This window comes from Capra hircus, chromosome 4, assembly GCF_001704415.2.
Source record: "Capra hircus breed San Clemente chromosome 4, ASM170441v1, whole genome shotgun sequence".
Classification (NCBI taxonomy): Eukaryota; Metazoa; Chordata; class Mammalia; order Artiodactyla; family Bovidae; genus Capra; species Capra hircus.
In genome coordinates this window covers 79,658,088-79,730,176 of record NC_030811.1, presented here as the reverse complement: position 1 = coordinate 79,730,176, position 72,089 = coordinate 79,658,088, and the positions used below count along the sequence as shown (strand labels likewise).

Below are 72,089 nucleotides of genomic sequence, written 5' to 3'. Positions count from 1 at the left end.
TTGAGTCAGCACATGCAATATAAGTCCAATACCCTAACAACTAGATCTACACGTACCTTCAAGACATTTTCTGATTTACGTAGACCGTATTTTCCATTTTTAAATGAGGACAACTTTGATTTCCTGGACATGTATGGGATTCACGATAACATTTCGCATAGAGAAATCTTTAGTGCACAGAGAGATAGAGCAAAGAGTTTGTTGAGAGGAAGGCTGAAAAGTCCTGGGAGATTTTACCTTGAAGAACAAAGCCCTTCTGGCAATGTGGTAAGAGCTGAAACTGGTTACAATGGACCCACACAGCAGAGAGTAAAAACGTCAAGTCCCCCAAATCAGGGGAGATTTTCAAAGTGGGTTTAAGAGAATATATTTAACTAAATATATTGAATATATTTAGGAGAGGCAAGAACACAAACTAGGAAAACTATTCATGCTCATGCTCAATCACTAAGTCATGTCCAAGTCTTTTATGACCCCATGGACTTTTAGCCCACCAGGCTCCTCTGTCCATGGGATTTCCCAAGCAAAAATATAAGAGTGGGTAGCCATTTCCCTCCTCAGAGGATCTTCCTGACCCAGGGACTGAATCCCTGTCTCCTGCATTGGCAGGCAGATTCTTTACCAGTGAGCCACTGGAGAAGCCTATTCAGCTCAGTTCAGGCGCTCAATCATGTCCGACTCTTTGCAACCCCATGAATCGCAGCACACCAGGCCTCCCTGCCCATCACCAACTCCTGGAGTTCACTCAGACTCACGTCCATCGAGTCCGTGATGCCATCCAGCCATCTCATCCTCGGTCGTCCCCTTCTCCTCCTGCCCTCATTCCCTCCCAGCATCAGAGTCTTTTCCAATGAGTCAACTCTTCGCATGAAGTGGCCAAAGTACTGGAGTTTCAGCTTTAGCATCATTCCTTCCAAAGAAATCCCAGGGCTGATCTTCAGAATGGAATTGTTGGATCACCTTGCAGTCCAAGGGACTCTCAAGAGTCTTCTCCAACACCACAGTTCAAAAGCATCAATTCTTTGGTGCTCAGCCTTCTTCACAGTCCAGCTCTTATATCCATACATGACCACAGGAAAAACCATAGCCTTAACTAGACGGACTTTAGTCGGCAAAGTAATGTTTCTGCTTTTGAATATGCTATTTAGGTTGGCCATAACTTTTCTTCGAAGAGTAAGCGTCTTTTAATTTCATGGCTGCAATCACCATCTGCAGTGATTTTGGAGCCCCAAAAAATAAAGTCTGATACTGTTTCCACTGTTTCCTCATCTATTTCCCATGAAGTGATGGGACCAGATGCCATGATCTTCGTTTTCTGAATGTTGAGCTTTTAGCCAACTTTTTCACTCTCCTCTTTCACTTTCATCAAGAGGCTTTTGAGTTCCTCTTCACTTTCTGCCATAAGGGTGGTGTCATCTGCATATCTGAGGTTATTGATATTTCTCCCAGCAATCTTGATTCCAGCTTGTGTTTCTTCCAGTCCAGCATTTCTCATGATGTGCTCTGCATAGAAGTTAAATAAGCAGGGTGACAATATATAGCCTTGACGTACTCCTTTTCCTATTTGGAACCAGTCTGTTGTTCCATGTCCAGTTCTAACTGTTACTTCCTGACCTGCATACAGATTTCTCAAGAGGCAGTTCAGGTGATCTGGTATTCCCTTCTCTTTCAGAATTTTCCACAGTTTATTATGATCCACACAGTCAAAGGCTTTGGCATAGGCAATAAAGCAGAAATAGATGTTTTTTCTGGAACTCTCTTGCTTTTTCCATGATCCAGCAGACGTTGGCAATTTGATCTCTGGTTCCTCTGCCTTTTCTAAAACCAGCTTGAACATCAGGAAGTTCAAGGTTCACATATTGCTGAAGCCTGTTACCGCAGTCTAAATAAGATTTCATCATGATCTGAACTCAGGAATGGAGAACTGTATGTTCAAAAACCTCACAAGATGGTGTCATACCAGGCCTAGATTTCTTTTCCATATTTCTAAAATACCCTCCATTTTCAAAATAAAGTAAGACTCTCTCTTGAGTACTAATCATGAACTTTCAAATGCCTATTATATGTTCTCTAAAGGAAACCTGATTTTGGAGCAAATTAGACAAATAAAAAGTTAGTCTTCTTATTTTCTGCTGAAAATATGTTGTCCTTTTTTGTAAATATGTTGTTATTTTCTATGTCAAATCCTGTTTATACTTTCTACCATAATCTCAATTCATAATTTAAAATGCTTTAGTCTCCCATCACACTAAAACTGCACAGCAAAATCACTGGTATCATTATTCTTATTTTACAGATGGACTAACTGAGGCTCAGGAATATTGGGTATGATTAAATTGACAAAAAGAGTGAAGGCAGGATTTTGAGCCTGACTCTGACTCCAAAATGCTGTTCCTTTCACTGCATCAGATTTTCATTTTTTGTTCCTCGTTTCATCAAGCACCTATTACTTTTTTCTAGGTCCTAGTTCTTGTGTTTGTACATTATTTTAAAATGACTTTTCTACATTTAATACCCTAATTCTCATCCTTATTTTCTAATACTTTAAGTACTATAATAGAATGATTTGATAATTTATTTCTATTCCTTTTCTTCCAAGCCAGCTGACATCATCCTAGTGGGTTTCTGTTCTTAAGATGTCACCTCTACTTGGCTACTCCCTTACTCAAAAATATTTATTGGCCCCTTCCTATTTATATAGTAAGCTCTCTACCTTGAAATACAATGCCCTTCACAATCTTGTTTCAATCTATTTTTCCAAATATATCTCCCATTGTTCCTAAATACACACAATCCTTGAGACAAACTGATCTGTTGGTGTTAACTCACCACACTGTATCTTAAACTTTCCTATGTCTACAGAGATTCCTGCTTTTGGCTCTCAGGATATGCAGTTTCTTTCATCTGGAAAAGCCATAAACCTAGTTTGTATTGAATTTCTGTGATCTTCCAGGAATGATGCTAGGAGTTTTACAGGTAGTATTTCTAAACTTAAAAAAAAAAAAATTGAAAATAAACAAAAACAAAAAAAAAAAAGAGAGAGAGAGAAACAACCCAAATGAAAAATAGGCCAAAGATCTAAACAGACATATCTCCAAAGAAGAAATATAGATGGCCAATAGGCATATGAAAAATGCTCAACATTGCTAATAACTAGAGAAAGACAAATAAAAATCTCCATGAGGTACAGAATGGCCATCATCAAAGAATCTACAAATAGCAAATGCTAGAGAGGGTGTGGAGAAAGGGGAACCTTCCTACAACTGTTGGTGGGAAGGTAAGTTGATGCAGCCATTGTGGGAGACAGTGTTGCTCATAAAACTGTGGGAGGTTCCTCATAAAACTAAAAGACCAATTGCTATACGATCCAGAAATCCCACTCCAGGGCACATGTCCAGACAAAACTACAATTCCAAAAGATGAATGCACCTGAAATCCTATGTTCACAGCAGCACTAGTCACAATAGCCAAAACATGAAAATGACTTAAATGTCCATCAACAGATGAATGGATATAGAAGCAGTACATATGCACAACGGAATACTAGCGAAAGTCGCTCAGTCATGTCCGACTCTTTGTGATCCCATGGACTGCGACCTGCCAGGCTCCTCTGTCCATGGAATTCACCAGGCAATAACACTGGAGTGGGTTGCCATGCCCTCCTCCAGGAGATCTTTTCAGCCCAGGGATGGAACCCAGGTCTCCCTCATCGCAGGCAGATTCTTTACTGTCTGAGCCACTAGGGAAACCCAAGAATACTGGAGTGGATAGCATAGCCCTTCTTCAGGGGATCTTCCTGATCCAGGAATTGAACCAGGGTATCCTACATTGCAGGTGGATTCTTTACCAGCTGAGCTACCAGGGATACCAATCAAACACTACTCCATCATAAAAAAAAAAGAATGAAATAATGCCATTTACAGCAATGTGAATACAACTAGATGTTATCATACTAAGTTATGTCAGAAAGAAAGACAAATACCATGTGGAATCTAAAATATGACACAAATGAACCTGCCTATGAAACAGTCTCACGAACACAGGGAACAGATTGGTGGTTTCCAAGGGGGAGGGAGTTGGAAGAGGGATATGAGTGGGAGGTTGGGGTTAGCAGATCTAAGCTTTTACATAGGAAATGAATTAACAAGGCCCTACTGTATAGCACAGGGAACTCTATTCAATATCGTATGATAGACCACAATAGGAAGAATATTAAAGAATGTGTATATATGTATAACTGAATCTTTTACAGAAGAAATTAATACAACATTGTAAATCAACTATACATCAATTTAAAAATATTAAAACTGAAAGAAGAAAGTTGTAAATCTCTCAGTCCTTAAATATTAAGAAGTTTGTACAAGATGACACAACCACCAAGAGAATGGCATGACTGCCTACAAATTACATGTTCTTTCATTTCTCTATACTGTGTTCTGAATGCATTTTATTTAAAATCCTATCTATAATTGAATGGACAACTAAAATCATAACTTTTTCATATCACATTTCTTATATATAAAAGCATGTAAAAGCCATAGCTCTCTCCGCTGAGCTCCTTAAATCCTGTGTGTGGCTGTGTGTGTGTGTGCGCGCGTGCAATTCTTTTGACATTAACCATAAACCTTGTGTACCACAGTGCTTTTTTTGTATACTTGTAGTATTTCTCTAACTATATTTTACATTCTTCAAGAGTATCATTTTCCAGTTCAGAACTTTGCTAGAAATTTAAGTAGGGTTAAATAGGCAGAGAAATCATTTAACAACTTGTCAGGGAAAGGATAATTCAGGGAAGATGTGAAATGGTTCTTTAGCTAGCACAATGAAAGGTGAGAAGAATGCACAGTTATCGAAACGGATTCATTTCTCTTCCTGTTCCTCTCAAGCCGTCAGTCATGTCCCTCTAACCCATATATATGTAGAAACCAGAAACTACAACAAACAAGAGTGACAATAAAGGAACAGGGGTTAATGTTGGGAAAGTAATGACTCTGTGACTGTTTTCAGCTTTCACGTGCTTTGGGTGGTACAGGGGAAGGAGGAAATAGCCAGATTAAGATTCATGTTGCATGAGTCATAGAAAGGGGGCCAAAGTTGATACACACAGTGAAGTTCTACAATGGTTTGGTGAGGACTGAATCTTGAAGCAGCATTTATGCAAGGGTTTGTGTGGGTTGAGATGAATGGATTTGGAAGAAGGAGGTGACCCAGGAAATCTTAGTGTTCATAAGTAGACCAAATGTGTAATATCAAAAAGCCACTTGTGGTAATTTAGATAAAAGTGATTAAAATTTAAAGTGTAGTTCTTCAGTTGTATTAATACTAGCCACATTTCAAGTGCTCACTGGCCATATGCAGCTAGGAGATGCTGAATAGGGCTGTGCAGATCCGGAGCGTTTCCATTCACTACAGAAGAGTTCTGACTAAAATACCAAAAACATATAGTATTCTTCCAGCTTTGTTTCCAAAGCCTATAGAGTGTCAGTTAATAGTTATAGTAAGCTGGATATATAATTTAAATTAATTATAATAAGTTCAATTAGTATTTTAAATGTGGCCAGAGTAAAATTTTCTATTTTTCAGAGACTATTACTTTCAAGCTAGGATGGAGTTGAAAGTACTCAATATAGTGACATTTGAATTGGGCATTAACAAGTTTTCTAAGTTGAAAAGGACACTGTGGCAACAAGAAGAGCCCAAGGTTAGAGATGAAAGACATGAAGTCTCACAAAATATGTGGGAAATAGTAAATCATTTTGATTAGGATTTAGAATAAATATAGGAGAGAAATGTAAAATTTAGGAGAAATATAAAATTTAGAAATTGAGATCAACTAATGTAGGCTTAAAAGTTTGTCTTAAACAATGGATCTTACAAGAGATGTTGCCATTTGCTCCTTGGGAAGATAAATCGTCAGCTCCATGATGCCATATTGAATAAAAATGCAATTAAAGAAAAAAGGAAGCAAGATTCTTTAAGAGATTGCCCTAATAGTCAGGAAGAGAGAGGGAACTATGTGCTTGGATAAGGGAGCTGGCAAAGGAAGCTGAAAGGGAGGAAAGGATTTGAAAACACTTTTGCATGCTATCAAATATATAAATACCGGGAGAAAGGAAAAGTCAGAAAAGGCTCAGATTTCAAGTGAGGGATAAATATAATTATGCTGTTGCTCAAAGATAGTCGAGGGTTCATGAGGAGCTATCTTGAGTTCGGTTTCAAACACTTTCACTTTGAAGTGCTGTGGGGCTTGCCATAGGCTTCCCTGGGGGCTCAGTGGTAAAGAATCCACCTGCCAGTGTAGGAGATGCGGGTTCGATCCCTGGGTAATCCCCTGGAGAAGGAAATGGCAACCCACTCCAGTATTCTTGCCTGGGAAACCCCACTACAGAGGAGCTGGTGGGGCTACAGTCCATAGAGTTGCAAAGAGTTTGACGCAAGTTAGTGACTGAACAACAACAAGACTCGCCACAAATTGAAGAGGATGGGGTGGTTCAGGTGGATGTAAACGTCTGGGTTTGCAGGGTTCATCTCCTGATCACTGAACCCTAGAAAGAAAACGAGATTGCCTGGAGCAGGAGCAGGGAATTTAAAAGACAGAAACATGAAACAATCTGGCTTAAAAAAAAGAGTAACAGAGAAAGAATTTAGTGAAGACAAGGTGTGAAGTCAGAAAAGGATAATAGTGTGAAAGCCGCAGTGAGAGAGGCTTCAGAGGAATGAGTGGTTAGCCATCTCCAAATTTGCAAAGAATTTAAGGACAACTCCTAAAAGCTTTCTGGTGATCTGGGGTACATGAATGGCTATTGAGACATCTTTAATAGAGGTGGAGGGTGGCATTGCATGACTGATATAAGGGGTTATTTAGATAAGAGCTGTTAAGCAGGTCACTATTTTATTCTTTTTCTTTTTTTCTTGTATCTCCAACACATGTTCCACTCTTGATTGCTACTTCTCTGAGAAATAGAAGCAACCAGAAGACACATTTAAACTCTATCACCATCATACCTAACCTCGATCTGCTTCTGTATTTACTTGCTTTTCCTTCTCCCTTATTCCTGTAAACGAACTGTCTGTTTAATAGAAAGCAACCATCCACTTATGCACTACATCCCATTTCTCTCTACCTACTCAAGGACATCATTTCAACAGTACTGTCCCTTCTCTACTATGCACTATCAAATTTTACCACTGTTCTCCACTGTATCTTTCTCATCAGTACATACAAAAGCATCCTCTTTTGATCAACTTCCCCTACCAATTATGGTGCTAGTCCTCTCCTCTCCTTTATAAAAAAGCACCAGACAGATTATATGGCGGCATTAAAGGATTTCCTAAAAACACTGCTTGTTTATACTAAACAAAATGTTGAAGGCAATGCTTTCACTCATATATTAAACAATATAGTTTAGTATGTATTTTTGAGCAGCAGGAGGACATCAGAGCAGAAACTGAGCTTCTGGTGAAAAGATTTTCAAAAAGTCAGTAGAATATTATTTCAAAGTCTTGTATTTATAGTTGAACTACACCAATACAAGCTATTAATTGTATATTATACCAAATAAATGGAGAAGGAAATGGCAACCCACTCCAGTATTCTTGCCTGGAAAATCCCACGGTTGGAGGAGCCTGATGGGTTACAGTCCATGGGGTCACAAAGAGTCGTACATGACTAAGTGACTTCACTTTCACCTTCATACCAAATAAAAGTTGTTTTTAGGGGAGAAAAAAAAAAGGAAAGTAGTGTCTAGTACAGTTTCTAATTTCTCTTCCCAACCCCACATTCCCCCCACCCCTGCCACTCTTAACACTGCCTTGAAATCAATATTATCAAGATCAATATTTCTAAATCTTGTACCACCTTCAGATTCAGCAAACAGGGGACTCTTCCCTGGATCCCATGACTTAGAAATTCTTGCCCTGGCCCTTCATACACTGAGCTTCTCCCTAGTGGAGCAAGGAGTTGAGAGGCCCAGGGGAAATATCCACTTGGCGTCTATGCTCTTCATCCAGCCCATACTCCAGGGAACCAGAACTGTGTAACTTCCTTTTAGTATCACTTAAACCCACTTCAAGATCTGCACAGGCCTCTTCTGTGAGTCTGATGACTCAAGAGTAGATCACACCACTGAATTTACTTATCCCTAGGTCAGAGAGATTGCCAAAAGTCAGCTGTTTGTCAGGTGTTAACAGAGCTTGCCTGTGGAAGAGTTCTCACACAGCAAAGCACTGAGTGGACAGTGGGAAGAGAAGGGAGCTAGGATTCTTACACTTCCTCATTTCCATACTGAAAAGAAAGCAAATTGTGCTAAATTTGGACATGTCTTTTTGTATCACTATGAAGTTACTTTTTTTTTTACATAAGAGGGAAGAATTTTTCTTTTAAGTTTGTAAGCTTGATTTATAACATAAATATTTAGATGTGTAGTATGTATGCTTGGAATGATACTCTGGCCATGGAAATGTTAGATGTAGGACTGACTGGATTCAGTGATTAATTCTCAGTACATTTTTTTAACTTGACCAGTCAGTAGCATGTGACAGAGTGAATCATTCCATTCTCTTAAGACCCTTTCTTTTCTTGGAAGAAAGTGTATTCTTCTAGAAAGACAGTGTGTTCTCCAGATTCTCCTCCTTCCATGTTAGCAGCAACTTCTCAGATTTCTTTAAATGAGCTTAGACTGTCCCTGAACCTCTTTTCTCTCTTTCCATATTCCCCTCATTATTTCATCTACTTTTATAACTTTAAATGTCATTATCTGCTGATGACTCTCAAATTATATTCTAGCCCTCGTGCGATATGTGGAATCTGAAAAAAAAAAAAAAAAACCAAAACAAAAGATACAAATGAACTCATTTACAAAACAGAAAAACATTCACAGATAGAAAACAAAACTTCTGGTTAACAAAGGGGATAGCAGTGGAGGAGCAGGGAAGGAGACAAATTAGGAGTTTGGGACTAACATAAGCACACTGCTATATGTAAAATAAGAAAACAGCAGGGACCTATTGTATAGCACAGGAAACTAAACTCAGCATCTTGTAATCACCTATAATGAGAAAGAATCTGAACAAGAGTATCTATGTATGTATAACTGAATCACGTTGCTATATACTTGAAACTAATACATTATATATTAACTACACTTCAGTTTAAATAAAAGAAAGAGTATAATTTTTCGAGTATATGATATTCAATTGAGCTCCTGATCTTTCTCCCCTAAGTCTCCTTATTCCACAGTATTTCTCATCTCAACATGTAGAAACTCCATTCCTACAACTACTCAATTTTTTTCTCTTAAGTACTGCATCTCAATCCCTGCCAGTTCTAACTGTAAGATGTATCCAAAAATCTGTCCACGTGTTACCATGGCAACAATCCAGCCTAAATCATGTTGCCTTTCACCTGGATTATTGCAAAATTTTCCTAATTTCTTGAAAATGTTATCCAGAATTCTCATGTTAACATGCTGGTTCCATCAATTTATTCCACTGCTTAAATCCCCGTATTGTTTTCCAGTCTCTCACAGGGCTGAGTCCCGAGCTGATTTAGGAGTCCCTCATTCATCTGAAGGAGCACCCCCATGCTCACCCATTCTGAGCTCCTCCACTCCTTTCCCTTACTTACTCTACTCCAGCCACCCTGGTTCCCTGTGATTCTTCAGTCACACTAGGCAAGTGCCTGCCTCAAAGCCTTCGCAATTACTATTCCCTTTGCTCAGATTTATCCTTTTCTAGATGTCTGTGTTTTTCTTTCCTCATTTCTTTGATGTCTTTGCTCAAATGTTAGTGAACATTCTGCTGTACCATTAAGAGCTCCTTTCATGCCTGATTCACTCATTCTTTCAGCTCCTGGCAGTGTTGGCAGATGAGTGCCTCTGCAGGGCAGGGTCCTTGACCAAAAGGACCTGCCTTGTGCAAGGTTGTAACTCCCACCTGAAGGCAGCCCTCATGCAATGACTGGGCAACTTGGGAATATAAAGGCTAATCTCCCTTCTCAAGAACAACTTTGAAGAATCAGTCCAGTTATAGACCTCCAAAGGATCATCTGTGACCCCTATTACAATAGCATTGTGGTTCACCCTTTCCTATGGCCAAGTTTGGCCTCCCTCCTTCCATCTAGATTTATCTGCCAAAGGTGTTCCTCACTCCTTTTTAAGCAGATCTGCCTCAGATTCTGTTTCCAGGGAAACTTAATCTGAGAGAATTGATATCAAGAGCGGTCCCAAGAAGCAGACTCTAAATGGGGTATTGGAACTAGATTACCGATCCCCAACCTTCAACCTTCAGCCAGCTAAGCAATTAGGGCCCGATTATTGCTGTTAGTTTTATGACCCATTGCATTCGGCTTGCAAAAGCAGGTAAGTTTTTTAAATTTTCACTGGTAGTAATCTGAAATTGGATATCAGTGAAAAATAATATGCATGTAAGAAAAATCTTAGTGTTCAGAAGAGTTAAAGCAAGAAAAAATTATAAGGACTACAGCAATATGGCTGTTGCTGGGAGCTATCAATTCACTGAAAAAAAGACAATGGAAGGCCAAGGGTGATTAATCACAAATTTAATGCAAAGCACAAAAGTCAGAGGATAGCCTATATAGATGAAGGTGGGAAAAGTGATGATCAGGAAGAGGACGTAATTATAAGGCAGAAGAATTCAACAGAAGATTGAATATTCAACCATGGCAAGACTGTTACACCAAAGTCAAGGTCTTCATGGAAAGAAATGGGACCTAGAGAATTAAAATAGTAATGCCAGGGTTGATGCATCAAAAAATCTTGAATCCTTAGACTCTACTTGGATCCTCTGGGCTGGCAAAAGTGTTACATTCTTTCTTTTTAAAAAGTAGCACCCTATCTTGCAAGAAGACAATGCAGAATCCTTTGTCTTGTAAGATAGCTTTCAGTCTAATGCGAATCTATATCTACTGCTTCAGGAAACAGTAACTATAAGCTACTTATGACATAACCTGACCAAGGATGTTCTGGACCTGTGAGCAGAAGAAAGAGCCCACATAACAAAAGAGCTCCAGAAGCTAACCAACATGTACTTGCAGGAGCTATAAGTGTGTGCGTGTACACACACACATATATTTAGATTTTAAGGGTGCTAGATCAAAGGAAAGTGGAACATAAAATTGGATAAAGGAGAGGTATCATACAGAAGCCCTCTCCTATGATATAGGATGCCAATACCCTAGGAGACAGTATCAATATGTTTCATAGGATGGCTCTTGGAAGCCTGGATAAAGTTCTGTCCCATGGCAAATGGTAGAGGAAGGCAACAAAAGGCTGAGAGAATTTGGCAACCTATAAAGGAAAACTAATCAGACTTTAGGAAATGATCAAATAGATTTCCATGTATTGAAATAGTAAGGAATGCACTAGTGGAGGGAACGATTTCAGCATTATTGAGACAGTTCTTTACAGGCAGGGGTTGATGACACAAAATACAATTATAGACCTGGGCTTCCTCAAATCAATGGATATTATAAGACCCCAAAATAAAAGAGACCAGGTGCGAGCATTTAATTATGAAAGTCAACACAGCTGTAATATTATAAAGGGAGTAAAGGTCAGAGTAGCAGCTGGGGGAGCCAGATACGTGTAGACCTATGGAAATAGTTAATAGATCAGCGCATCCTTAAAACCAAAGTAAATGAACAGGCCTTCTGAGTATTGCTGAATTTAAACAACCCAAAGAACCAAGGATAATCATTAGAAGGATAATGTCATGATTCCTTATCCTATTTCTAGAACTGAGCTGTTTCTCAGAGCCTGATTCCAATTACTGAGAGATCCCCATGAAGGAGTCTGCAACATGATGACAAGCATGTAGAATGAAGAGTCACTAAACAGATTCTAGTTGCTTGGGCTGTTCTCTAGTTGTGGAGAGCAGGGGCTACTTTTTAGTGGTAGTGTGCAGGAGTCTCATTGAGGGAGCTTTTCTTATTGTCGAGCATGGGCTCTGGGAGCACAGGCTCAGCAGTTGTGGCTCCTTGTGGGTTGTAAAGCACAGGCTAACAAGTTGTGGCATACAGTCTCAGATGCTTTGCAGCATGTGCAGCTGGGCTAGAATGCATGTCCTCTGTATCGCTAGGTGGATCCCTACCCACTATACCACCAGGAAAGTCCTTTTTTTTTTTTAACACTTGTCACCATCTATAATTCTGTATACTCAAAATATTTAGTGTGTTTATTGTCTGTGTGAATCCCTCTGCAGCCTCAGACACTAGAATTTAAGCTCTGTGAGAAAGGCATCTAATTTGATTTACTGCTGAATCGCTCATGCCTGGTACACACATAACAATTGTTAAATATATCAATTGCTGAATAAATGAATTCCTGCAATCCTAGAGGTAATATTTCACATTTGCAGTCATTTGGGAAAAGGAGAATCATGCATGTCCAAGATGGAACAGGACCCTTCAAACGCTGTGTATCTACTGGTCACTCACTATTCTCTAGTGTTTTCAATAAACAAGGTTTTTTTCTATGTACTCTGTTGAGAGCCTGCAAACAGAAGAGAAGAACCGGAGGGCATGGTCACTGCAAAATATCCCCACCTAGTTAAAGAGGATGTACAAACTGATTGGCTGCAGACTCCTCTTAGGAATTTCAAAAGTAATGAAGCATCGAACAGGAGGTAGTAGATGTGAATCATAACAGAGAGTGTACAAAAGAGGTTCACTCTTAAAGGATGAGAATTATGAGGAAAAGTTAGGTATGGAAGAGCAAGATATTCCTAGTGAGGGAAAAAAGCCTGAGTGAAAGCTAAGTTGCGATACTAGCAAAAAATTTTGTGAAATTTGAACAAAATCTGTACTTTGATAATCCTGAGATACATTTGTTTTTTTAAAGACAGACTTTGGGACAGGAAGAGGCCCCTTAGGAAATAATTATCTCCTTTGTCATTTAGGCTTGTAATATTTTTGTTTCCAATAATCATCACTTATAATTATATCCTAATCCATAGAAAAATAAAAGAAATTAGAAAAATAAAGATAGAAATTAACTTCAATGAATAAAAATACATATTTGCATTACCTCTAAAGACATAAGAGCTGCTTAATGCTGGTACTGTAAACTTATTGCACCATCTGAATGTGCTTACTTGAAACAGCAACTTTTGCCCTACTCCCTCAAGATTGAAAGGCTGCTCTCATGGAGTCCCCAAAGACATGAACTCTCAAAAGGCAATACCATGCACAGGGCTCCCAGAAGTACATATTTGAGTACCATTAGTAAAGAAGGGATAGCTTGTCTCAAATTTCATGGGAATATACAAAGATAAAGGTCATTGCTAAGGGAGCTAAGACTCAAAACACTTAGGGATCCAAAGCCTAAAGTCAATACCTCCTATAAGATATGGAAACAAATTAAAGAATAATACAGATGGCAGCCTGTTTTGACAATTTCCAGAAGGGGCTGAGCCACTGAAGCCACTTATGGAAGTCAGCCACAGGTCACAGTGTCAGCGGATATCCAGTGTGCTGCAAGCTAAGCTGCTTCAGTTGTAGCCGACTCTTTATGACCCCATGCACTGTAGCCCACCAGGCTCCTCTGTCCATGGAATTCTCCAGGCAAGAATACTGGAGTGGATTACCATTTCCCCTTCCAGGGGATCGTCCCAACCCAGGGACTGAACACCCATCTTTTATGTTCCCTGCATTGGCAGGAAAGTTCTTTACCTCTAGCACCACCTGTCAAGACCCGACTGTGTAAGACTCAGTAATACTGGCAAAAGAGACCTCTCCAGAAATGTAGGTTGGACTCTCAATATTAAAAGCAAATGGGAAACAATCTCAGGATATCTCAAGCTAGATGTTAAAACATAAATGTAAAACAGCAATTATTCAAATGGTTTAAAGACTAATATGCCAGTCTGAAGATTCAACAGAGAACCTGACCAAAAACAGCAAGAAGAAAAATTACCACATCACTCAAGCTTGTGGTTTGTCAGTGACTTTTAAAGCTGAGGACTCATTCTCTGTATTTTACCTCCTCGGTTTTCTTTATTGCACAGCCTGTTCCCACAGAAGATATTCCTGATTAGGTTGATACTGTGATTTTTTAAAAAAGGCAACAATGTTCTTAGAAGTTATTTTGCAATGATTATTTGAAAAGACCATGATTCTCCAATACAATGTCTCTTTCTTTCTCTGTGTGTGTGGGTTGTGCACACAATGTATGTATATCTGTGTGTGTGTGTGTATGTATATGTACAGCAATCTACCTTTTTTAGTTGGTCACTATATAAAACTCTAATATGATAGGATACTTTGGCCACCTGATGCGAAGAGCTGAGTCATTTGAAAAGACCCTGATGCTGGCATGCTGTGGTTCATGGGGTTGCAAAGAGTCAGACACGACTGAGTGACTGAACTGAACTGAACTGGACAGCTTTATGTTTCTTATTTTAAAGAAGGAACAAAATGTATGGCCACATAGTTCCTTAAACAAAAACATCTAATTTAGTTACCTTTTCCTGCTGTCATTTTTATCAATTTTCCCTCACTACAGAGCAAGGTTTAATAATAGAAAGGGAGTATGATGGTGTTATTTTTAAGGCTGATTAAAAAAAAAAAAAGATGTACTTATTGGGCTAACAGTTGTAATCATAGATATGAACACTATTTCAGACTAAAATTGGGCTTCACAGGTGGCACTAGTGGTAAAGAACCCACCTGCCAATGCAGGTAGACATAAGAGACATGGGTTCGATCCTGGGGTTGGGATGATCCCCTGGAGGAGGGCATGGCAACCTACTCCAATGTTCTTGCCTGGAGAATCCCACAGACAGAGGAGCCTGACAGGCTGGGGTCCATAGGGGTTGCACAGAGTCGGACATGGCTGACGCGACATAGTACACAGACACAGACTAAAATTGGTATTTTTGTTGATTTTTTGAGTCACTTTAAAATTTCAAGGGTGTTGAGACAGACCCATCATGACCCTGAACCTTGGAAATATTCAACTGTGTTATCACCTCAACAGAGCACACACACAAAAGGTCCCAGGTCTCTATCAATGTACTAACAAAAAATAATTTTTGAATATTTCCAATAGTTAGCACTATGCCAAATACAATGGAGGATACCTAAGCTAATAAAATACTGTATTCACTCTAACAGAATTTACTATTTTATTTCCATAATTTTCTTAGGTCCAGAAAAGCATAGTGAGTGATAAGTGAAACAACATGGATTAATAGCTATATTAACAACCACAGCTCATTAGTGAAGCTGAGTTCCAGGCACCCAAGGGAGAGGAATGAGAAGCCTTTCTCTTCTCTCTGGCTCTCCCCAGCTTCCCTCCCCTAAATATAGATACACCTTGAATTTAATGTCAAGATTATTTTAGCAGCTAATGAAAAAAAAATCACATAACAATCTCATAAAGTTGAAGATAAAACATTCTGAGTCACACAGCAAAGTAGAATTTTGTAATTGTATACAGTACAGAAAATATACAATTATACTCCTGGAAGAGTTGGTCAGTTTTCATCAGAAGCCCACGTAGAAGTCTTAGTAAATTGCATACCCTTTCAAAGCCACAGTATGTCCCCAGCAAAAAAAATAGGGAGTATATCTACTTGAATGCAGTTATAGAAAGTACCTTATCTATTCATCATTGCTATGGAATACATAAGAGTCTTCTATATTCAAGGTATTTTATATTCAATTTTGACGTAAAAACAAAAAGGAAAAGATTTTAATGTTTGTGTTCTTTTGCATTGCTGTTAGTGTGGATGGACTCGGTGTCCATGAGCAAGTATAAATAAACCAGCCGGTGCAAATCTTGTTCTTTTGGGGCAAGCCTTTTGCATTTTAAAAGCAACATCACATGCTTTGCATACCTACCTTTCCACATCTTTATACTATCATAACATGGCTTGGGCAGATGAAATCCAGAAAGTTTTGACTATGCTTATGTATTGACAGTCTAATATTTTATGTGAAAAAGTAAACAAAGCAGGACTATGTATTGAATTTGGCAGCCTATTTCCTTGTTCTATGAATATGCAAAAAATACAGCTGTTCAGAGTTTGTCCACGATCCCACAAGAACAGCACTAACATACTGATCGGCTGACTGTATTCTAATATTTCCCTGTTAGGCGTGTCCACAAATCCCAAAATGTGCACTGAGAGATTTGCCTGCTGCCACAGGCAGCCAACTCTGCTTAAGAGGAAAACATCACTTGACTATCTAAGTGCTTTATGCTTCATATAAACAAACAAGCAAAAAAATTGTATAACAGAATCTGTCTCCAGACTTGCAGATTGTCGAGAAGGACATGATGTCTGTTGGGGTAGTCGAAAGGCATGGAACATATTTAGGTATATTTACTCTTCTTACCTTTCAGGAAAAACCAAATGACCTACTGTTATAAAGAATATTGCTTTTTATTCCCTCAGTACCAAATCAATAAAAGTCCTTTCAGCACAACAGCTGTTCCTTAATGGCCCCAGTTAATGCACTGCCTGAATCAAACACATTCCAGTGTCTACACCAGGCAGACCCTCAATTAATGGTGATGGATCGACTTTCTGACAAGCAGTAGAAACTCAATTTATAGAAATTGATCCTATGAGACAAAAATAAATAATTTAAGAGCACTGTGTGTTAAATTCTATGTTTGGCAACATAACAATGTGTATAGATCTAAGAACTATGTGTATTTTTTTTAATGAAAAGGTTTTCCAGTTAGCTGACAGATACTGAGTGTCTCAATCATTTTGAGTTATAATCCAAGCATAGCAAAACTATAAATCTGGGTGATTCATATGAATATTCTGATAGTGATATCATAATGATTATGAAGAATCTGAAGACTCGTTTACCTAAAGATAAGACACATGTTTGTTCGTTAGTAATTATAACTTTAAATCTTGCAATAAAGATTGCCTATTAGTGATAAACACTATTTGAATTGTCCATTTCAGATTTTTAGTGTACAGATTTTCATAACTTTCTACATTATTGTACACTATTCTTTAAGGAAGATGAGCAGGTTTGAAAGAGGGCCAGAAGTAACCACTTAATTTGAAAGTATAATGAATTTTCTCTTTCGCTGCCATAGAACTGTGTGGTTTTACCCTTTGCCAGGTGACAGCATCTCCTTAGTCAAAGCAGAGTCTTAGAAAATGAGGGAATGGGCTGTTGGGTACTTCAGCAGAGCATTGCTCTTATATCCTATGTCCAAACCAGAGCACTAGCTGCGCTCTACATTCCAAAAAGTTTGAGCAAATAAACTGACAAGCATCTACCACTACAAGATGGGAATTGGAATTAGTTCAGAGAGCAAGGAGTCAGCCAAAAGATCAAAAGAATTGGAGAAAAAGCTTCAGGAAGATGCTGAGCGAGATGCAAGAACTGTAAAGTTGCTGTTGTTAGGTAATATCCTTTTTTCCTTTTGCCTTTAAAACCCTGCTATTTTTCCAACTGTGATGTATTTACTTTTCTCAAACTTTAATTTCACGGGTATTACCATACGGGAGATTTATTACGAAAATGTGTTTCGAAATTGATTTTGTGTGTACTCTGTAAATATTTACTTTTTTGCTTAGGATTTTATTGCATGTCTTTTATTAAGCAGAGAGACAAATATTTATTAGATGACTCAATTTCTCTATGTCAGTAGTCTTTTATTATTAAAAAAACTCATGGACATTTATTATTTTATTATACTCTAGTTATTTTATGAATATCAACTTTTTAATATGGAAGAAATCCTTTAATTACACGTTACAAAGATTTATGTCATTTTGTTTGGAAATATTTTGTTCGGTATCAACACTAATATGTTATTTAATTACTTATACTGTTAAAACCAACTAGTCAAGTTATTTAGAGAGTAATGATAAAGTACTTTAAAGATACTAATAATATTATTCAGGTTTCTGAATACTGTCTGTATAATTGAAAAATACTCCATTTAAATCCTTTTAGGATATTTAAATATTTATTTAGGTCAGGAATTATGTCTCTTCTATTTTTTATTCCCTCAAAATTCAGTACACTATTTAACCACAGCTATGAATTTAATAAATGTTCAATGAACTGAAAGAATGAATATAATTTATATATCATGCATTTTCTAAACATGTCACAGTCCCTAGAAAATAAATATGATTTTGAAATAAAATAAAGACATATGAAAGAATATAAAACAAGAACTTCAATTTAATCATAGTTATATGTTCCTCCTGCTCTTCATTATACACAAAAGCACTCCATTTTATTTCAGAATTGTGAATCTTTCACACAACAAAATACTCTTATTTGTGTCTATGTGTTCTTTTACCATGTCTGATTTGCTCCCAGTGGCAAGAGTATCTCAGAAACCAACTATAAGATTCCCACTATTTGCTCTTCCAAGGAAAGGAAACGTTTTCTCTCTTTATGCCCAATTCCTGAGGCCTCACACCCAGAGCATTTACAAGTAACTACCAAGAGAGGCTGGTAAGTTAGAAAGATGTAGGGGTCAGCTCTTATGAAACCACCAAATGCAACTTCCCTAACGCTCCGGAGCATCTGAGACTTCGTCAAGAGTGAGAGTAATGAGTGGACATAGAGAAAACAAATAAAAGATGAGAGGGAACACCAAACTTTCCGGCAAGTATGTTCTGTGTCCCTGTTGTACTGAGAACCATGGCACAGGACTAGTAACACAATACACAGAGAATCCCTATGTTTGAATAAAATTTCAAAAGAAGAGATATTTTCAATATACGAATTACTTTTAGATTAAAGTGATGGGCTACATAAAGAGGAAAGAGTAACGTTATAGAAGATATATAAAGTACTTTAGTGGTATTATTACATCTTTTAATATCCTAAGACAATCACAATTGCATAAATTCATCTCCAGTGTTACCCATACATCTGGATTCATTTGGTTCCAACAATATGTCACTGAACTTCTCTATCACATCTTATTTACACAGATGAATCAAATTCTCTGTAGCTTTCCCTATTCAGTGATATTTCAAACCCTTGACTAAGTTTTCCCTTCTGGACTCTATATAAGTTCTACGTGGTAATTAAGTCACTAAGTCATGTCCGACTCTTGTGACCCCATGGACTGTAGCCCACCAAGTTCCCCTGTCCATCAGATTTTCTAGGCAATAATACTGGAGTGGAATCTTGCTGAAACAAGTATTGAACCTGGGTCTCCTGTACTGCAGGCAGATTCTTTACCAGCTGAGCCACCAAGAAAGTCATATGGGTTCTATATCTAATGATGAAGTTGTCAAAGTTCAAAACAATAAAATCTTGTAATAACTCTGCTTCAATTCTCATGTTTTGAACTGAAAGCAAATTATCTAACCTATTATCTTTATATTCAATTTGGCCTCATTAATATATAAAAGCATTCAGTAGAACCAAAGTAAACCTTCCCACCCTCAAATCCCCTCACTAATGAAATCTAATTTCTCCCATCATTGAAACAATGACAATACTGGCGCTCTACTCCTTTTATTCTAAAACCATTTATTCTTGATTTTTCTATGTCCTATCTTGTAAACATCACAGTATCATTTTTAATGTATATGTATATATACATTAATTTTATGTAATTATCAAGTAATACAATGTACATATACATATGTATATCCTTTTATGTATATCAAGAGGAAAGAGGACATAAGACTCATGCTATATCAAAATTCTTACTTGTATTCTGTTTAAATAGGTCTTTTTATTTTTAAAAGCATTTCTATATATGCATGGGAAAGGACGCAAAAACCTGGAGGTGTTCCTCAGTCACTGGCTGGAGTATAAATTCATCAAGTATAGAAGCTCTATTTTATGTTTCTATTACACCAGAAGAGTCAATGCTTGTCTATGGATGTGATCACTTTTACAGGTCCCCTGGAATAATTATGTTACAATTAAAACTTGCAAAGCATAATTAGAAAAAAAAACACCTTATTTCAGATAATCAGTGATACAAATCTTGTGAACATGCAGAAGCGATTCCTGAGTAATGTTTCCAAATTTTTTTAATTAAAATCATTCTTTGTTATATTAATATATTTTGTTTAAAAATATTTTACAATATTTTATTTTTATAAAGATATCAATCTTTGGGGTGTACAAATATTTTTACTATTTGTACAAATATTATACAAATGTTTAAAATTGTTTTTCAGTAAAGTGGAAAGAAACAGTCTACTTGGAGAGTCAAATTGTCTCCAAAGCAACTATTTGCACCATAGCAATCTGAAACCTTCATAGGAAAAGTCAAATATTTACAGTTATATTTTTTATAACTAATGGCATCTGGCAACATCAAATAGCTCTCTACAGTGTCCCTTTTCTCTAATGGGCAAAAAGCACTTAGACAAACATTTTGCATTTATTTGTTTTAGATTAATATATATCTAATAATCAGGACACATTAACAGACTCATAAGTCCCTCACATGAAAGATGTAAACCATTCATTAAGGCATTCCATATTTAGCCAACTTATGGTATTTGTTAATGAGATTAAATACCCTGTCTTGCTGAGAATAACTCTCATTAACTGTAATGTAACAGAACATCTCATGTTATATCACAGAGCGTTTTTATATTCATTTGCTATATTCAAACCTTAATTATTGATTTAGGAGCAATACTGTACTTTTAAAAATATTCAGATAAGCAACATGAGTTAACACAATTTATTTATCCTTCCATTAATTAAAAAGGAAAGAGGGTAGTGAAACATTTGATGGTATAAAGTCTCTGTGATAAATTTTACATAAAATATACTTCCAGTTAAGATTTATACTCAAATTCAGAATCCATCTCCTTATTTAACTTTCCTACAAATATTTCAGTGTAGAATTTGCCTCTAAGGAAGTGGGATTCAAGCTGAAACTGAAGGTAAAACTCATCAAGATATAAAAATATTGATTTTGTGTATTAGACTCTGATCCTAATAAACTAGAGTCAGTTCAGTCACTTAGTCATGTCTGACTGTTTGCGACCCCATGGACTACAGCACACCAGGCTTCCCTGACCATTACTGAATTGTGGAGCTTATTCAAACTCATGTCCATCAAGTCAGAGATGCCATCCAACAACCTCATCCTCTGTTGTCCCCTTCTCCTCCTGCCTTCAATCTTTCCCAGCATCAGGGTCTTTTCCAATAAGTCATTTCTTCACATCAGGTGGCCAAAGTATTGGAGTTTCAGCTTCAGCATCAGTCCTTCCAATGAATATTCAGGACTGATTTCCTTTAGGATGGACTGGTTGGATCTCCTGGCAATCCAAGGGACTCTCAAGAGTCTTCTCCAACACCACAGTTCAAAAAATCAATTCTTCAGCACTCAGATTTTTTTACAGTCAACTCTCACATCCATACATGACTACTGGAAAAACCACAGCCTTGACTAGACAGACCTTTGTTTGCAAAGTAATATCTCTGCTTTTAAGTATGCTATCTAGGTTGGTCATAGCTTTTCTTCCAAGGAATAAGCGTCTTTTAATTTCGTGGCTGCACTCACCATCTGCAGTGATTTTGGAGCTCAAGAAAAGAAAGTCTATCACTGTGCCCATTGTTCCCCCCTCTATTTGCCATGAAGTGATGGGACCAGATGCCATGGTCTTATTTTTTTGAATGTTGAGTTCTAAGCCAGATTTTTCACTCTCTTCTTTCACTTTAATTAAGAGGTTCTTTAGTTCTTTGCTTTCTGCCATAAAGGTGGTGTCATCTTGCATATCTGATGTTATTGATATTTTTCCCAGAAATCTTGATTCCAGCTTGTGCTTCATCCAGCCTGGCATTTTGCATGACATACTCTGCACATAGTTAAACATGGTGACAATATACAGCCTTGATGTACTCATTTTCCTATTTGGATCCAGTCTGTTGTTCCATGTCCAGTTCTTACTGTTGCTTTCTGACCTGCATACAGATTTCTTAGGAGGCAGGTCAGATGCTCTGGTATTTCCATTTCTCTAAGAATTGTCCACAGTTTGATGTGATCCACTCAGTCAAAGACTTTGGCATAGACAATAGAGCAGAAGTAGATGTTTTTCTGGAACTCTCTTGCTTTTTTGATGATGTTGGCACTTGATCTCTGGTTCCTCTACCTTTTCTACATCCAGCTTGAACATCTGGAATATTTCACAGTTCACATACTATAGAAGCCTGGTATGGGGAATTTTGAGCCTTGCTTTGCTAAGTGTGTGAGGAGAGTGCAATTGTGCAGTAGTTTGAACATTCTTTGACATTGCCTTTCTTTGGGATTGGAATGAAAACTGACCTTTTCCAGTCCTGTGGCCACTGCTGAGTTTTCCCAATTTGCTGACATATTGAGTGCGGCACTTTCACAGCATCATCTTTTAGGATTTGAAATATTTAAACTGGAATTCCATCACCTCAACTAGCTTTCCTCATAGTGATGCTTCTTAAGGCTCAATTGATTTTGCATTCTGGGATGTCAGGCTGTAGGTGAGTGATCACACCGTGATGGTCATCTGGGTCATGAAGATCTTTTTTGTATAGTTCTTCTGTGTGTTCTTGCCAACGCTTCTTAATATCTTCTGCTTCTGTTAGGTCCACACTATTTCTGTCCCTTATTGTGCCCATCTTTGCATAAAATGTTCCCTTGGTATAGAGATTTTCTTGAGGAGATCTCTAATCTTTCCCATTCTGTTGTTTTCCTCTATTTCTTTGCACTGATCACTGAGGAAGGCTTTCTTATCTCTCCTTGCTATTCTTTGGAACTCTGCATTCAAATGGGTATATCTTTCCTTTTCTCCTTTGCCTTTAGCTTCTCTTCTTTTCACAGCTATTTGAAAGAGCTCCTCAGACAACCATTTTGCCTTTTTGCATTCTTTTTCTTGGGAATGGTCTTGATCACTGCCTCCTGTACAATGTCACTAACCTTTGTCAGTAGTTCTTTATGCACTGCGCCTATCAGATCTAATCTTTTGAATATATTTGTCATTTCCTCAGTATAATCATAAGGGATTTGATTTAGGTCACACCTGAATGGTCTAGTGGTTTTCCCTTTCTTTCTTCAAGTTAAGTCTGAATTTGGCAATAAGGAGTTCATGATCTGAGCCACAGTCAGCTCCTGGTCTTGTGTTTGCTGACTGTATAGAGCTTCTCCATCTTTGGCTGCAAAGAATATAATCTGTGAGCCATTCCATGTAGTACCATCCAAGACAGATGGGTCATGGTGGAGAGTTCTAACAAAACGTATTACACTGAAGAAGGAAATTGCAAACCACTTCAGGATTCTTGCCTTAAAAACCCCGTGAACAACAACAACAAAACCCCATGAACAGTATAAAAAGGCAAAATTATATGACATTGAAAGATGAACTCCCCAGGTTAGTAGGTGCCCAATATGCTACTAGAGAACAGTGGAGAGATAACTCCAGAAAGAATGAAGAGATGGAGCCAAAGCAAAAACACCCAGTTGTGGATGTGACTGGTGATGGAAATAAAGTCCGATGGTGTAAAGAGCCAAGTTGCATAGGAACCTGGACTGTTAGGTTCATGAATCAAGGTAAATTGGAAGTGGTCAAACAGGAGACAGCAAGAGTGAACATCAGCATTTTAGGTATCAGTGAACTAAAATGGACTGGAATGGGTGAATTTAACACAGATGACCATTATATCTACTACTGTGGGCAAGAACCCCTTAGGAGAAATGGAGTAGCCCTCATAGTCAACAAAAAGTCCATAGTCAACAAAAAGTCCAAAGTTCAGTACTTGGATGCAATCTCAAAAACAACAGAATGATCTCTGTTAGTTTCCAAGGCAAACCATTCAATATCACAGTAATCCAAGTCTTTGCCCCAACCAGTAATGCTGAAGAAGCTGAAGTTGTACGATTTTATGAAGCCCCACAAGACTTTCTAGAACTAACACCCCAAAGAGATGTTCTTGTCTTTATAGGGGACTGGAATGCAGAAGTAGAAAGTCAAGAGATACCTGGAGTAACAGGCTAATTTGGCCTTGGAATTCAAAATGAAGCAGGGAAAGGTTAACAGAGTTTTGCCAAAAGAACACACTGGTCATAGCAAACACACTCTTCCGACAACAAAAGAGAAGACTCTACACATGGACATCACCAGATGGTCAATAAACTAGAACTCAAAGGTTTAATTCCTGCCTCAATATTTTATATTCAAATATAATTTGCTACTTAAAGTTGTTTTTAAGATATCTAGAAATTTCACTTCCTGACCAGCATATGATTCTTTACCATTTCATACTTGTTCACACCTACTGAATTCTATCTTTGATTTCACATTGCTTCCTTTCAAAGTTGACCATTTCACCTGTGTCCCTCCTAAAAGTCTAAAATATTCTTTACCCTAATCCTCTGTCTTAATTGACATTCACAACCTCAAACCTGGATTACTCCTCAAAGTTCCCACTTATTATTGTTCTAATAACACTACTCCCAACTGATTTCTTCCAAAGTAACATTATTTAGTATCTTTTCAGCCTTTAGTGCTGATCCTGGTCCCAGGTAAACACCTAATTTCCTCCGTTCCCAGGTACTGTAGAATAAAATGATGTATCATTCTCAGTTTCCGATTGACAATTTCCTGTTTTTAACTTTCAGTTCAGTTCAGTCACTTAGTCGTGTCTGACTCTTTGCGACCCCATGGACTGCAGCACACCAGGCCTCCCTGTCCATAAACAACTCCTGGAGTTTACTCAAACTTATGTCTATTGAGTTGGTGATGCCATCCAACCACCTCATCCTCTGTTGTCCCCTTCTCCTCCTGCTTTCAATCTTTGCCAGCATCAGGGTCTTTTCAAATGAGTCGGGTTTCTCATCAGGTGGCCAAACTATTGGAGTTTCAGCTTCAGCATCAGTCCTTCCAATGAATATTCAGGACTGATTTCCTTTAGGATGGACTGGATGGATCTCCTTGCAGTCCAAGTGACTCTCCAACACCACAGTTCAAAAGCATAAATTCTTCAGGGCTCAGTTTTCTTTATAGTCCAAATTTTTCACCCATACATGATTACTGGAAAAACCATAGCTTTGACTAGATGGACCATTGTTGGCAAAGTAATGTCTCTGCTTTTTAATATGCTGTCTAGGTTGGTCTTAACTTTTCTTCCAAGGAGCAAGTGTCTTTTAACTTCATGGCTGAACTCACCATCTGCAGTGACTTTGGAGCCCCCCAAAATAAAGTCTGTCACTGTTTCCACTGTTTCCCCATCTATTTGCCATGAAGTGATGGGACCAGACACCATGATCTTATTTTTTTGCATGTTGAACTTTAAGCCAACTTTTTCACTCTCCTCTTTCACTTTCATCAAGAGGCTCTTTAGTTCTTCACTTTCTGCCATAAGGGTGGTGTCATCTGCATATCTGATGTTATTGATATTTCTCCCAGCAATCTTGATTCCAGCTTGTGCTTCATCCTGCCTGGCAGTTTGCATGATGTACTCTGCATATAAGTTAAATAAGCAGGGTGACAATATACAGCCTTGATGTACTCCTTTCCCGATTTGGAACCAGTCTGTTGTTCCAGGTCCAGTTCTGACTGTTGCTTCTTGACCTGCCTACAGAGTCTCAGGAGGCAGGTCAGGTGCTCTGGTATTTTCATCTCTTGAAGTAATTTCCACAGTTGTGATACACACAGTCAAAGGCTTTGGCATAGTCAATAGAGCAGAAGTAGATGATTTTCTAGAACTCATTTGCTTTTTCAATGATCCAACGGATGTTGGCAATTTGATCTCTGGTTCCTCTGCCTTTTCTAAATCCAGCTTAAACATCTGGAATTTCATGGTTCACAAACTGTTGAAGCCTGGCTTAGAGAATTTTGAGCCTTCTTTGCTAGCCTGTGAGATGAGTGCAATTGTTCGTTAACTTGAGCATTTTTTGGCATTACCTTTCTTTGGGATTGGAATGAAAACTGACCTCTTCCAGTCCTGTGGGCACTGCTGAGTTTTCCAAATTAGCTGGCATATTGAGTAACAGCATCATCTTTTACGACTTGAAAGAGCTCAACTGGAATTCCATCACCTCCACTAGCTTCGTTCATAATGCTGCTTCCTAAAGCCCGCTTGACCTCGGATGTCTGGCTCTAGGTGAGTGATCACACCACACTGTGTTCTTGCCACCTCTTTTTAATACCTTCTGCTTCTGTTTGGTCCATATCATTTCTGTCCTTTATTGTGCCCATATTCATATGAAATGTTCCCTTGTTGTTTCTCATTTTCTTGAAGAAATCTCTAGTGTTTCTCATTCTATTGTTTTCCTGTATTTCTTTGCACGGACCACTGAGGAAGGCTGGCTTATCTTTCCTTGCAATTCTTTGGAACTCTGCATTCAAATGGGAGTTTTTAACCTTAGCCAGGCTAATAATTATTTTACTTATTTGTAGTTTATTACTGAAATATTCCAAAAGGCAGATATTTGTACATTTCCAACATCACTTTCAACTACAATCGTCTCTCCTTCCACCTCACCCTAGATGACCACTGCTCGTAAGACAGTCATCAAACATCATCTCCAAAGCTTTCTCCAAAGCATCTCTTCACTAAGCTTTCCTTCATTCTCTTCCATTTTAACTAGTTTTAAGGAATTTGTGGTATTCCATTCTCATTTAAGGCTAACTTCAGCCTTTGTACTATAAACTGTATCCCCTTCTATATTTTAAGAATTTTCCTTTATGAATTATCCCGTTTGTCACTTTCAAACTTCTCTGCTAGCTCCTTCCTCTTGGCAGATAATGATATTTCTTCCCAGTCACCTAGAGATTTTTCTTTGATTCCATAAATAAAGCTCATTTGATTCACCTTATATGGTTATCTTTTAAAATGTTTTTTTTTTTTAATTTTAAAATTTTTAATTCTTACATGCGTTCCCAAACATGAACCCCCCTCCCACCTCCCTCCCCACAACATCTCTCTGGGTCATACTAAAATACTTCTCAAACTAGTCTATGGTCACTTCTTCTATTGCTACACTGCTTCCATTCTCTTCAGTTAATTGAGATCTAACTTGTATATTCATTCTCCTCTTTACCATAAATGATCTCTCACAGATCCCTGATAATCTGCAATTCACAAAGCTGAGACCTCAATAACTGAATTTTTCTTAACTCCTGTTACACTGCAATACTTTCTAATTTTTTATATCCCGCTACTCCTCACTTCATTCAAGCTTGCTTCTTTTTCCTCCATTTATAAGTAGTTTCACTCACCAAAATTTGTCCTTGAGCCTTTGTGTTTTTCAGTCTGTACTGTATCAGAGACCTCATATCAGGACGTAGCTATCACTTCTAGAAGAATGACTCTAACATCCTTTCTTTTGCCCAATTTCTGGATCCGTAATTGTGTCAACTAAAAATTAGCAGTTGCCATGGTTACTTGCCATCTACCTCTGCAAGGATTAAATCATGTACTGCTACAGCTGCTGATCTTCAACACCCCCTTAAAGAAGTTCAGGGTAGAAAACAGAAACGAGGCACTCTGTCCTTTAGGAAAAACTGGCAGAACAGGTCTTCAGATAGATGGTTTTGGGAGCCAATTTTATAAGCTCAATTCTCGTATTTCCTTGTATCTAGAAAAGCACTCAGAGCACTAACATCTACTCCTTATGACTAGGTGTAACCTTCGTGACACTAGAAGAAACTTTTTACAAAACATGTGTGCTCGATTGCCTGTACTCCCCCTTCTCCAAAATTACATATATAATGACTCTCCCCCTACCTCTTTGGAGCAGTTTCTCAACGCTATTAGAAATGTTATCTTCTGGGCTATAGTCTTCATTTTGCCCCCAAATAAAACTTAACTCAAACTCTCACATTTTACGTTTTTTTTTTAAGTCAACAATTGTTATTTATCAATAACTTTGGGGCACCTAGCAATCATTCTCCAAGTTTATCCTGCTGTCCATTCATCCTCAAACTTCATCTTTTTAATGAGGCCATTCATTATATTCTTTTCCATTATATTCACTCTAGTATTTCAATCTTCTTTAATTCCTTTCTTTGTAATCATTCTCTATTCATTGTCGAAAGATTGATCTTTGTTACAAAGCTTGGTTCTAGCCTTATCTCTGATAGAATGGGTCTCATGTTTCTCTTTTATTCCACTACTCTGTTACGGTTTTCAATCTACAAGGAAATGCTATGAAATAGTATTTTCATTAAATAGAGAAGAAAATGAGAATTTACTGAGGTAATTCAATTTTTAAGATCACACATTAGTTCACAGGAGAACAAAGGCTTTAATTTTTTTCTCTGTCATTTTTAAATTAGTATCCACATTCTAAGTTCTATAATAACAGTGGATATGTCTTCTTTTGTCCTTCACTGATATCCTGGCACAGAAAAGCATGCATGCATAATGCATGGAAGAATAACAGAGTTGGGAACATAAAACATTTCTGTAGGTTGCTTATGGTGACCAAAGCATAGATATGCATTTGGCATTTGCAAAGAACTGGGAAAAAATATGTATGTCATATAATAAGGCATTTTTTTAAGTCAATGAAGCTTTTGATAGATTTTTAGAAATGTAAATGAGAATAATAATGCTTGGATTTTTTTGTCGAAGACTATCCAAGCTATGCTATAAGATAAAGACTTTATGCAGGTGCTTGAGGTAGGTAGGCCAATTAGGAAATTGTCACTACTCTGCAAACACTTGATGAGATTGTAAATTAAGGCAGAAATTACAAGTTTGAAAGTGAGATTTGAGGGATCTTATGAGACAAAATAATAAAGCCTAGTGACTTGACTGCCTGTGGCTGTTAAGTCAGAGGAATGATTAAAGGCAGAATAAGGAATAGTGATCATTTTATTCATCAGTATGTGAAATACAGAACAAAGTTTAGGTTGGGGACAAAACAAAAAGAGTAGTCATTTGAGATATTCAAATTTGTGTCATTTGGAGAACAACCAAGTGGAGATATCTATTAAACAGATGAACATATGGGTCCAGAAATCAGGACAGGTAACTCAAGTGAGAGCTGTTAATTTGATGTATTCAATTCCTGTTCTCTTTTTCCCAGATATACAGTATATAAAGGCCAACTGTATAATTAACCAAGGTCTTAGTTTGAAGAATTCATACAAAATGTATAACTGTTCCCCAATTAAGGAACACTTAGATAAATTCTATCAGTCCATCCTTCTATCATCTACATTTCTATCTAAAGCAAATGTGTGGGAAATATCACATAATTATATATTTCATTGCCCCCCCCTTTTTAGCCTAAGAAGTACATTAAAAAGATGAGAAAAGAAAGAAAGAAAGTGAAGTCACTCAGCCGTGTCCGACTCTTTGCAACCTCATGGACTGTAGCCTACCAGGTTCCTCTGTCCATGGGATTTTCCAGGCAAGAATACTGGAATGGGTTGCCATTTCCTTCTCCAGGAGATCTTCCCTACCCAGGGATTGAACCCCAGGTTCCCGCATTGTAGGCAGACGCTTTACTGTCTGAGCCACCAGAAGGACACCATCTGAGCCACCAAAAGGATTTTGAAGTTAAAATACTTCAAAATCCTAGAAGGCATATATATATGATGTTTTAAATATTATCAACTATTTTAAAACAAGTATAAAACTGGAAGTATTTAAATACATTTTCATTAGGAAGGAAAGAGTACATAGCCACATCATTCTCACAAATGAAATATGCTTGTTTGGCTGATGACTTTTTATGGTTTCAGAATGCTCATCATTACTACATCATAGAAATAGGTACTTGATGTAACACTAGTAATTGAAATATATCTGACACCATATGACTACTAACGTAATTCACTACAAAAAACCCCACAAAATTACTTATATTTATGCCAAGATATTTACACCACACTGGATCTAATCACCATACAAATACAGAATATTGGACATTATATAATAAACTGTCCTAGACTTTAAAAAATGACAGTTATGAAAACAAAATAACAACAGCCGTATAACATGGGAAACAGTATAAATTAAGAATTTAAATGGCATAATATACAAAGGAAATGTGTAAGACTTGATTGGATCCTGGATCCAAGAAATATAAAAGGCCTGAAAAACAATTTGGAAAAATCAAATAAATATGAATATGGAGTATATTTTATATAACATTTTGGATTTGTATAGATATTCTTAAGCATGAAAATAGTGTTGTGATTTTCTGGGACAATGACCTATTCATAGAAGATGCATTGTGAAATATTTACAGGTGAAGTGTGTGATTGCTTTCAAGAGGTTCAGCAAAACAAAGCATAAATATAATGACAGATACACATGTATACATGTATATATGTGTGTGTATGAATTTATATATATGAAAAAATACAAAGGACAAAGTGCTAATAATTGGTAAGGTGAAGGAATAAAATATAGGTATCTAATGTATTATTTTCTCAAAATTCCATAGTTTATAAGATTATTAAAATTAAATGTTTGGGGAAAATAAGTGTACCTTGGGATATTATTTTTCTGATAAAAGAAAATAGATGAATATATCTGCAAATTCATCCGTATTATTTTGCAAATGGATTCTTTCAAATACTTCATGAGCAGATCACTTTAAAATCATAAAAACTTTTAAAGGAAATCCTTCTCAAAAGATTATTTGATAAACTTAACAATAGAATTTGACAAAAACAGGCCAACTCCTTCATGAATGCAGATCCAAACACCAAACCAAAATATCACCAAACAGAGTCCAACAATGTAAAAATGTATATTAAAAGAAAAAAGCCAGAGGTAAGAGAGAACGTAAGAATGACCTGTTGAAATACTATTGGAACATTAATATTATTCACATTATCAGAGGAGAAAGAACATCATGATTATGGCAGGAGATGTGCACACATGTGCATGAACACACACATACATGCTAAACAAACTTCTTTTATACATTCTTGATAAAAACTTTTATCACACTACAAATAGAAGGCAATTCCTGTAACAAAATAAAGAGTATGTACAAAATCCTGTAGTAATGGTCATACTTAATGGGGAATATTTAGCATCATTAACTACAGGTATTGAACAAGGACTTATGGTGATGAATGGACTGACAGTTTCCTCTCTTTGACCTTCTCCTCTTCAATGTTCTCATTAGGGATTTGAGTGAAAGTGGATAAGGCAAAATTTCCCACTTGAGTAAAATTCAGAATTTGGAAGGATACAGTTTAAGGTAAAGTCAGTATCCCAAGTGATCTAAACTAGCAGAAATGCTTGGCCCAAATGAACAGAATTTAGCAGATATCTTTAATTGAAGTTCAAAATCAGCTGTACACATGTAGTATACCCATATAGTATGTGGGAAAATCAGTTTGCTAAGTGATGATGCAAAAGAGTAGAAACAAATTAACTGCTAAAAGTTCAATATAGGTTAAAAAAAAATACAGCTACCAAAAAAGAAAAAAAATAGAAGAAGAAAAGAGGTAAACTAATAATAGTATCTATTTTAAAAAGTGTTCTGTTTAGAAATAAGTACTAGGATTGAGGCAGACCTATTTTGTACCCCATCTTACTAAACCAGAGTATCAGTACCCTTAATAAAATCACCTATATCTATGGCAAAATTTTAAGTCAGACAGTGTTTCAGAAGGACATTGGCTCTCGCATGGAGTGTGATTCAGAGGGTAAGAAATCTAAAAATCATGTTCCAGAAGAAAGGATGAAAGGAGTCGAACATCTTATAATTGAAACATCTCTTGGAAAAGTGGAGAATCCTTCAAATAATACAGAATGTTGAGAACTCATTGTAAGTTAGACTTTGTACCAACTATTTCAATCTACCCAAACCCTAGGAGATAGATATCAGTAAGTCAATTTTATAAAGGAGGAAACTCTCAGAGATTAACTTCCATCAAGACACCCAGATTCAGCAATGAGTACAACCTCACATTTTTTCCAAAACATGAGTTTGCTTATTACATTTCACTACCCACCTTCTAGGCTATATGATGGGTTGTAACATGGAAGAGACAGAGAAGTTTGTTGTTGCTCAATGAGAAAGAGGAATAGTGAGTGAAATAGAATTGCTTCTAAACAAGAAACAAAGCTAAAAATCTTTTATGTTAATAGTCTACCAAAAGATTACAACCATAAACTGTATACCCATATGTCTATGAAAGTTCATATCTTCCATATTAATTTTTAAAAAGTGATTTTAAATTTATGTCTTGACATCATATTGACATTACCAGTTAATAATTTAAAAGAAGGCATCATTATAAGATTAGTATTAGGCTGTATGTTGTCACCCTGCTTATTTAACTTATATGCAGGGTACGTCTTGTGAAATGCTGGGCTGGATGAAGCACAAGCTGGAATCAAGATTGCCAGGAGAAATATCAATAACCTCAGATATACAAATAACACCACCCTTATGGCAGAAAGTGAAGAAGAACTAAAGAGCCTCTTGATGAAAGTGAAAGAGGAGAGTGAAAAAGCTGGCTTAAAGCTCTACATTCAGAAAACTAAGATCATGGCATCTGGTCCCATCACTTCATGGGAAATAGATGGGGAAACAATGCAATGACAGACTTTATTTTTGGGGGGCTCCAAAATCACTGCAGATGGTGACTGCAGCCATGAAATTAAAAGACGCTTACTCCTTGGAAGGAAAGTTATGACCAACCTAGACAACATATTAAAAAGCAGAGATATTATTTTGCCAAGCAAGGTCCATCTAGGCAAAGCTATGGTTTTTCCAATAGTCATGTGTGGATGTGAGAGTTAGACTATAAAGAAAGTTGAGTGCTGAGGAATTGATGCTTTTGAACTGTGGTGTTGGAGAAGACTCTTGAGAGTCCCTGGGACTGCAAGGAGATCCAACCAGTCCATTCTAAAGGAGACCAGCCCTGGGTGTTCATTGTAAGGACTGATGCTGAAGTTGAAACTCCAATACTCTGGCCACCTGATGCAAAAAACTGACTTATTGGAAAAGACCCTTATGCTGAGAAAGATTGAAGGCAGGAGGAGAAGGGGACAACAGAGCATGAGATGGTTGGATGGCATTACCAACTCAATGGACATGAGTTTGAGCAAGTTCTGGGAGTTGTTGATGGACAGGGCGGCCTGGTGTGCTGCAGTCCACAGGGTCGCAAAGAGTTAGACACAACTGAGTGACTAAACTAAACTGAACTGATAGTATTAGTATGGGAGTGAAATGGCACCCCACTCCAGTGTTCTTGCCTGGAGAATCCCAGGGACAGGGGAGCCTGGTGGGCTGCCGTCTATGGGGTCGCACAGAGTCAGACAGGACTGAAGCAACTTAGCAGCAGCAGTAGCAGCAGGAGCTTAATTTCGTTGTTTTAAGTTAGGTCTAGGACTGTAGATGAGTATCATAATTTCTACTAGATTCGGTATTCTCATGTATAGAAAGAAGATGCATGCACAGCTGGTGGGCTTCTAAGGTTTCAGCCTTCTGCACAGTTATGTGTATTTAAGAGTACCTCCCAAAAGCTTCTGCAGGATTATAAATCAGGGTTTGTTTTCATTTTGTCTATTTTAACAAGTTATGGAATGAGTGAGCAGGATTTGAGTGTGTTTAGGTGAAATTTAGTTACTGGTATAGATCTATAATGGCTTCTCTGCTGGCTCAGACAGTAAAGAATCACCTGCAAAGCAGGAGACCTGGGTTCAATCCCTGGGTGGGGAAGATCCCCTGGAGAAGGAAATGGAAACCAACTCCAGCATTCTTTCTGGAGAATTCCATGGACAGGAGCCTGGTGAGTTATGGGGTCCTGGTGACTCACGGGGTCTCAAAGAGTAGGACGCGTCTGTGTCACTAACACTTTCACTTCACACTTCACTTAATTGACATCATGTACCCTTAAAAATTTTTGAATATATTTGCAAAGAAAAATGTGGAATTAAACCTCTAATTTATACTTATTAAGAATAAAACAATTAATGAGTATTAAAGTATGAATTAAGTATAAACTTAAATATTTAATTATTTGAAACATTTTCTACTTCGAAGAAATAAATAGCTTATTAAAATTCCCTCATTACACTTTGACCCAGATAATAATATTAGTCACCATCACAATTAGGAAGGAATAGATTATTTCAGGATGCCCTTGGCTTGCGTAAACACGCTATTTTGCTGTCTATATTTGGCTGTGTAGCTTGATCTAATCTTACAAGAATGGAATGATTATTGTGAACTAAGACCTAGAAACATTGTTGAGAATGGGACTCAATAATTTATTCCTAAAAAAACTTTGCAGCAGGGCAAATAATAAATCAGATTTTAGACAGATGGGCTTTTCTTCAGGAATTTTCATCTTATTCCTATAGTTGCCTATACTGGGCCTTCATATAGAAGCCTGAAATCACCACATAGTGCAGGAAATAGCCGGTAGCTATTTTAAAATCTTTCAAAGGAAGATACTGTTTTCATACAGAATTTCATTAAAGAGTAATGCTGTTTTTTCAAAAGTGATTATTCTGCCTATTTGACACACATTTGAATGATCAGTTTACAACAATCTCTGTACAATAACATACCCATTAGCACCAGAAATAGTTCTGGAAACTTGCCAGATCTTAATGAAATACAGTTGTGATTATTTAAAAATTTTTTATGTGTTCAACAGTGGTTCAAATGTATATCTGTCTATGATACATACACTGGTACAATTCTGGAAAATTCTTTACACAGATTATTCTTCTCAAGATAGATAACTGAAATTATATTAAAATTATCTAAATTATTTTCACTTCATTGTAGAAATTATAGATATTATACCATTATGTAACTGATAGTTAAAAATGAGACATTCTCAACCGCTCAGATTTTCTCAAAAATTTTTTCATTCAGTGCTTCCACTCTAGTTGAAGAAAATGCAACATTAAATATTTCTGAATGGATAAGTCCTGGGGTTTCTATTGGGCCAATTGGTTTTCCTCCCATATCCCCAGAACTCTGCAATTTTCCATCTAGCAAAACTGAAAACATACTTAGAGAAGTAAGATATACTAGAAATCTTTTAGTTGTGTAGGATGATGCTGTGATTTCTAATGTCTACTTCTACTGTTGGAGTTTTTTAAAAACTACCAAGAACAGTTTTGTAATCTTATTGAATAACTTTTCTTTCAAAGCAATGCAGTCTGGAGCAAAATAGCAAATTACGTAAAGCCAGTAAACCAAGATATTGTGCAAAGCTCACTGATTTACTCTTGCCATCCTCACAAACATAACAGTTAGCCATGGAAAATAATATAGCCAGTTGTCTTCTGAAAACAAGTGAGGTGATATTTTAATGTGATTTTCACTTTAAGCTCAAATTTCTCAGTCTTAGACATGGCAGCCTCTATTAAATGGTTGTGCCCCATCTGTGAGTTTTGTTTGATTAGATTTAAAATCTATGAAGAAAGATTAGCAAATTTGCTGAGGCTGATTTTGTATTTATCAACTTTGTTGTATCATTTCACACTGAGTGGTGTGGAAAAGACTAGCATTAAACCACAAAGCAAACTATGCTGGAGGTTTATCCAAGAGGAAGAATCTATAAATTATCACCAGCAATAAAATTATTTCATTTACCATAGCTTCACTACTTTGACTCCTCAGTATCCTATAAGGTGGGCAGTTCTTTCAGATAGCTACAGATACATAATTTTCTTGGAAAAACATAAGAAAATTTTTTCTCTGAGTAAGAAAAAACCAATTTTCTGTGAAGTAGAATTAAACTGAGGTGTAGTTGTATTTGCTCATCAGAGTTTAAGAAAACATTGAGTCAGGGAGAAATCATTCAATGTGAAGAAACTGACATAAAACACAAGGACAAAATGTTACTTTTGAAGTACTGTCTGAGTTTAAATAATGCATTTGTTTCACTGCGATTCTACTATTAAGCACTGTTCTACATGCTTTCGATATGTGAGTGAACAAAACAGACTAATTCCCTTGCCCTTGTGGAATTTACTTTGCAGTGCTTGCAGACAGGAAAATTTAAAAACTATATGTGAATAATGTGTTACTTTGTTGAGTGAGGTAACTGCTAGGGAAAAAAGTGAGGCAAGGAAAGGACCATAGTGGGTGACAGTGGGTTTAGAAATTTAGATAGTGTAGTCAAGATCCTCTGATTCAATACAGATTTTCATATAATTTGAATACAATTCTTAGATTCAGGGTTGCTAGAAGTCATGACTTTTGTTCCATAAAATTATACTAGTTTTAGTAAAACAAGGCAGTTGATTACCATGCTGGTAAGGGATATGTTTACATCTATTAATCAGGTTTCCTAACTTTGGGTTTTTCCTGGAAATTTAAATTGTCTTAGTAGTGCTGCTTTGAAATTTGTCCAGAGTTAACAGGCACAGAGACTTTAAACATGTCCTATGACTCAATTTACAATAACATATCAAAGCCTTTGCTTCTCTTAAGGATACAGAAATTAGTGTAAGGTTAAATATTCACTCATTGATCTTTTTTTATATGCCTTTTATCAATATTATATTCAATATCACATTTTTATTGATAAATGTTAATTATAACCTGAGGAACATTGAGTGTTCCTCAATTTATTAAAGTTTCAGTTCAGTTCAGTTCATTTCAGTTGCTCAGTCATGTCCGACTCTTTGTGACCCCATGAATCGCAGCACACCAGGCCTCCCTGTCCATCACCATCTCCCAGAGTTCACTCAGACTCACGTTCATCGAGTCCATGGTGCCATCCAGCCATTTCATCCTCTGTCGCCCCCTTCTCCTCCTGCCCCCAATCCTTCCCAGCATCAGAGTCTTTTCCAATGAGTCAAATGTTCGCATGAGGTGGTCAAAGTACTGGAGTTTCAGCTTTAGCATCATTCCTTCCAAAGAAATCCCAGGGCTGATCTCCTTCAGAATGGACTGGTTGGATCTCCTTGCAGTCCAAGGGACTCTCAAGAGTCTTTTCCAGCACCACAGTTCAAAAGCATCAATTCTTCGGTGCTCAGCCTTCTTCACAATTCAACTCTCACATCCATACATGAACACTGGAAAAACCATAGCCTTGACTAGACGGACCTTAGTCAGCAAAGTAATGTCTCTGCTTTTGAATATACTATCTAGGTTGGTCATAACTTTTCTTCCAAGGAGTAAGCGTCTTTTAATTTCATGGCTGCAGTCACCATCTGCAGTGATTTTGGAGCCCCCCAAAAATAAATTCTAACACTGTTTCCACTGTTTCCCCATCTATTTCCCATGAAGTGATGGGACCAGATGCCATGATCTTCATTTTCTGAATGTTGAAGTTTAGTGATTCTATATAAAAACTTTATGAACAGATTTGTATTATTCAGGTTTTATCAACTCTTGATGACCCCTTGCTTTTCTCCCATTTATAAACCCAGAATTCCCAAATTTCAAGAAGTTGCCTGATATCACTAAAATGTCTGCAAGTTACAAATGCTGGAGAGGATATGTGGAGAAAAGGGAACCCTCCTACACTGTTGGTGGTGACATAAGTTGGTGCAAGCACTATGGAAAATAGTACAGAAGTTCCTCAGAAAGCTAAAAACAGAATTGCCATATGATCTAGCAATCCCATTCTTGGGCATATATCCAGACAAAACTATAATTTGAAAAGACACATGCACCCTAATGTTCATAGCAGCACTACTCACAATAGCCAAGACATAGAAACAACCTAAGTGTCCATCAGCAGGTGAGAGGATAAAGAAGATGTGGGGCATATACACAATGGAATACTACTCAGCCATTCAAAAATGAAATAATGCCATTGGCAGCAACAGAGAAGCAACCGGAGATTATCATAAGTGAAGTTAGTCAGAAAGAGAAAGACAAACACCATATGATATCACTTATATGTGGAATCTAAAATATGATGCAAATGAACCTATCTATGAAACAGAAAGAGATCAGGGACATAGAAAATAGATTGGTGGTTGCCAGGGTAGGAGGGGTAGGAGAAGGGTAAATTGGGAGTTTTGGATAAGCAGATATAAACTGGTATATTTAGAAGGGTAAACAACAAAGTTCTTCTGTATAGCACAGGAAATTATATTTTTTTCATTAAAAGTTTATGTTTAAAATTTCTTAAATCATGTGAATTTTGTATCTTTTTATGTGTTTGCCAACAATACTAAAATATAGTTGTATATTGTATATCATCAACTAAATAGATGCCCCCAGATAAATGCAGTTGGTTCTCTATGGTATTACTGCCACTCCCTTCCCTTCTCTCAGGAATGTGTAACCCATTGTGAGACATTCATTCCTTTGTTATTGTTATCCCAGCAGCTCTTTAGGTTTGCTTAGTGTTATAGGCAGCTTTCTATGTTTAAACATAAAATTCCTATGTAACAAGATAAACATGATGATGAAAACAAAAGCTCATCCTCAATCAGAATAGGCTTTGAATAGTTCTGGAAATAAATTATTGTCTTTTTTTTTTTTCCTTGCTATTTATTCACATAGGATATAGGAAGACACATTCTGGAGTGATCTAGAGACTAGTAGCTCAGACAGTAAAGCATCTGCCTGCAATGCCGGAGACCCAAGTTCGATCCCTGGGTCAGGAAGATCCCCTGGAGAAGGAAAATGGCAACCCACTCCAGTGTCCTTGCCTGGAAAATCCCATGGACAGAAGAGCCTGGCGGGCTGTACAGTCCATGTGGTCACAAAGAGATGGACACAACTGAGTGACTAACACACACACAGAGACTATAAAGTTGGAACCATTCGAGGGGAAAGTTGAAAACTCAGGAGAGAAAAGCTTTTGTAAAATTATATTCAAATGCAATAATATATAGATATGTCATCGCCAACTCAATGGACATGAGTTTGACTAAACTCTGGGAGCTGGTGATGGACAGGGAGGCCTAGTGTGCTGCAGTCCATGGGGTTGCAAACAGTTGGACATGACTGAGTGACTGAACTGAACTGAAGTTTTCCTGATGGTATAAACTTCTTGATTTACAAAACACATTCTACCTTGGAGCCAGAATTATATCTGACTCTAGTATCAAGATAGAGGGGTTGCTACTATCTTAGAAAGTAGACAGCCAATAATACCTTTCAAGTCCTGATTGATTACTCTCCTCCTTTACATAAAAGGGTGGTATGTAAAAGATTAACCCACAAGAAAGAGAATCATAGGTTTTAATGTCTATAAGAAATTGGTTTATCAGTTGATAACACTCCCATATTTCTATTGCAGGAGCAGGAGAATCTGGAAAAAGTACCATTGTGAAACAAATGAAGTAGGTGCCCACTATTTTAAATATTTACTGTTTGATATCTGTCCACGTGGGCTTCCCTCGTGGCTCAGCTGGTAAAGAGTCCGCCTGCAACACGGGAGATCATGTATTTGAATATGACTTAAATAAGTACTTTTGGAAAAACTAATCGATAGTCTCTAAACCACAGATAGTGGCAGAGCTGTCACATTTCCTGTGCAAATATTCCTCCAATCCTTTATCTGTAAGCATAACAGATGAGTTATATTATAATTTCCATTTTTCTTTCAAATTTTGCCTCTCAACAAGATGACTACTAAAAGCAATTATGTTTTAAATATATTAATACAGGTATGATTCAGGGTCTTAATATGAGCATAAGCCATAAACATTTCAAAATATGTCAGTGATCCATTTGAAATTAGGAAGAAACAATATTTTTAACTTAATTGGCATTTCACATGCATGGAAATGAAATGCATATTTAAAGTTATTATCATCATAGATTTCAATTTGTTTTTGTATTTTTTCTCTATTTTTTTTCTCTTTACAATAAAATAAATAGACCTGACTTCTGAGTAAGGATATTATGAGCACAAAAATGCTCTAATTTAAGAATGCAATATCTAAATGAGTAAATGAAATACTAAGGGGAGATGAATACGTGAAATCTCATGACTATGTCACCGCTGGAGAATTTCAAAGGACCATCATTGCTAAAGGAGAAAAAGATAATCATTTTTTTGTACTTATTTTTTACTATGCTTGAGGATCTTTTTCTTTGGAATGTATCCTGGTGACGTAATGATCCCAACTAATGATGAAATTGTCTATTTGAAGTCTGATGTTGTTTGGTCACTATATCCAACTCTCGTGACCCCATGGACTGTAGCCCACCAGGCTCCTCTGTCCATGGGATTTTCCAGGCAAGAATACTGGAGTGGGTTGCCATGCCCTTCTCCAGGGGATATTCCCAACCCAGGGATCAAACCTGGGTTCCCCACATTGGCAGGTGGATTCTTTACCTCTGAGCCACCAGGGAAGCCCACATTTTGAGCTAGGGAAGCATATAATATCTGCCTCTATATTCTACAGATAGGTCTAAATCAGAATAAACAACTTATCTTCCCATGTGTTCTTTAGTCCCCTGCAATGATTATAGCAACAACAGCCTCTACAGAAATAAATCTATGTGTAGTTACAGTGACCCCTGACTCTTCCAACCAAGTTATGCAACATCTATACAAGTTATGTCTCCAAACATGTCGCTTAACCCTACTGTCACTGCTCCAGTTCAGAACCTCAGCATTGCTTTCCTTGATTACAGTGGCATCATGCTATCTCGTTTCTGCTTCTCCTCTTCTTTCCACTGTGTTAGCCACACTGCCACCAGCTATCTCTGCAGGAACTATTTTATCTCTTTCATGAATTGAACTCTTCACCTAACAAGATCAAACTCCCAGAACTCAAACATTTCAGAATCCAGCTCTTGCCTATCTCTTCATCCTAATATCCCATAATCCACCCCCCCTCCTTTCTGCCTCAGAAATGCTGAACTTACACAGTGCTATGGACTAGCATACCATGGGTGGCAATATAGCTTAGTGGCTAAGATCGCAGGCTCTGAAATCAGGCTGTGTGTGTTGACCAGCTGTACCACCCATTAATGGACATTAAGTCAGGGACAGCATCTTTATGTATTTATGCCTTTGTTTCTACCTTGAAATGTAGGTGATAACTTTTATTGATACCTACTTTAAGTCAGGACTTATTACAAGAAACAAAATGACGCATAAGCACTTAAAACAACGTTTGGCACATACTGAAAGCTTGATGATTGTAAGCATCTATTTGGTCACACTGATTCTTCTGCTCAAAGTGTTCTTTTTCCTTTTTGACTCTCTGGAAATAACCATTTATCCCTGAAAAATTAACTGATCATCCCTGCTGATGATCCTCCCTGATCCCTTACCACCTCTCCCAGTTGGGTTGATCACTTTTTCTAGTTCATTCCACCTGCCAGTATTTTTGCTATACATTATCATACTGTACAAAAATAGGATTTCATGCCCTACCTTCCTGTAATCTAGTACTCTCCAATAGCACATTCTGTGATGACAGGAATATTATTACATCTGTGTTCTCCATATGTGGCTAATGTGACTGAGGAGCTAACTTTTAAATTTTATTTGATTTTAATTAACATGTTGTACAGCTACTGTATGGGACAATAGAGCACTGGTCTATGTTTTTAGGGAGAAAGGACTTTTGTACTTCATTCATTGTCTTCAGTGTTTGAAATACGTTGCCGAAAATGCCTAGTAAATGCTTATTAATTTGAGCAGATCTAGGAATGAACTTGCAGATGGAGAGTTCTGTCTCACAGTAATTGCAGTAATTGCAGCCCCTAGAAAAGCAGTGTTGCTCAAGTCCCACTACGGCTGGATTTTGTTAACTTTGCTGTTAATTTGCTTGGTGACAGGTATTTCTTATTCCATGAAAAAAGGACAGAGATAAGAACTTGTTCCAGGAAGAAAACCTAAATGCCCCCAGGTTTATTTATAATTGCCATTTAAATTTAATAATTAAAGTAATATTCTAATTTTAATTTTTGACAGAGAACTGGGATTTCTTTCCTGAACTTATTCTTAATGTATCCATAGAAACATTTTACTGTTTTTTTCTCTGTAGTCTTTAATTGACTGTCTTAATCACCTAAGTTAATTGTTTAATACAGTAGGACAAATATGGCCATGCTTGAAGTATTGAATATAAATACAGCCAGTATTGCCAATCAAATACTAAAAACAATAAATAATAGTTATAGGTACTGCCTTTACTCTTTCCACTAAGAGTATTTGCATTTGAAGGTTTTAATGTCTTTGGAGGCATTTGTATTCTTTTTACTCCCTATACTAAAGCTTCTGTCTTTATGGATGCAACACAAATCCCTAGTAATCTCTCATCTAAATGATGCCTAATGAACATGCAGTTCATTTTAAAAGCAATTTAAAAACAAAAAACAACAACAAGAATATATTATGCAATAGAAATGTAATAAAGTGATTAGCATACACAGAGACCCTTTTAATAGGTGTGTATTCCAGCACTAGTAATAAAATTTAGTTCTGATTGAATGAGTGGAAGGGAAAGAAGAGTTCAGCCAAGTTAAATGTCTAGGCATTTCAACTTTGAGAACTCAGTGGCACGTACACACATGGAACAGTGACAAGCGATTGAACAGAAGGTAATTACCACCATTTAAAAGGATGCTTTTGTTACTGTTATAAATAGAAAGCAGGCACTCCTATTTTTCCTGTGTGTCTTAAGTGATAGGAAAAGATGTGGATGCTATAGTAAATTACTTCATTTCCTCTACGCATCATGTTATAAACACTAAAAAATGTTTCAGAACTCTGTGTATATCTTTGTCCTGGGAATCTGGACAATCTTTCTCTCAGAAAGAAATAATCTTGCTCAGTAAAAAGCTCATGATTTACCCATTTTAAATTGTAGTTTACCTAGAGGAAATCATTAAGTCCTCTTTGTATTTAGCTTAGAAGCTCAGGAAGAAAATGCTACATTAAATCCCAATGAAAATAAAAACTCAAAGCCACAAAATTGTTCCCATTTATCATATGTATGGGTAACATTCTTCTGTTTTTAACAAAAATGTATACTATAATTTTATGCAAGCAAATTATTATTGATGTGTTTAATATTAGAAAAAATCAACTCTTCAACTGACGAAAGCTTTTCATGTTTAAATTATAGGATCATCCATAAGAACGGTTACAGTGAGCAAGAATGCATGGAGTTCAAAGCAGTAATTTACAGTAACACACTGCAATCCATCCTAGCTATTGTGAAAGCCATGGCAACCCTGGAGATTGACTATGTGAATCCTAGAAGCGCAGTAAGTATGCAAATAACGACAGCGGTGGCGGAGTTTGAACCATTGAACAGTGGGACCTTATAGATCTGTAGTATTAATCTACACCAAAAATTAAGAATATAAAACATGAATTTGAAAGTATTAATTCTGTTTAGTGTAAGATTTCCTATTTTCCTTTAAATGGAGCTTTCCTTTTGACTGTGTGCTCTCATCTTACTCAACAGTAACTGTTTTCCTAGAACTCAATCAGCCACCAGGAAAGCCCAGTTTCAAATAATACACTATATCAAATATAAATACTTATATTTGCTAAATACAAGAGTCTAGTCCATAAAACCAAACTGTAATATCTCTATATTAATTTTAATTAGGAGCCATTTCATGGAGATTTTATTTTTAATAACAATACTACAACTATCAATAAAGTTCAATGATAATTACAACTATGTGGCACAAAGAAATGATTATTTTATAAAGTTAATTTTTTTAAAAAAATTGAAAATTGTATGAGAAAATGTTTGCTTAATAAATATACTCAGTCATTATTTGTTTACAAGGTAGCAGATAGTTTCATTTGTCTTCTTTTTTATATTTTATAATATATAAGATTTTATGTTAAAATGCATAAAAATTTTGCCTACTTGAAAACAATTTATGTGCCAACATATAAAACTATTTTAGTTAGCAAATGAAACCTTTAGTATTATGCAAAGAACGGTAGTTAATCATATCCTGAAACAGACTGTATACAATCTATAGGAAGAACTCACCCATTTCCCTTTATTCTCTCTGGGAGCAGCTGATTGCCTCTGGATGATGTCAACTAAACTGTTCCCAGTGTAATTTTTAGGTACCTTGTTATACTAACAAGTGGCTCAGCTAGTAAAGAATCCGCCTGTAATGTGGGAGACCTGGTTTCGATCCCTGGGTTGGGAAAATCCCCAGGAGAAGTGAAAGGCCACTCAGCCCAGTATTCTCGCCTGGAGAATTCCATGAATTGTATAGTCCATGGGGTAGCAAAGAGTCAGATACAACTGAACAAATTTCACTTTCACATACTAACAATGAACACAGAGAGGAATGAAATAGTAGGTATAGAGAAGACAGTGATACTTGTGCTCTCCCCTCCTCTGGAGAAGTTTAAGGTTAAACCATGTAAATGACTCTTGGCAGTCACTAGGATGAAAAGAAAAATACCTCTTTCATGTCCCTAAATCCCCTTTGGTCCAGCAGAGAGCAGAGAAATGCTCCACATGTCCTTGGGGCAGACTGTAAAGCAGAGTCAGGATTTCTGCTGGGTGTTCCTTCCATTTTTAGCTTCCCCACAACTTGGCTCCACTAAGATAAAGATAATATTTCTCTAGGTTACAGTTTTCCTCACATGTGTAGGGCGAACTTGAAGGAGCTGAATGATAATATCCTTTTGGTCTTTATTATTCTGTGATGTAGTGTTCATTTATAGTTCAGTTACTACTCAGACCCTGGCTTTTCTAAGAACCTAGGATTTTAAACTGACCATTAAGAGACAACTTGAAATAATCCCTTATTTAAAAAAAAATAATAATAAGGGCCAAAGAGGATTAGCAATTTGGCCTGCATTAAATAACTAGAGTTTAGGGCAAAACTCAGTTCTGCTGGCTTCTGTTATATAGTACTTTTCCCTATGCAAGGAGTTTTGTAAAAATATTTTTAAAAATTAGGACTACTTCTTTTCTTTTATTTCTTTTAAACAATAACAGTTCTTAGAACAGGTGTTCCTTCTACATTCCTCTGAGAACGATTTAGCAAGTTCGCATGTGTAATATTCCATATATTTGTGTCACAACCTTGCCTACTGTTACTTAGTTAATTATATTTTTCGCTTCATGAAGCCCAATGTTTGCAAATTAGATAGCAGTCATCACTAGAGACCTGGAATGTGTTGGTTAAAACTCTTAATGATCTGGCATGAAGGTGGGATGAAAACAGACTCTGTACATTGCTGCCATTATGCTAACTACAAAATAAAAAGAAATGTCATTTCTTCAAACTGTACATTAAATGCTGTAAATAGAGTAACTTAAGCAGCACCAAACAACTGACATAACTTCTCAGAAGTACCTATGTCCTCAAGTATCAAGCATCACAGTTGTCAGGTACTACATAGCTCATACTTTTATTTCAATTAATGTAGATTATAGCAATTTCAATCACATTCTTCTTCAGTATTTGATTTTGAGATTAATATACTCTCTACCTGACTCAGACTATTTGTTTGACAGATTAATTGCTAAGCACTTAAGTGTGGCTTTCACAGTTCTGGTGTCCTGTGACTCTCAATTTAGCTTCCAACTTATATATACAGTATATAAAATTTTACATAACCAGTTTTACCTCACCACACAGATTGCCATTCAAAAAGAGAAAGATTTCTAACAGAGAATATACATAAGCTTTACTGGTCACTGGTTCTGCAACTTTGGACAAGATAATTGTTTCAGGTTTTTTATCCACAAAGTGTTAGCTTTCGTCATCAAATGACAATGACTATTACAAGAGGAAGCAAGAATAATAAATCCACACAAACTCTAATTATGAAAGAATGTAAGCTCCCAGTATTAGATATTATTACTTTCTAATAATCATAGAGAATATAGGCTCATTAACATTTATGTATTGAAGTATACAACCAATATCATTTGAAAAGTTGTTTTTCACTAAACTATTATTTATTTGGCAGACAACTAACTGGACACTAGGAATATACTGAAGAATCAGCCATAAATTAGATGGAAATAGTCTTTGCCCACTAGAGAAGAAAAAGTGGTGTTGACCAAGTAGTTATAAAGCATCAGCTCTTTCAAAAGCTTTTAAAGACGGTAAAGTTGAAGAAACAAAACGGAAATAATAAAGACATTTACTTATTCTCTCTCAATATTACTATATTCTATTTTAGAAATCTAAAACAGTCACTAGACTGAAAGAATGCTGAAAATTGCAACACATGTTGTGGGTGTGGTGACCATCTTTGACAAAGCACCCTATGAAGTGAATCCTATAATCTGAAGTAAAGAACACTGATTACTCAAGATGGTCTATGATAAAAGCTCTATAACCAAATAAGGTTAGGATACATATGCACTGTAACAAGTTTTAGGAAATTCACAAACAATATTTGTAAGCAAAGCTTCTGAAAATCCTGTAATTAAAACTTGGCATTTTAAACCTAACATTTCTGCAAATTATTAGGCTATGATATCTTTTCCTTCCCTGATGTATTTTTTCCATAATCTTTCAAAATATGGTTCTAGGGTTCAGAATGAGTTACACAAGGTTCTCGGTTCATCTGAGGTTCCTAATATTGATGAAGAAAGTCTAGAAAACTTATTGATACTTCACTTTCTATGCAACAGTTCTAGAGCTACGCAACGTAAAGAAAATGAGTTATTCTAGAACCACCATAATTCCCAAACTTTTCCAAATACATGATAGGGAAATAAAATTTATTTAGGATGCCACTCAAACCTGCAGTGAATTATTAATATTTGGAAAATGTTTAAACATCCCTTAAATTTATCTAGATCAGATCTGAGCTAATTAGTATATTCATTTATTGATTCATTCATTCAACAATATTTCAAGGATATATACTATGTGTTAGGTTCTGCTCTTGGTTTTAAGGATGTAAAAACAAAAAAATAAAATTTCTGCCTATATATACTTATAATCTAACATAAAATATGTAAAGAATTGTGCACTATACATGTAGTGATAAGTATACTATGAAGAAAAATCAAGACAGTTAAGGGGGAGAAAGTATAAGAATGAAAGGGGTGTTAAGGAAGCCATCCTTGAGGTGGTGGTATATTCGAAGAGATCTGAATGAAGTAGGTAGCGAGTCACAGGAAAGGCATGAAGAGATCAGCCATTCTCAAAAGCTTTGAAATGGGGGCTTGGTGAGTTCAAGGAATAGTAAGGAGTCCACTGGGTCTTGAGGGAAGAGGGACAAAAGCACACGGTTGTAGTGGGCTGAGGAGGAGAGAGGAGATAAAATTAGAAAGGAGGACATGGCTAAAAACATAGAACCACAGTAAGGAATTTGGAATTTTGTATTGAGTTTGTTGGGATTAAGATAATCGGTAGGAGTTAAGTGTTCAATCCATGACTCTGATATAAAGATAATTTCTCATATAGCTGTTAATTTTGGTGTGATGTATTTCAAAACTTCAAATTTCATTGGTGGGCCCAATCCCCTAAACATGATAATTAAAGAGACCAAATTTATATGTATGTTAAGTCACTTCAGTTATGTCCAACCCTTTGCAACCCTGTGGACCACAGTACCCCAGGCTCCTCTGTCCATGGGACTCTCCAGGCAAGAGTACTGGAGTGGGGTGCCCTGCCCTCCTCCAGGGGGTCTTCACGACTCAGGGAATGAGTGTCTGCTGCACTGGCAGGCGGGTTCTTTACCACTAGCGCCACCTAGAAAGCTCCTTAATTATCATAACTGTAGAAAAACTTCAAGAATTGAATTGCAGTATGTCTAATAAGATATTATTTATGGCTTAAAAAAATACGTTGCAAGGAATTCTCAACTCAGGCTGCACATTTGAATGACCTGGGAGATTTTTAAACCTACCTTTGCAGACTCTGATACCCAGAAATTCAGATTCATTTTATTTGAGTTGGGGGTCCTGGTATCAATTTTTTTTTGAAGTGTCCCACGTGGAAGCAATGTGTAGTCTGGTATGAAAATCACCACCGTCAACTCTACCTCTACATGCAGCTTTGGTCATGTCCGACTCTTTGCAACCCCGTCGACTGTAGCTTGCCAGGCTTCTGTGTCCATGGGATTCTTTAGGAAAGAATACTGGAGTGGGTTGCCATACGCTCCTCCAGGGGATCTTCATGACTCAGGGATCAAACCCTCCTCTCTTGCGTCTGCCTCATTGGCGGGCATGTTCTTTACCAGTTGCTCCACCTGGGAAGCCCTGCACTAAAATATAAAAGATCTCCAAAGATGAAAACCAAATTGATTGGATGTTTTGCCCGTAGCTCATAGTAAATGATGACCAAGAGGACTTTCTGACATTTAAATGTTCAAGTTGAGACTATATTCATGACACCTCTACAAATAAAGGATATTTAAATTAACAAATGGTATATATTTAAAAGAATGAAAGAGTACATAACAGCTTGGTTTGTAAAGCTTGTAAGGGATGTGATTTTTTTTTTTCCCCCTCTAAGGACAAAATTGTTTAAGCAACTATTTCATTGCATCATTTGTCCTAAATGGCACTTTAATGTGGAAAAAGGCAAATAGAATGATGCCAGCAAAAGTGACTGGTCATATTTCACTAACTGCAGGTTTCTGTCATATCCAACTAATCTGGAGGAAGGATTTTAAAGTTCATCTTGTGTTGACACAATAAAACGACAGGTCAAAGCCTTTGATTTGGGCCAGTTAAAATTTGTGGCCTAACAGTCATCTAATCAGTTTGGCTTAGGAGTAAAATTGGATTGTGAAGAGAGATAAAATGAAGTTTTTAGTCTTAACGAGCCTTTCTTTAACAGTGTTACAGACACCCTTCGTTTTTTATACAAAGAGCAGATTTTTGGTAAAATGGTGACACAAGCCTATGATCAACTTCAAGTAAGGAATTGAGCTGTGTCAGAAAGGCAGCAGGGTCTTGTGGGACACACTTCACTAGTAGCCACCTAATTTTTGCAGAAAATATGTTTAGGTTTGATTCTTTTTCTGATGCTTACATCTTCATTGATTTGGCAAATTTACCTCCAAGTTTTGGTTTCCTCATTTGTAAGAGAGAGAAAATATAGTGTCTATGTTACTCTTGTTGTAAGGACTATGTGAGATATTACATGTGCTAAGTGACATGTGAGTTGTTATGAAAATATGCACCAAAGAGAGTCAGCAAAACGAATCTGGGCTTTGGAATCTGACAACCAAGATTTGAGCCTAGATTTCTCCATTTGTCTGGTCTAGCATCATGGCCAATAATTGAATTATTCTGAAACCCACATTCCTAACGAAATTTTTTTAGTCATAAACCAGTTTAGATCATTAGTTTAAGTAAACTGTGGACTATGTTATTTACTCAAACTTCCTTTTGCCCTTGTCACCTCCAAATATCCCATCAGGAATGACACAATACTTGGTTTTCTTTTCTCCTTTTCCTCTTTTGTTCTTTCCTTAACTTTCTTCCCTTCTTTTCTCTTCCTAATGAAATCTCACCTCTACCCTATTAATTTGCCCTAAAATCATGCTCATGACAACACCTACAGTGATGTTCAAAAACTATGTGGATCGAAATGTTTACCATTGGAATTTTTATGATTACAAAGAGGTACGTGATGGTAAATAGCGACAATATATTTCTAAACTATAATTTTAGAGTACTGAGTTTTGATTTCCATTTGTACTCCAATTCCTACTTGGTATTTTTATTTCCTGGAAAATATATGGCCATGATCAAAGGAATACAATGTGTTCGATTAGATTAGACTTGTTGCTCTTTGATACTAGCATTCTGGTTCTCTAGAAGCTCAGTGGACTTACACCAAAATACTGTTATCCTTTTTCCATCATATTTAGAAGTCAGTGATAAATACCCAGATATCTTAATTTCATCATGTAATATTTCACAGTTTTCGCTTTGTAGACATAAGCCAGAAGTTTCATTATAAGATACTTGTGTTCTATTAACCTAAAGATACAATAGGCTTCCCTTGTGACTCAGCTGGTAAAGAATCTGCTTGCAATGCGAGAGACCTGGGTTTGATCCCTGGGTTGGGAAGATCCCCTGGAGAAGGAAAAGGCTATCCAACACAGTATTCTGTCCTGGAGAATTCCATGGACTGTACCAGTCAATGGGGTGGCAAAGAATCCAACATGACTGAGCTACTTTCACTTCACTTCACTTCATAGGGAATAGATTTTCAGTGAAATTGCTGCTAAAGTAAAAATCACCAAGTTGAAATGACCTTTTGGAAACAAAAGAATTTGTGAGTTTAAGTAACAACACATTTTTATCCTTCTGACAAAAACAATGCTGCAGGAAGACCAACGACAGCTTTGTGTGATGGCAAATACACTGGAAGATGGCAGCATGACCCCTGAATTGGCGGAGGTAATAAAACGACTGTGGAGAGATCCAGGAATTCAGGCCTGCTTTGAAAGGGCATCTGAATATCAGCTCAACGACTCAGCAGCATAGTAAGTAAATGCATTTTAAAAGGAACTGTAGTTGAAACATTTACATTTAAAAATTGTAACTCTGTATACTCTGCATTTGTAACCACAAATAACAAAAGGAGATAGTTTTACATTTTTATCATGCTAAAATAACAAGCAAATGAAAGGAAAGAAAAAAGAGCAAGATTATATAAATAAGATGTAAAAAACATAACCATGGAAGAATTTTAAATAACTAATTTTGAAACTATTAATATATGTCTGAAAAGATATATATGTTGTAAATATTTTCTCCCAATTAGAAAAATTTAATCATTATGTGGGCTTCTCAGGTGGCTCATTGCTAAAGAATCTGCCTGCCAAGCAAGAAATGCGGATTTGATATCTGGGTCAGGAATGTCCCCTGGAGGAGAAAATGTCAACCCCCTCCATGATTCTTGCCTGGAAAATCCCATGGACAGGAGCCTGGCTAAAGTCCATGAGGCTGCAAAGGGTCAGACATGACTTAGTAACTGAGCGCACATGTGCACCCATGCACAAACACACACATACTCATTATGCACCAAGCTCAGTTAAGTTTAATTCAGTCCAGTCACTCAGTTGTGTCTGACTCTTTGTGACCCCATGAACAGCAGCACACCAGGCTTCCCTGTCCATCAACAACTCCCAGAGTTTACTCAAACTCATGTCCATTGATTGGGTGATGCCATCCAACCACCTCATCCTCTGTCATCCCCTTCTCTCACCTTCAATCTTTCCCAGCATCAGAGTTTTCCAAATGAATCAACTCTTCACATGAGGTGGCCAAAGTATTGGAGTTTCAGCTTCAGCATCAGTCCTTCCAATGAATATTCAGGACTGATTTCCTTTAGGATGGACTGGTTAGATCACTTTGCACTCTAAGGGACCCTCAAGAGTCTTCTCCAACACCACAGTTCAAAAGCATCAATTCTTTGGCTCTCAGCTTTCTTTATATTCCAACTCTCAAATCCATACATGACTACTGGAAAAACGATAGCCTTGACTAGATGGACCTTTGTTGACAAAGTAATGTCTCTGCTTTTGAACATGCTATCTAGCTTGGCCATAATTTTTCTTCCAAGCAGCAACCGTCTTTAAATTTCATGGCTGCAGTCACCATCTGCAGTGATTTTGGAGCCCCCTAAAATAAAGTCAACCACTTTTTCCCCATTTATTTCCCATGAAGTGATGGGACCAGATGCCACGATCTTAGTTTTCTGAATGTTGAGCTTTAAGCCAACGTTTTCACTCTCCTCTTTCACTTTCGTCAAGAGGCTTTTGAGTTCCTCTTCACTTTCTGCCATAAGGGTGGTGTCATCTGCATATCTGAGGTTATTGATATTTCTCCCAGCAATCTTGATTCCAGCTTGTGTTTCTTCCAGCCCAGCGTTTCTCATAATGTACTCTGCATATAAGTTAAATAAGCAGGGTGACAATATACAGCCTTGATATACTCCTTTTCCTATTTGGAAGCAGTCTGTTGTTCCATGTCCAGTTCTAACTGTTGCTTCCTGACCTGCATACAGATTTCTCAAGAGGCAGATCAGGTGGTCAGGTATTCCCAAAAGGCTTTGGCATAGTCAATAAAGTAGAAATAGATGGGGTTTTTTTTGGAACTCTCTTGTTTTTTGATGATCCAATAAATGTTGGCAATTTGATCTCTGGTTCCTCTGCCTTTTCTAAAACCAGCTTGAACATCTGGAAGTTCATGGTTGACATATTGTTGAAGTCTGTCTTGGAGAATTTGGAACATTACTTCACTAGCGTGTGAGATGAGTGCAATTGTGCAGTAGTTTGAGCATTCTTTGGCATTGCTTTTCTTTGGGATTGGAATGAAAACTGACTTTTTCCAGTCCTATGGCCACTGCCGAGTTTTCCAAATTTGCTGGCATATTGAGTGCAGTACTTTCACAGCATCATCTTTCAGGATTTGAAATAGCTCAACTGGAATTCCATCACCTCCTCTAGCTTTGTTCATAGTGATGCTTCCTAAGGCCCACTTGACTTCACATTCCAGGATGTCTGGCTCTAGGTAAGTGATCACACCATTGTGATTATCTGGGTCATGAAGATCTTTTTGGTAGAGTTCTTCTGAGTATTCTTGCCACCAAACTCTAGATGAACACAAACTGGTGACATGCATGTTGAGGTGTGGACTATTCATTTCTAACCAAGTTACCAAAATCATCTTCTAAAATAACCTTATTAATGACATGTGCTTTGTCTCCCCTGGTTTGATAGGCATGATATAGAATTTCAGAAGAAAGTAATGTATTGATTTGAGGAATGTTTGTATATAGTGGGATTCTTTTGGAATCTCAAGCAAGATTATCTAATTTTCATAATAATATCAACCAGTTAGAAATTTTTAGCCATAAGCAATAGGAGGTTGTAACAGTATTTATAACTTCATTATTAAAATGATTTTAAATATCCATTTTAGTAAATGGTTCCTGACCTGTCCCACAGTTACATGCCTGTAAGCATGTGTGCACATGCATACAAATATGATGTAAGTATGTATTCTCTATTTCTGTCCCTGCAAATGAATGTGTGAATGAGTATATATGCAGTTCTTCTGATGGACTCCCAACAGAACACACTAGATGTACTTAAAAAATAAAACAGTTAAGGTTAAACAAATGAAAAATTTTTGAGGACAGAATAAAAAAAAAACTTTCGTGATACTTTAGATTTTAAGCATAATAAGAAAGATTATGGAGAGAAAACAAACCGTATAAATTCTAGGAAAACATAACAGAAACAAAAGTCCTCTGTGATTGCTCACTCATGTTCATTTAAAATTCCAAAATCCAATGGACATATTACCCTTGGAGGAAAGTCCTATTCTTATCTCTCTGATGACATAGAGAATGGGTATTGCCCTTTGATTACATAAACAATGGTTTAATATTACTCTATGGTATAGAAAACATTGCTTTTGATATGACTCATTGAAAAAGGCAGTCACAATTAATCAGAAACTGAATTGTGGAATATTTCTATAAAATGTTGCTTAGCAAAGTTCTGGAGAAGGACGAAGAGAAAGATAGGTCGATACTTGTAATTTTAATATAGTTCATTTTAGATACACATTATTGGTTAGACATTTTCCCTTAAAATAATGTCAGAAATAAGTTTGCAATTATATTACATTATGTTTGCCAAATTCTTTGCTCTTTGATATAAAAAATAATTACATACTGCATACCCCAAATGGGCAAAAAAACTGACATTTTACTGTTTTTCTTAGACTTCCCTTAATGTTAGCATTTTTCTTTGTTTTGACAAAATATATTTTACAGTGAGACTATCACATTTCAGATTCATATTAAAAACATTTGTCCGTTCTTCAAGTTAAACAAATCTATAAATCTCTGTACCAATTTTGTGAATGTTGCCACTAATGCAGTGATTTTTAACTACCCAGATCAATTTGCAAAGAACAGTAGAAAATAAGAAGAAAGTTGACTTCCTCCCTCTGTGTCTAAGAAAGTTTTCTTACAACGTTTTTTAAAAACAATGTAAATGTTAACTTTTTTGCCTTTATGGATTCTTAAAGTGAAAATTAAGTGAAAGCTTACTAAATTAGCTGAACCTCCATTGCTTTCTTCCAAAAATTAACAGGTTTTTTTTTTAAAAATACTTAATTACATTAATATTTTAAACTGAAATTAATGTCAGATTGATACCACATCCAGTTTACCTCATATACATTCTGTAGTGGAATTGTATCTCTTTTCCTTCCTCTCTCTTTCTCTTTCTTCCCCCTCCCTCTTCCTTTCCTTCCTTCATGCCATCTATCCATTCATGTACCTGTCTATTAATCTATTCATCCAATTTTTCTGGAAATGAGATAATTGACTTTCTGTCAAACCTAAAGACTCTTTAGTTGAGGTCAATAAAGGGATGAGTCCTGACCAGGGTATGTTGGTGACATAGCACCTCGCCCTCCACAATCAGTACTAGCGAACTTACAGAAAAGCATTGTGAGAGCAGGAAAGACTTTTAGTAATACTTTGCAGTTTGCTGATTGGGGCTGTCTAGTGTACAACAAACTCTACATGCTTTAAGATTCAACATGGACTTCACTGAAAAAGATGCTATTTGTACATGATTAGGAAAAGAATGATATTTTTTAAGTGATTTGAACTATAGGTATTTCAGGCCTCTGGCTGATTTTAAGTTTTAGACCACATGCTTGAGCACCCAAATTCTATATGTTTATTAAAATGAGTATTTTAGATGCAAATCTGTCACTCTGCCAATGCTTCTGCTTTGTTTGACATCATTTATGTATGCAAATAAAAGTACATTAAAGCGTGTCTTTACCAAAGCATTCATTTACCCATAACTAAAATGGATTTAATCTCTATCACAGCAGGTATGTTTCTGTTTGGATTGCCTTTGTTTTTGCTCCTGCATGAACCAACTGACCAACAGTATACTACCACATATGCAGTCTGAGGAAACAAGAAATTCACCAAAGAACTTGCTTCAGAAACAGAGAAAATAGATAAAACAAAATATCTTCTAACATTTTCTTCTGATGTATTTATACCTTGATTTGTCTTTTTATAATAAAATTAAACTATTAGAAAAAACATGGTGATCAATTTTCACATTATACATATATGTGTTTCTGAAGTCTGACCGTCTATTTGTCCCTGACCAAAATCCCTTTGGGACACTTGACAATTCTTAGTTTATTTCAGCTTAAAATCAGAAATATCCTTCAAGAATAATTATCTACATTGTTACTAAATTTATTTTCAAAAACAAACAGCATTAACTTTTAAGGCATTGTGCTAGGCTTTAAGGTATAACCGAAAAATTGAACTGTTGAACAATAACTAATACTCAGTTATATTCTACCTCTCAAATTCTGTCTAGATGAATGCATGTCCATTATGATCTTTTTATTTAGGTTATAGGTATAAACTTGGTTCAATACAAAAGCCAATTGGATCATAAAAACTTTACTAGGCTATCAGTATCCCTATTTAATATTTTTATAGAAATAGCCATATTGCTAAGCTCCTAAAACCTTAGTATCAAAAGTATAGAACAGGTGAACTTCAACTGTTTTTAAAGCAATAAAGCTTTACTCCAGCAGCATGATCTGGCTTGAAGGGTGAAGCTAAAAACAGTTTATTTCCTCTAATCTAATAGACTCCTCTAGAGCACACAGCTTAATCATGCTCATTCCAGGCTCTCACCACCCCTAGATCCTGTGGGCAGAAAGAGGGCAGTATTTTGGCTGGTGATAGTAGGGTTTTTAAATGTGGCCTCTGGAGAAGAGCAGAGGACATGCTGAGGCACTCTTGGAAGAGAAGAGGAAGTAGGAAAGCATACAGCGTATAAATTCAGCTTTCTGTCCTCAGGAGCACTGACTCAGGAGTGGGTCAGCAATGTAACTAAGTAGTTCCAGCATGAACCAGAAAGAAAGTGAAAAGGTTCTTCTACTACTGACCTAACTGGATAAAATCATGGCACTTGATAAAAACAATTCCAATTCCTAAACTAGACGATCCAGGAGAAACAACACAAAACCAACAGAACACAACACTAAAACAAGCCACTCTCTTAAAATTCCAACTGCCTAAATACAAACTACAGCATTCTGAGGCTAGTCTAGTGACCATCATTACAAGAAAGCATTTTTGGCAGAGGGATGATCTAAGTCCTGTAAGGAGAGCCTTCCTCTCAAATGCCTATTCAGACACCAGTGAATCCATCATATCAGCCTTGTAAAATAAAGCTACGGCAGCACTCACCCAGCTGCCTTTACAAAAGGACCCGCAGGCCAGTTGTGTGTCACACCCAGTGCTTGCAACATCCCAGCCCCTGAGCTCTTATAATTTTGAGAAGCAGAGTTTGAAAAGCATCAGTCTGGAGGTTAATCAGTTCAATGGACTCTAAACGAAAAATTCATTTGTACTGAATCCTGGTATCTTCTAACATAAAGTTAAAACTATATATGCTATTTTTTTTTAAGCTACCTTAATGATTTGGACAGAATAGCAGCTCCTGGCTATGTCCCGAATGAACAAGATGTTCTACATTCTCGAGTGAAAACAACTGGAATCATTGAAACTCAGTTCTCCTTTAAAGACTTGCATTTCAGGTATGAGCAAATGTCTTTTTTTAAACTCTCAACAGAAATATGCATCAGGCACATATTCTTTATGGAGAAGAGCTCTAACCCATGATCAAGTGCAGTGAGGCCTTGGGCATGTTCACAAGGCCTCGTGTACTTCAGTTCCATGGTCTTTCACTGCCCTCCTGTAGCTCTCCATGCCAATCCTGATCCTGAGCCTCATCCTCCTCTTCAAGAAAAAAATACCTCTTCTTGAGCAGGTGGGAGCTAGATTTTCGTTTTCTCATACTTGAAACAGATATCCTACTTTGAAAAAACAAAAGGAAATACATTTAAATAACACTGATGCAACAGGTGCCAAGGATCTTGTTTCTGTACCTTCCTACTCTCCCATTTGCTTGAAATGTTATTTTGTTTACTTCACTTAAAAATGCAAATAATTTCGAAGAGAATTATTTGAATGTGATGCTATCTACTGGAATAACAAGACCTATTTCATAAGCATGATTTGGGTATGAGTCCATTATTTTCATTGCTGTCACATTATCAAGACCCTCCTAGCAATTCTGTTGTAAAATTATCCATTTACTATACCAAGAAATAGAAATCCATACTATAGTGTTAGAAAATATCCCTTGACACTTAAGTACTTCTCTCTATGATTGTGGATGAGATAGAATGCTGCTGCTGCTAAGTCACGTCACTGTCCAACTCTGTGCGACCCCATAGACGGCAGACCACCAGACTCCCCCGTGCCTGGGATTCTCCAGGCAACAAGACTGGAGTGGGTTGCCATTTCCTTCTCCAACGCATGAAACTAAAAAGTGAAAGTGAAGTTGCTCAGTCATGTCCAACTCTTTGCGACCCGGTGGACTGCAGCCTACCAGGCTCCTCCACCCTTGGGTTTTTCCAGGCAAGAGTACTGGAGTGGGCCACCATTGCCTTCTCCCTGAGATAGAATATTAGACATTAAAACCATGTTCTAGATGTACCCTTAAAACATAATTAAGGGTACATAAGTCCATGGGGTCTCTGAGGGTTGGACACAACTAATGTGACTTAGCAGCAGCAGCAGCAACATAAACATAATTATTTAATTAATAAAAACATAATTAAGTCATTCATGCATTCAATAATGGGAATATATTTTAAAAGTAGAAAAAAAATGGGAAAAGGTGACATGAATTATTTGTATCCATTGAGGAAAGATTGTTTCAGTGGGATCAAAGTTTAATTGCTTTAAAACTATTGCAATTACTGACATACAGCATTTAATTAGAATATTATTACACAGATGGCCAGGATACTTTCAAGTTAATATGGAAGAAAGCCCTGAAAACTACCCATTAATGTCAAGCACACAAATAATTAATTTTCTGAAAGATGAATGAAAGACCAAACAGGATAAAGGAATTGCAAAAATTGGGATCAACATCTCTTGGCAAACATAAGCAGCTTGTCTTCAGGCCTATCATCACTCTGGTACAGTTCCTCTTTGGCAACTACTTTCTGCAGACTCCTGATCATTGATCCAGTTTTCAGGGCTGTACTTTGAGAGCCCAAATCCAATTGCTCCTCTGTTCTACCCCTCCTAAGCCTCTCAAAGCAATTTTGGCACACTCACATTTCTTTGACTCCTTCTCCTCTCCAGATTTCTCCCTGAAACAGGCTAGAAGCTGACTGCAGGCCTTGGGGCTAATCCTACCAAGGTTCCAATCACAGAGTCCCCATTAATTAGCAGCAATTGTTGAGAAATAAAAGTATCTCTTCTTTGCTTGTCTAATGTGGCTGTTGTAAAAAATTAGTTGAAGTCCCAGGAGAGAATTATAACTTGGTGCTAGCTTATCTTATGTAAAGCTAATGGAATTTTCTGGATCCTAAATTGTCTTATTATTAAAACTGGCTCAGTTTTGAGAATTAACGTCACATCTTGAACATCTAGAAACTCCCAACCCTAGTTTTTCTTTACCACATCAAACAATCTAGTATCTTGTCAGAAATGCTCACTAGCATAAATTATCTTTTTTATATCTCTGTTCCTTGAACATCCTAAGTCTTAGAGTCTTTGCACTTACTGTTCTTAACTAAAATGCTCTGACACTAGATCTCTGCAAGAACTGGCCCCTTCTTATTAAGTTTCCCAATCAAACACTGTCCCCTCATGGAGTCTTGACCACCTTATCTATTAACCATCCCTAAATGTCCCTGTTATAACTATATCCTGCAGAGTGTGGGTAAATATGTAACCACAAGCCCCCAGGGGTGGAGGGGGTTCAGACTGATTTTTGGCCCTTGAGGATTTCTTGGGTGTAAACACCCTAACAATAGCCATGTTCAGCTTACAAACACGACGACACTAAATGTAGAACTGGGAAGATACACAGACAGTTCTTTCCAGCCACACCAACGTGAGCCGGTATCATTACGCAACTGATATTACACCATTTTCTCTTTTGAACTTACCACTACATGAAGCTGACTTGTTTATCAGTTTGCTCTTTTTGTTTCATGTGATCTGAGGTCCAGAAGGCCAGGGGCCATGTTTGCTTACAGCTGTATCTCCTGTGATTACATAGTGACTAACTCAGAGCAGGCACTCAGTCAGCCTTAATCCTGCCTGGAGGAATAAATGTACTGTGCCCAGCAGCGATGAGCACGGTCTTTACACCCTTACTGTAATATGATGAATGGGTATTGCTATCCTTACGTAAGACAAAGAGTCAAAAATGGAGGCTGAAAACAGGTAGAAGGTTTCTCCAAGATCACACACAGAAATGCGAGAAATGTGATTAAAATGGCTATCTTTCTAACTTTAAAAACCATACTTCTTACACTGCTCAACCCTGACGGGTTATGAGGTAAATTGGGCTGGAAACCACTCTTGTCCTGTAGATTAAGTGCTTCTTCCAATGTTGCTGGTCATCCATAATTCCCTTCAGAGAGAAGAGGGAAGAGGGATAAAAAGACAGCCCACTGGGGAGATCAAGTCCCTTGCCAGGGCTCTTTGGCACCTCACAAGTCTGTGCTCCTAAAAGGAGGGTGTGTGTGAAACTGCCAATGAACACACAAAAGCTCAGGAAATCATCATTTCCTGAAACATCAAGTTCACTCAGTACCAAGTAATATCATTATCCATACATTTTAAAAAACCAAGTAGAATACAGCATTTGCATTAGGACACTAGACTTCCATTGGTACATCATTTTCCTTTCCTTTTCTAATTCTGTGGTTAATTCTGTAAAGCATTTTAAGTTGTATAAGTAATACTTTCTTATATTGTTGGCTCATATGAAGGAATGAGAAAGGTCTTGCTAATTCTTCATACAGTAGCAATGCTAAAATGTAAGATATTTGTGAATTGGACTGAAGCTCAATTAAGACTCATTTTGAGTCTTAACATTTTCTATAGTATGCAACCACTACCTCTTTCCCACCCACTAAAACAGGGTTTGAGCTCTTTTGTTTTCTTACTAGCTTTTGCTTTCTCTCTGGCTCAAGAGGATGTGTAATTAAGGACATCATTTATGAGGAAAAGAATGTAGGGAATTTCTCTAGAAATAATATTTAAGCAATGAAATTTTGAAAAAATTCAAATTTTACTATAAAGTGTAAAAAACACAGTTATAGATACTTTTAAGGAACTATTTTAAATCATTAAAAATATTTCAAATTATTTAAATAGTCACAGCAATTGAGATAATTAATCCCTTAATAAATTCTCACAGCTAAATCACTTTTTTTTTGAAGTACTAAATAGGATTATCCAAAAGTACACAGGCATTCACAGTGTAAAATATCATAGTATTTTAAAATAGAAAGTATTAAGATAAAGTACCTTCCAACTTCATTTCGGTAAGTGCCTAGGTACTTACATTAGCACTGATTTGCATTCACATAGCATAAATCATCCTAAAACTTTTAAAGATAAAGTTAATTTACATATTAAATTCAAGACTGTAGAATTTTAAACAGGAACATCAAAATGAAAAAATTCTCTCTGTCAATGCACTGTATCATCTTCATGTATCACCTAATTTAATGCAAATTACCTTGGAGTGTTTTTTTATCATACCAGAATCTTCAGCTGTCAAACTGGTAAAATTATTTCTCTTTACAGAAGTTACTATGTAAATAGAAAATGCAATGCAAATGTGAACCCTTTTACACTTGAGTTATCAGTTATAGAGAAGTCCTTTCTTCCTATTGCTCTATGATTAAAATAATTGAAAGGAGATAAAACTATATGGAAGCTAGGAAAAAGAGGTCAGCAGCTATCACAATGTAGAGATTTAGATTTCGTAATTGTAACTATTTTCAACAATATCATAGATTTACCCAATCTATGATACAAAATAAATTATAATTGTTTTGAATTTGAAGTTAAATCATGCCCAGTACATTCATTTCTGTTGGAACATGAGACAGCTTAGGAGTGTCTCTGGTTGTCTATCAAGCAATTGTAGCCCAGCTTAGGTTTGTTATTCTTTATTAGATCTCACAAAGCAATAAATCATGTATAACTATACTTTTGTTACAGGTATGTTCAATGGCTAATGTTATCAAAATTATAAGTTATATACCATGATGTCTAATTTATTCTCATGATAGAATTTACTTTAATGACTTTAAGCATTATATTATTCAATAATCAGAGAACTCTTCTGTAGGCATTTTAAGTTACACACAAATTTAGTAGGAAATATATAATGATATTAACAATTATGGGAGTTTAGCGACCCCAGGCTACCTTATGGTGGTTAATTCTTTTGATTCTGTTTTTTAATAACAAGCAGTTAAGGGATTTAGAATGACCTCGGTGCATATTCTTTCTGTCTGCAGCATCTGCCCTAATTTATTTTCAGAACTGGGCACCAGGGAAAGACTTAGTGAAGCTCCTTTGCTAAGACATGCAGTGGAAACACAGATACACCTGGTGGCCCCGACTCAGGTAGCCACCTCAGGACCTTATACCTAGATTTTTTGTGGGGATCAATTTACAACGTATATAAATATCAAATCACTAGGTTGTAACATGAAATAGTATAATTTTGTATGTCAACTATACGTCAATAGAAAGATAAAATTTAAAAAGTTATACCAATTCTGATATAGTCAAATATGTTGTATACATCCCATTCAACACAAGAGCTTAAAATAAATTTCTACTCAGGTAGATCTTATTTTTCTGTGGTCAAATACATAAAGGATGTCAGAAATTGTTGTTTTTCCAAGAAAGTCACATGCTTATAGGATGAGCAAAGACATCTTACAAGAAATTAGCTGCAATAGCATTATAGCTATCCTAGACTATGCAATGACTTTGAAAGTATATAAAGGGTCTATTATTTCATAATAACCTATTCTAATATGAAGTATGAATAATCTCATGTAGTTAAATATTTTGTGTGTTCAAGTCCCTTCAGTCATGTCCAACTCTTTGCAATTCTATGGACTGTAGCCCACCTCTATCTATGGGATTCTCCACGCAAGAACGCTGGAGTGGGTTGCCATGCCCTCCTCCATATTTAGCCAATTGTTTAACATAAATTAGTAAAGGTCAATAGTTTTCCAACTGTCTAAAATGGACTATAAAACTCAACTGCTTAGCCAACTGTTTAACATAAAGCCATAAAAGTCTGATGGCTTGCCCTATACTAATACCATGGGCAGTTAACAAATAATTGATGCTCAATTGTTGCTTAAAACCCTGACCTGTGAATTTTTAGTTACATCATACATGTCAGGCATTTAAACGCATTTTAATATTTTTTTAAGAATCCTTTCTTAAATATCAGACTTCAGGAAACATGTATTAAGTCAATCAAGCAACAAAAAAAAAAAAAAAGAAAAAAAAAACTTTTCAAAATGAGAACTGAAAGTTCCATCTAATGTCCTCAAAGCTCTAGTTATCTTGACTATTCAGGCAATTAAGGATATTCAAGCCACATCACATATCCATTCACCTCATTAATTGTCCCAGTATATTTAACCAATCAAGATATTCAGTCAGCAAATATACATGTGGTCCTCTCACTTCTGTTATTGTTTTTCTCAGAAAAGTGATGATGAAGTGTGTATTTATATTTCTTACATGCTCCACTTTGGGAATCTCCACATTTTTTTCAATTATTATAATGCTTTAGTGTTATCTTCTCATCATATCTGACTCTTTGCAACTCCATGTAGTATAGCCCACCAGGCTCCTCTATCCATGAAATTCTCCAGGCAAGAACACTGGAATGAGTAGCCATTCCCTTCTCTAAAGTAAGCCCCAATTAAAATTTAGAGGATATAAACATGAAAAGACATGTAAAAAATAAATTACCACAACAACAGCAAAATAAAATGTAATATCCAAGAGAATCAATATTAAAGCAAAACTCCAGCCACTGATCTGCTTTGCCAATGAGCATTTCAGTTCAGTGACAGCAGATGGCATTAGAAAAAAGGTCAATGCTCCCTGGACCTGTGTCTCTAACATCACTCTGCATTAGGAAAAAAAAAAAGTTTTATCAAGTGAGTCATAAAATGAGAAGATTGTTAGCATGCAATCTAAGATTTTTCAGAAGCCATTTTATCAACATGAATAAAACCTTAAGACTAATCTTTGTCCTTCCTTCCTTGGGAGGCTGTAAGATATGCTGAGAGAGAGAACCGGGGGCTAAGGATCACTTACATAACGTATACCTCTTATCAACTAAATATTTGACTAAAAAGGAGAATAGCTACTTTTCACACATATGTGTTAATATCAATAGCAGAGTTCAGAGAAGATAAATGATCAAAGTCAGGAGATAACCAGATGGTCCATTAAAAGAATGCAACACAACCCTTGGGAAGGGGTAAGTTTTAAAGTTTTGCACTGTTATCTGTTTGGCAACACAAAAAGGTATTTTCTGACCTGGGGAAAGGCGGCTCCACGACAAATATGCTTCTACTCTACTTGCTGAGGATTTGACAGCTAACAGCAGATAGATGTACTTGTTAGGACCTGTAGTCTAGGGAAGTAGACCTAATGAACTTCACAACAAGGCTTAATAGTCACAACATAGCTGTCATACATAAAGAACCTAACATGGCACCTGCAGCCTCAAATATCAACTGGATTAATGAGCCTTGGGCAAGCTGTTTAGAGAGATAACTGTACCTATCTTATAACTTTACGGTGAAGTTTAAATAATTGTCGACTAAAAGTTTTAAAGTCTGAATGCATATTTATCATCCTTGCTTCCATAAGGATGTTTACTAAATTTTAAAAATTAAATTTGTTGGCTAATTTTTACATATTATAACCTTTAAGTCAAAACTGTCCTCTTCCTCCATTTATATTGCAAGTCTCAAACTGTAGAGGGTTTGGTAATTAGCAGCACTTACAATAGTCTTTACCCACTCCAGTGTTCTTGCCTAGAGAATCCCAGGGACGGGGGAGCCTGGTGGGCGGCCATCTATGGGGTCGCACAGAGTTGGACACGACGGAAGCGACTTAGCAGCAGCAGCAATAATCTTTGAAAGTGAAACTGAAAGTCCCTCAGTCGTGTCCAGCTCTGTGCGACCCCATGGACTATACAGTCCATGGAATTCTCCGGGCCACAATACTAGAGTGGGTAGCCGTTCCGTTCTCCAGGGCATCTTCCCAACCCAGAGATCAAACCAGATCTCCCACATTGCAGGTGGATTCTTTATCAGCTGAGCCACAGGGGAAGCCCAAGAACACAGGAGTGGGTAGCCTAACCCTTCTCCAGTGAGTCTTCCTAACCCAGGAACCGAATCCGGGTCTCCTGCATTGCAGGTGGATTCTTTACCAGCTGAGCTACCAGGGAACCCCATAATAGTCTTTATTGAGACCAAATTTAAATTTCTAAACCATGTAACTATCGAACTCCTAAACATCGTCTTCAATAATATGAGCAACTTCTCTTTCAATATACTACTTAATGGAGTGATTTTGCATTGGTACACACATATTTGAGGAATTTTAGTTCTATACGACTGTTCTTTACTGGGTTAATATGTCAAATATTAAGCACCAGAGAAGTACAATGTGTGGTACTTCTGATTATCTCCCATAAGTCAGCTGACTGATGTTTAATAGTTTGGGAACACATGTAAGAATTAAAGATTTTAAAATTAAAAAAAAAAAGTTATTACCTTTGAAATATCTGTACAGGTTGGGTGTTCCTTGGTGTTGAATATTTAATATCTTGGGATCAAGCTATTATGAAAGCCCTGTAATTTTTCCTTTGCCTCTAGTCTCTTCCTCATCAAATCTGTCTTCAGATTTGAACTCAGATCAAAGTGACCTAACAGTAAGCACACAAGCAAATGTTAATTCCCTAGTTCAAAATCACCTGTGGATTGCCATTGACCACAATATAAAAACTGATCTTCTCATGTAATAGAAAAGACAGAAAGTCTATTTCTGGTCCAACACCTCAGGCTTACTCTCGGGTGCTCAAATCCTTTGCTCTTGCTTTTGCTCTTATTGCCTCTATCTGGAACATTCTTTTTACACACTATCTTCTCTGCAGTTTCTGATCACTCCATTTCACATACGTGTATACACACACAGACCACACACACAACTACCACCACTACAACCAGATCAGAAGATTCTCAAGACTGAAAATCTAACACTTAGAATGTAATAAATGCTCAATATATATTTGCTGACTCAGGCCATAAATTTCAATATTTTACCATAATGTTCACATTCTCCAAAATATAATTGTCTCAAGCATGCCATGTTCTCTCATTCCTTGATGACTTAGACATGCACTTTGGGTAAAAATCCTCCCTCCATTTCATTAACATGGAAACTATTCATTTATTTGCAAGTATTTATTGCATGTTTGGAGAAGGCAATGGCACCCCACTCCAGTACTCTTGTCTGGAAAATCCCATGGACGGAGGAGCCTGGAAGGCTGTAGTCCATGAGGTCGCTAAGAGTCGGACATGACTGAATGACTTCACTTTCACTTTTCACTTTCATGCACTGGAGAGGGAAATGGCAACCCACTCCAGTGTTCTTGCCTGGAGAATCCCAGGGACAGAGAGCCTGGTAGGAGGCCGTCTATGGGGTCGCACAGAGTCGGACACGACTAAAGCGACTTAGCAGCAGCAGCAGCAGTGTAGATAAGGTCCCTGCCCTCATGAGACCACTATTCTATCAGGAAGATGATAACTACTAAACATATGAAAAAATAAATCACAGTCGTTGATTGTGACAATTACTATAAAAGAAATGGAGTGATACAACAGAAAGTAAATGGGCAGCAGAAAGAGTTAACAATTTACAAAGGATGCTCTAGGTGGCTATCTGCAAAATCTCGATATTGATATTAAGACCTGAACACTGAGGAAAAAAACAGTCTTATGGAAGGAGGAACTGAACCATGTTGCCTGGAAGGGAGATGGACTACGCAAAAGTCCTAAGATGGCAAAAAGTTAGATTTATATTAAAGGAGCTGAATGAAAAGCATTGTGATTGGATTGCATTGAAAAGAAGAATGGTAGGAACTAAGCTTGCAAAGGTAGGAATGAACAAAAACAGGTAGAACCTTAGAGGTCATCAAAAAATAGTTTGTGTTTGATGCTAAGGGCTTCCCTGGTGGCTCAGTAGTAAAGAATTCACCTGCAATGCAGGAAATCCAGGAGACGTGGATTCAATCCCTAGGTCAGAAGATTCCCTGGAGGAGGACATGGCAACCCACTTTAGTATTCTCATCATAAAAGTCCTATAGACAGAAGTGTCTGGTGGGTTACAGTCCACAGGGTCACAAAGAGTCAGACACAACTGAAGTCACTGAGCATACACTAAGGGGAAAAGAAGCCTTTGAAAAATTGTAAGCAGGAAAGTGGTATAATAAGATTTACATTAGGATAAAATTCTGAGTGCTGTGAGAATTTGTTTTTAGAGCTTTTAGAAACAGGGAGACCAATTAGAACATTTCTATAGTATCCCTGGTGAGAAACCGTGGTGGCTTGTGCAAGAGAGGAGTTTCAAAGGAGTGGATGAATTAGAAACTGCATTTCACATGTGCACCACATGGAAGATAAGGGAAAGAGGGGGATTACAAAGGATTCCTAGCTTCTTTATTGAGTTTCTCTGTCCACATTGGTGCTTTTTACCAAAACACAAAACCAGAGGGAGGACCAAATTTTCTAACATTTCCTTTAAGTTTCATGATCACTCAAGGTGACTTAAATCATCCTCTAGGCTCATATTTAACCTTCTATGTTAGTATGTGTATATATATATATATATATATGTATGGACATGAATCTGAGCAAACTCCGAAAGACAGTGAAGGACTGGGGAGCCTGGCATGCTGCAGTCTATGGAGTCATAAAGAGTCAGACATGACTTAGTGACTGAACAACAACAACAAATGAGAATATTTATTAAAAAATATTATAATAATTTATTTTTCTCTTTGCAAGACAGCAAGCTCATTGAAGACAGTGACTGTATCTTTTTATCTTTGTGTCAGCAGGCTTAGCACAGTGTCGAGTACATAGCAGGCAGATGATAATTGTTCAAATGAATGAATGAATGAATGTAGGAGGAGCTCAGCGAACAAGCAAGACTTGTAGCATCAGAACTATGACAACTTTCAATCTTCTCTGGGCTCTAGTGATTTAAGAATACAGATGGTCTTTGATCAAAATCTCTAAGGCCAACAGATATCTTACTAAAACTTCAAACTGCTGTAAATTTCCCAGTTGCTCAAAGTCAGTATGTGAATTATTTTACTCCACCCTGTGTAAATACATGCTAAGTCGCCTCAGTCTGACTCTCTGCGACCCTATGGACTCTAGCCCTTCAGGCTCCTCTGTCCGAGGGGATTCTCCAGGCAAGAATGCTGGAATGGGTTGTCATTCCCTCCTCCAGGGGATCTTTCTAACTCAGGGGTCAAACCCATGCCTCTTACATCTCCAGCATTGTCAGGCAGGTTCTTTACCACTAGCACCACCTGGGATGCCTGCATGAAAACCAAAAACTAAATAAAAGTTCTCTTTTTCTGTAGTCCTTGAGCTGCAAGTTACCTGAATAAGTCTTACTTCATAATCAATAAAAATTAAAAGACTACCTTTAAGCATATGAGAGCATTCATTTATAATTCCAAATGTTCATCTTAATGTAAATTTTGGAGGATATTTGCAAGATTCATTTTTCTGTTATCCTTACTTTTTTAAAGAATGTTTGATGTAGGTGGACAGAGATCTGAAAGAAAGAAATGGATTCACTGCTTTGAAGGAGTTACATGCATTATATTTTGTGCTGCACTTAGTGCCTACGACATGGTTCTGGTGGAAGATGAAGAAGTGGTAAGTCTAAAAGGAAGACAAGATCGAGATAAAAAATAAGCATTTGTGATTTCCAATATGACTACCCCATTCCCCAACTCAGTTAAGAACTTCCAAAGACAGATGCTATTTCTAGATCCTTGTTCATAATCCCCACCTTTTGTATCTTGCAAACAACAATCCCACACATTTTCATCTTTTATATCTAACAGAACAGAATGCATGAAAGCCTTCACCTGTTCAACAGTATCTGTAATCACAAGTACTTTGCAACCACCTCCATTGTCCTGTTTCTCAATAAAAAAGATCTCTTTCAAGAAAAAGTTACCAAAGTGCATCTTAGTATCTGCTTTCCAGAGTATACTGGTAAGATTCTTTTCCTTTAATTCCAAAGTAGTAAATTCTTGTATAGAGGTACACTTTTCTATCTGGACCTTGATGTATAATACTTAGGAGTTTTGAGGCTTATGATACTTTTTGAGTCATGTGTATGATCCACATTGGAATGAATTTTACAAATAAAAGAGGAAACCCTCTCTACATTGCCTGCATTAAAGCAAAGCTCTAATGAACAAAGGGGAAGTGGTTAGGCCAAACAGGGCTGAGACTCCATATAATGTATCAAATGGCATTGCAAACTATATTATCTTAAAATTATGATGAGTATAAATTTTATTTCAAATTGGCATCTTTCAGATATTTCCCAATGAAACTTTGCAATGCTGTACTAGATCTCAGTGACTCTTCAAAGTCAGAATTAAGTTTCCAGAGGAATATCTTGAATCAATTTGAGAATAGTGACAGCTTTTTTTTTTTTTTCCAGTTTTCCTATCTCCTAGAGTTTTAGTACTGACCCTGTTTGCTATTGACTATAAATGTCAGGTTCTCTAGAAGGGTTGTATTTTTTTTGGAGACTGTTTTTTTTTTTTTTTTTTTTTTTTTGGTAAATAGTTATATGCTCTGTTGTTAATGAAACTGTGTTAGATGGAGATATTTATGGTTTAAACACAAATATGGGCTTCCCTGGTGGCTCAGTTGGTAAAGAATCCGCCTGCAATGCAGGAGACCTGAGTTCAATCCCTGGGTTGGGAAGATCCTGTGGAGGAGGACATGGCAACCCATTCAGTATTCTTGCCTGGAGCATCCCCAAGGACAGAGGAACCTGATGGGTTATAGTTCATGGGGTCGCAAAGAATTGGACATGACTGAGTGCCTTAGTTCAAGCTTAAGTTATAAATCTAGTTTACCACTTAGATATGTGGGTAGCCCAGATGTACTAGGGTTGTGGCACTTTGTCAAAATAGCTACTTAGGCTAATCTATAATGACTGCTTATAGCTTTTTTATTTATAAATATTAATTATATGCTTATATATTTGTCATGTAATTAAGTATAATTACATGAATGTTGTATTGATTGTTACAAATCAAATATAGAATCATAATTAAGCACTTTATGTGTTCCAATAAGTTATAATCTTAATTTCTTAGAGCAATTTTAGTTGATAGAAAAAGTGAACAGAAAATAGAGAGTTTTCATGTATTTCCTCTCTGGTCAGCTCCCATCATTTGCCCTATTAAAACACCTTGACTTGGTGTCATACATTTATTTTGTTACAACTGATGAGCAGATATTGATATGTTATTAACCAAAGTCCATGATGATATTTTACATCAGAATAAACTCTGTGTTACACAGTCTGATGGGTAATACCAAACGCATGTCAGATACCCAGCATTCTCGTGTTACCCAGAATGGTGTCACTACACTAAAACTCCCTGGGATCTACCTATTCATGTCCTTTCCCTTACCTCCAGCCCTTACAACCACTGTTCTTTTTACTATTACTATACTTTTGCCCTCCCCAGAATGTTATATAGCTGGAATCTTACAGTACATGCCTATTACTTTTTCAGTTTCATTCACACAATTTTTTCTTCTCTCTCCTACCTACCTTCAAAGTCCAGCTCAAAAACTACCTCATTATGTATTCCACTCATCTTCAATTTCCGTTCTTTTTAGTTCATATTAATACGCATGCACATGTTTACAAGCATAGTCTTTGACTTACGTCTAGGCTTTCTTACTCACTTTGGTGTATAAATACGTTAGTTGTTGCTGTTGTTTAGTCACTATGTTATGCCTGACACTTTTGCGACCACAGGAACTGTAGCCTGCCAATCTCCTCTGTCCTTGGGAATTCCCAGCAAGAATTCTGGAATGGGTTGCCATTTCCTTCTCTAGGGGATCTTCTCGACTCAGGGATCGAACCCACGTCTTCTGTATTGGTGGGTGGGTTCTTTCTCACTGAGCCCCCAGGGGAGGCCCCAAATATGTTAGTAGTTCCACTATATTTTGATGTTTTCCTGCAGAGGTTACATTTTAACCACTTGAAACCCTCAATAGGGTAAGCATAGTTTCCAACACAAAGTAGATTTTCTATAAATCCCTGATAATTAGCCATTGCCATTTTGATTTTTTAATCCTGAGCACATCAAACAGCACACACAGTAAAATTCTAAAGATTATTTATAATTGTACGCTTTTTAAATGCAATCACGGTTTACTTCTTTACCTTTTTTTTTTTTAACAAGGTCCAAATACATTTGAAGATGCAGGGAATTACATCAAGAACCAGTTTCTAGATCTGAATTTAAAAAAAGAAGATAAGGAAATTTATTCCCACATGACCTGTGCCACAGACACTCAAAATGTCAAGTTCGTGTTTGATGCAGTTACAGATATAATAATCAAAGAGAATCTGAAAGACTGTGGGCTTTTCTAATTAATGCGTTTTTTCTTCCACTCCTGCTCCTGTACACTTTTCAAGATATAAAAGGTGCTGTGTGATATGTTTAGTTTTAATAGATACTAACTTGAATAACTAGTGTTGTAAGGCAAAAATTTTCACACAAACATTTTAATGTATTGCCACCTTTCTTTGGTAAGCTTTATTTGAGGTAGCAAGGATTGGGGGTGTCTGATGCCTTCAGTTCTGAAAACTGATACATTGTGGTAGCACTCTTACTGTACATATCAGTGACACTGAATTTTCTTGGAAGTAAATTCTGCATTGTGGCCTATTTTAAAACCATAGAACAATGGGGGGAAAAACAATGTCTTCTATATTATTTCCATTGGCCAGAATTTGAGAGGCATTCATTTTTGCTGATAACGTATCTGTGCCTATACCATAGAAACATTCAAAGATGATATATGTGGCGTTTTATTGGTCAATTACTCCTTTTCAACCAGTGCAAATGAAATGTTCACTATACATGTACCTCTTGATGGAGATTACACATGCCAAAGAAATGCATACAATTTTATCTGCTACTTTTCCATAGGAAGGAAAAAGTATTAATGCTGAATTTACCTTTAGAATTGAGGATTTCAATAACGTATTTTTGTACCAATCCAACTGTACCAATCCACACACCATGTGTGATCAAGACAGTGTAAGACTGCTCAGGCTGAAGAGTCATCCTAAGTGGAGTACTCCTCTCCCCCATTTTATTTCGGAGCAGCGTGGAACATTATTACAATTAATGGTTTGAGGACAATACATCGTGACCGCAAGAGAAAAAAAAAATAATTAAATATCTTAGCACTAGTGTGTTTTAACTTTGTGAATAAGAAGTAGGAAGTAAGAGTAAATAATTAGGAGATTATTTTAGAAGAGAAACTGAGCTTCTAGTTCGTAGCATCTGCTCCTTTCTAATGTTATATGGCATGCTAGTGGTCAAAGCCTACTCTTTAAAAGATTATTTGGTGCATTACCAACACAATCATTATTTATGAACAGAAAAGATGACTTTTTTTTTTCCTTTTTTAAAGTGCGCATCACTTAACAACATATATTTTTAAAACATGTCTGATATTTAACTTATCCACTTTTGAAGGTGATATATAGGTCAGGATAGGAGAGCAGTGCATAAGATCTATAATTACTCTGAAAAGAGAGCTAATTAGATTAGATAATTGGATGAGATGAAAGGAATATAAATTAAGCAATTTGCCAATAGGTAGCTCTGGTAGATTTAGGTAGCCCTGTCTCAGGGTCATTGCTTCACTGTTCTATAATACATTTCCAACCTAAGCACGTAAGAATGATCCCCATTCAGTGAGTAACCTTGACAAGAGCATTTCTGGCTTTATTTTCAAAAACACAAGGAGTTATCAATAAATATGATCAAATAGAAATGTTATATTAAGAACAACTAATTTGAAATTTCTTTGCAAAATACAAGTTATTAAGGAGCCTAAGATAACAAGGACAAACAATGCACAAGAAATCATTTAGTTCAGGCACTCAATAAATTTTTCTGGCTGAAAACCATTATCTATTAAACAAGTCCACATTTTACTAGGAGCTATATAATGCTTCGAGATTTTAAATTAAGATTACAAATACTATCATTTTATCCACTACTTT

The 72,089-nt window shown here is 36.8% G+C and overlaps 1 protein-coding gene across 1 annotated transcript; it reads left to right on the top strand.

Annotated features, from left to right (window-relative positions):
• Positions 17,193 to 70,473, top strand: GNAT3 (G protein subunit alpha transducin 3). Its single transcript, XM_005679088.2, has 8 exons — positions 17,193 to 17,395; positions 39,121 to 39,163; positions 42,914 to 43,055; positions 50,090 to 50,247; positions 56,246 to 56,374; positions 67,546 to 67,675; positions 67,867 to 68,020; positions 70,249 to 70,473. The coding sequence occupies exons 1-8, from the start codon at positions 17,278 to 17,280 to the stop codon at positions 70,437 to 70,439; spliced, it is 1,065 nt and encodes a 354-aa protein (XP_005679145.1). The 5' UTR covers positions 17,193 to 17,277; the 3' UTR covers positions 70,440 to 70,473.

What these genes read in the sequence shown, in the direction of transcription:
- GNAT3 (XM_005679088.2), top strand. Translation starts at nt 17,278, where the DNA reads ATGGGAATTGGAATTAGTTCAGAGAGCAAGGAGTCAGCCAAAAGATCA. An exon ending in ATGTGAATCCTAGAAGCGCA is followed by an intron (nt 43,056 to 50,089) that starts GTAAGTATGCAA and finishes ACAATGCTGCAG; the next exon opens with GAAGACCAACGACAGCTTTG. An exon ending in CTGCTTTCCAGAGTATACTG is followed by an intron (nt 68,021 to 70,248) that starts GTAAGATTCTTT and finishes TTTTTTAACAAG; the next exon opens with GTCCAAATACATTTGAAGAT.